A 72,089-nucleotide genomic window follows, 5' to 3' on the forward strand; every position below is an offset into this window, starting at 1 on the left:
GTCAACGCTCACCAACTCTCCCTGACTCACTGAGTTAACCCATAACTCGGCAGGACCACTCGCTGAGTAGTTAAGGGCAACCTTCAAGCTACTCGCCGAGTCTGTTCTTCAGACTCGGCGAGTCCATGCCATGCATCAACTCAAACTTGTTTCTGAGGTCAGATCCGTTCCAACAACTCATAGATCTGGCCCTTCTAAGCATATTCATCACGTAAAGTCCAATACGTGGTGCTCATAACACACTCCTTGACTCACAAATGGTGTTTTGACCTCAAACACAAGGACCCCAATCCAAAACCCCCATGGGTTCATAAAAAGCTTGGGCAAAGGCACACTCTGGACCTCCAAGCGTCCAGATCTAGAACCTAAATCGCTTAAGGGACCAAGGAAGCACTAGATCAAGCCACAAAAGTGCTTAATAAGCCCTAAATCAAAATAAACACCAACATAACAGAGAATAGCTCGAAGGTACTACCTCAAATGTGATGTTCTGGTCCTCAAATCTTCAGGAAGTGGCTCCTCTTGATTCTCCTTAGCTATTGCTTCCTTTCCCTTGCAAGATTACACCTCCAAAATCAACAATGGCTTCTTGCTTTGCTCCAAACACTCAAACTCGCTAGGGTTTCACTCAGGGTACTGGTGAGCACAAATGACGGCCTTAAGGCCCTTTAAATAGGTCCCAAACCCGAGAAATTAGGGTTTCATTAAACAGCATGGACTCGCCGAGTCCATACTTCGGACTCGCCGAGTCCAGGTGCGAACCCGCGTCCAGAACCGCGACCCTACTCGGCGAGTCTGAGCTCCAACTCGCCGAGTCCCCTCACAAAACATCAAAATCATAATCATAAAAGATACCTGGAAATTCGGGCTGTTACAACTCTCCCCCACTAGAACTAGACTTCGCCCTCGAAGTCTCGCTCCGAAAATAACTCCGGATGTTGCTCACGCATCTCACGCTCCGGCTCCCAGGTCATCTCTGATCCCTTCCGATGTTGACACTGAACCAACACCAGGGGTACCTCCTTGTTCCTCAGAACCTTGATCTTCCGATCTCTGATGGTCACTGGTCTCTCGGCATAATTCAGGCTCACATCCACCTAAATATCCTCTAATGGAACCACTGCCGACTCATCGGCTATACACTTCCTCAGCTGCGACACATGAAAAGTGTCGTGAATCTGCCCCAACTCTACTGGCAAATCCAAACGATAGGCTACCCGGCCTACCCTCGCGATCACACAGAAAGGACCAATATATCGGGGCCCCAACTTGCCCCTCTTCCTGAATCGAATCACTCCTTTCCAAGGAGAGACCTTCAGGAGAACGAGATCGCCGACCTGAAACTCAAGCTCGGACCGGCGTCTGTCTGCATAACTCTTCTGTCGGCTTTGAGCGGTCAACAATCTCTGTCTGACCTGTTGAATCTGTTCTGTCGTCTGAAGCACGATCTCTATACTGCCCATCACTCTCTGCCCAACCTCTCCCCAACAAATGGGGGTCCGACACCTCCTCCCGTACAACAGCTCAAAAGGTGGCATACCAATGCTCGAATGATGGCTGTTGCTGTAGGAAAACTCTGCCAAGGGTAAATATGCATCCCAGCTACCACCAAAATGCAACACACATGCCCGGAGCATGTCCTCGAGCGTCTGAATCGTCCGCTCACTCTGACCGTCTGTCTGGGGATGATATGCGGTACTAAAATGCAGCCTAGTACCCAATTCCTCATGAAACTTCTTCCAAAATCTGGAAGTGAACCGCACATCACAGTCTAAAACAATCGAGATCGGCACCCCATGCCGAGATATCACTTCCCTCACATACACCTCTGCCAATTTCTCTGCCGAAGAACTCTCACTGATAGCTAGGAAATGAGCGCTCTTCGTCAACCTATCCACAATCACCCAAATTGCGTCAACTCCTCTGGCAGTCCTCGGCAATTTGGTGATGAAATCCATAGTAATCTGTTCCCACTTCCACTCGGGAACCTCCAAAGGCTGCAACTTACCATGCGGCCTCTGGTGCTCGGCCTTAACCCTACGGCAGGTCAAGCACCTCTCCACAAACCACGCGACATCCCTCTTCATACAGGGCCACCAATACTCTTTCCTCAAATCCAAATACATCTTAGTGGCCCCCGAATGGATCGAAAATTTCGACCGATGAGCCTCCTCCATCAAAATGGTACGCGTTCCTCCCACGAACGGCACCCAGATACGCCCCTGAAATGTCATAAGCCCCCGACTGTCGGTAACGAACTCAGAAACCAAACCATCAATACGCTCCCTCTTCTACATCTCAGGTTGCACAGCCTCAGCCTGTGCCCCACGAATGTTGTCCAAAACTGGAGCTATCACGGTCAATCTCAGACATACCTCTCGCAGCGGGGTGCCCTCCGCCCTATGGCTCAATGCATCAGCTACCACATTAGCCTTGCCTGGGTGGTACAGGATCTCACAATCATAATCCTTGAACACATCTAACCACCTTCTCTGTTGCATATTCAGGTTGGGCTGATCCATCAAATACTTCAAGCTCTTATGGTCTGTGTATATCGTACACCGAACCCCATACAAGTAGTGACGCCAAATCTTGAGGGCGAACACCACTGCCCCCAACTCTAGATCATGGGTGGGATATCTCGTCTCATGAGGCTTCAGCTGCCTCGATGCATATGCTATCACATGCCCTCTTTGCATTAGCACCGCTCCCAAACCCATAATCGATGCATCACAGTATACCACAAAATCCTCCATCCCTTCCAGGAGAGCTAATACCGGGGCTTCGCACAACCTTTGGCGAAGTGTCTCAAAGGAGGCCTGCTGCTCGGGACCCCATGAAAAAGCAACACTCTTCCGGGTCAATCTGGTGAGTGGCACTGCAATCTTGGAGAAATCCCTAATAAATCTCCGGTAATACCCCGCCAACCCTAGGAAACTCCTAATCTCAGAGGGTGACTTCGGCACCTCCCAACTCATCACCGCTTCAACCTTGGCCGGATCGACCAATATCCCTTCCTGGTTAACAAGATGTCCTAAGAACTGGACCTCCCGCAACCAGAAATCACACTTGGAGAACTTTGCAAAAAGCTTCTCCGATCTCAGAACCCCAAGGACCTCCCTCAAATGCTCCTCATGCTTCTCTCTAGATCTCGAATATACCAGAATGTCATCGATAAATACAATCACCGACCGATCCAACATCGGCCTGCATACCCGGTTCATGAGATCCATGAACACCGCTGGGGCATTGGTGAGCCCAAAAGGCATCACCACAAACTCATAGTGCCCATAACGCGTCTTGAACGCTGTCTTCTGGACGTCCTCATCCTGCACTCTCACCTTATGATACCCAGACCACAAATCGATCTTGGAGAACCAAGATGCTCTCTGCAACTGGTCGAACAAATCGTCGATCCTCGGTAATGGGTAACGATTCTTGACCGTCAGCTTGTTCAACTCCTGGTAATCAATGCACATCCGGTGTGAACCATCCTTCTTCTTGACGAACAAAATAGGCGCTCCCCACGGCAAGCTGCTCGGCCGAATAAATCCCTTCCCCAGCAGCTCCTGAAGCTGCGAGGATAACTCTTGCATCTCTGGAGGTGCAAGGCGATAAGGCACCTTAACGATAGGCGCAGCCCCCGGAACCAAATCGATACTGAACTCCACTTGCCTCACAGGAGGCACACCCGGCAACTCCTCGGGAAAAACATCTGGAAACTCACGCACCACCGGAACCTCCTCAACTGAACTCGGCCTCTCGGAAGCCATTCACGTATCCATCACATACGCCACAAAACCCTTATTGCCCTGCTGTAGACACTGCCTCGCCCTAGCGGCCGAACAAAAAGCTGACCCTGAACGTGTACCCTCACCGTACACCGAAAGAACTCCCCCACAAGGGTCTCGTATGGTCACCAACTGACGCTCGCAATCGATAACTGCGCCGAATCTGCTCAACCAGTCCATGCCCACAATGACACAGACATCTCTCATCGTAATAGGAATCAGATCAATCGGGAACTCAACACCGAAAATCTCTAACACGCATCCCCGGGGAACCTCCGTGGCATAAATCTCTCTCTCGTCAGCTATGGAGACTCTCAAAGGCCGACCCAACGCCTCACGACTAACACTGATATGCTGACTAAAGGCCAAAGATACAAAAGACCGACTCGCACCCGAGTCAAATAACACTAAAGCAGGTACAGAGTTCACAAGGAAAGTACCTAAACACAACATAACATAAGCATAATATCTCAACATCAAAATAAATACATGAAAGGACACATACCAGCCACGACATCGGGCGCTGCACGGACCTCCTCCGCGGTCAGCTGAAAAGCTCTCCCTCGTGCCCTCGGCGCCTCGACCTTCACTGGCCGACTCTCTGTAGCTCTGATGGCGGCAGGGGCAGATCCCTGAGATGATCCTCGCAACTGCGGACACTCCGCCTTCCGGTGTCTGGTCTGGTTGCAGTGAAAACACACCGCAAACCCCTTGCGGCAGTCCTTGGCCATATGCCCCTCCTTGCCACACTTGTAGCAAGATCCCGCTCTGCAGACTCCGTCATGACCCTTGCCACACTTCCCACAAGTGCGGCCCTTCTGGCTCCCTGGTTTGGGATCAGCGGGCTTGGCCCGCTTGGCTGCCGGCTGAGACTGTGTCGGTCGCCGATCCCTCCCCTGAGACTCCGCCTCCTCTCTGGCCTGAGTCTCAAGCTCAATCTCCCTCTTCCGGGCATTTGCCTGAAGCTCGGCAAATGTCCGGTACGAGGACTTCGCCACGAACTCCCGAATGTCCCACCTCAAGATACTCAGATAGCGGCTCATACGTGCCTGCTCCGTAGACACGTGCTTAGGGCAGAACATCGCCCTCTCGTGGAACATCCTGGTAATCACCATAACCGACTCAGTACCCTGCTTGAGGGTCAGAAACTCCTGGGCTAAACGCTCCCTCTCCACCTGGGGAATGTACTCATCTCGGAACATGGCAGTGAACCTCTCCCAGGTCACTTCCGCCATCTCAGCAGGCGTGAAATACGTCGTCACAAACTTCCACCAGTCCTTCGCTCCCAAGCGAAGCTGGTTCAGCGCGAACCGAACCTTCAGATGCTCAGGAGATGAGCAAGTGAAGAAACATCCCTCGATATCAGAAATCCACCTCATGGCTGCCACCGGATCCTGGGTCCCATCAAACTCGGGTGGTTTTGTGTTGCTGAACCCCCGGAACAGCAACGCATCACCACCTTGCGGCCTCGCGGCAGCAATAGCTGCGGTGGCCGCTGCTACAGCAGCCTCAGAAAGAGCGGCATAACGCTCGTCAAAGGTCTCGATCAGCGTGGTCTTAATAGACCCAAACATCTCTGGTATCTCTGCCCTGATGGCCGCAGCCACCTCCTCGTGAATGATCTGACGGATCTCCTCATCACTAACCCCACTGCTCTCTAGCATATGACGTGTCCTCACCATGATCCACCTCTGAAATACAACATACGATATATTAGAATCCATTCGAGCGTACACACACTCGACAACTCTTTCCTCCTTGATCCTTGGTGTTCCAAAGATTCTTACTTGGGCTGTACACTGCTCCGGTGCTTTCAGTAGTATGGGCCCAATACTATTGTCCGCACCGTATCAGAATACACCCCAAGTCCTCCTCTTCGGATCCCAAATCCCAAGTACTCTATCATGCAAAACCCACTCTCTAATAGATCTCTCATAATCCCCTCGTTGCTACCTACTCACTCTCAAACATCTCATAGCAGCTCACCTCTTCCTTGGCTAAGGTATCACAAATCAGGCCATTCTAGTCCTAATAGGAACACTTAGCCTACTCTAGCATGCGGATACAACATATCAATATCAATATCATATAAAATAAAGGTATTTTGGGAAATCACCGTTCGGGCGCGGACTGATCGTACACACATCTCTGCTCTGTGTTTTTCAAAAAAATCTTTTACTCCTTTTAAAAATAAATCTCAAATCCTCAGTTTGAGTTCAAATACGCCCGAAGGTGTACTCGAATCCCTCAAACCTAGGCTCTGATACCAACTTGTAAAACTATAAATTTTTCAAAAATAATTTTTGAAAATTATAAAAACATTTCTCAATTAATTTCCATAAAACATTAAGTTCCAAATCTCAATTCACATCATACAAAATCCCAAGATCATATATATATCAAAAATCCCATGCGTGTGTACAGATCAAACCGGCGCCTTCCCACGGTCATCGCTAGTACCTGAAACAACAACACTAACACTGTAAGCACGAAGCTTAGTGAGTTCCCCAAAATACCACATAAAACACATATTAGCCACTCGAGGCTATAACTCTATGGGTCCATGCACCCAAACTCTGTGAACCCTCAGGTTCTAACTCTGTAAACATGCACAGCATAAATCACATAGAAATAATGCAGTACAACACATAACATATATAGCATACAAATACTCTAACACATAACTCTGATTACCTACTCAAGGTAAAGTATAGTGAGAAGACTCACCTCGCGTATCTCGATAACTAGCAAAATCCCAAAATCACTCGTGCTCGATCCGCCGAGCTATAATCCTCCTATAATACAATATACCTCTAGTTAACACTTTCTCAACTAGGTTTAACTACCCCTATCAAGTCAACACTGGTCAACTCTGGTCAACGGTCAACTTTGACCGGACTCGGCGAGTGCACTAGGGCGACTCGGCGAGTCTAGACGTTTTCCCCAACTCTCTAGGATTCCCTTTTGATACGTCGAGTACTCCCTTGACTCGACGAGTTCCACCTGGTAAGAATCGCGGGGCCACCCCGACTCAAGTTGCCGAGTCTGAAGAATAACTCGGCGAGTCCCAGCTCGACTCAGTCCACCTGTCAACGCTCACCAACTCTCCCTGACTCACTGAGTTAACCCATAACTCGGCAGGACCACTCGCTGAGTGGTTAAGGGTAATCTTCAAGCTACTCGCCGAGTCTGTTCTTCAGACTCGGCGAGTCCATGCCATGCATCAACTCAAACTTGTTTCTGAGGTCAGATCCGTTCCAACAACTCATAGATCTGGCCCTTCTAAGCATATTCATCACGTAAAGTCCAAGACTTGGTGCTCATAACACACTCCTTGACTCACAAATGGTGTTTTGACCTCAAACACAAGGACCCCAATCCAAAACCCCCATGGGTTCATAAAAAGCTTGGGCAAAGGGACACTCTGGACCTCTAAGGGTCCAAATCTAGAACCTAAATCGCTTAAGGGACCAAGGAAGCACTAGATCTAGCCACAAAAGGGCTTAATAAGCCCTAAATCAAAATAAACACCAACATAATAGAGAATAGATCGAAGGTAGTACCTCAAAGGTGATTTTCTGGTCCTTAAATCTTCAGGAAGTGGCTCCTCTTGATTCTCCTTAGCTATTGCTTCCTTTCCCTTGCAAGATTACACCTCCAAAATCAACAATGGCTTCTTGCTTTGCTCCAAACACTCAAACTCGCTAGGGTTTCACTCAGGGGATTGGTGAGCACAAATGACGGCCTTAAGGCCCTTTAAATAGGTCCCAAACCCGAGAAATTAGGGTTTCATTAAACAGCGCGGACTCGCCGAGTCCAGGCGCGAACCCGCATCCAGAACCGCGACCCTACTCGGCGAGTCTGAGCTCCAACTCGTCGAGTCCCCTCACAAAACATCAAAATCATAAGCATAAAAGATACCTGGAAATTCGGGCTGTTACAAGTTTGTTCTGCCCAACCTGCTCAACGGTTTCCTGAGAATACAAGTTAATTTAAAAAGGTCAACATAAAAATGTTGGTGAGTTCATAAGCATGTTTCTGATAATGATTTGTATAACTTTGTAACCACCATAAAATCCTATATTTTTTAAAAAACAGTTTAGTATGTTTGTGTCCGATCTTGTATTAATGTATCTGTGTTAATGTTTACTAGAATGTATAAGGAGAATGTAGAGAATGTAAAGAGAATGACCCCAAACAACTCTATGGTGTCTGTGAAAGAGAATGTTGGTATACCAACCTCCGGGGTTGAGTACCGGTACGAGTATGTTCCCGATTAATCCAATGAGAAAAGAGAATGGTCTCTTGTAAATTTTATAATGTTAATTCCTCTAAGTGAGTCGTTATAACCATACTAGATAATAACAATTTCGCTTGTCTTGGCGTTTATGAACGTCGATGGAATAAGGTAAGGTTTTCATCACCCTAGACTGGTTTAGTCTAACTGTAGCGAATAGCTCAGGTGTGGGGTGTCATCCCCATAGAGATCTATACACAAATCCCCGATCTCCCTCCAAGAAACTCTGGTTATAACTACAGGCTACGATCGTACACTCAATAGGTATCAACCGACACGTCTCATTAGATCCTTAATCGAATTTACGCGAAGAAAAATATATAAAGCACATTCTAGGCCCAATGAACATGTAAGTGAACAAGCTAAGGCCCACCAAGAATGTAAATCATTTCTAGGCTCACAAGGAATGAGTTTATATAACCCGGACCCAATATATATGTAAAAGGACAACTAAGGCCCGTTTCACATATATATATTATTTACAGGCCCAGAAAGCACGCAAGGAGTATCCAAGGTCTGTCGAGCATGTTAATTGGGGTCAATAAGGCCCAATAAACATGTAAAGAGTATACAGGACCTATCAAACATATAAATGGGTCACTAAGGCCCAATAACATAAGAATGGCCCAAAATGATGTTGGGCTTGAACTTAATTACTAATCGAGTTTGTTTAGTCCAACATGATGTTTTTCGGCCCATTGGGCCCATATATGGGTTTACGGCCCAAAATGATAAAGGAAATTTGGGTTTTCGGCCCAATAAAATTCAATAAGTTAATTCATGGCCCAATAGGGCTTATGAATCTATTTACGACCCTATAAGGCCCATGATTACAAGATGAGTCATTCTAGGCCCACATGACCCAAAATACTTTAGTTTCATTAATGTAGGTCCAATTTAAGCCCAATTAGGGTTCCCTGACACAAAATAGCCAAATTGAAAGATTACTGTCCATTAGGCCCAATAAGAGGATCCTGGCCCATACTAAGTTTGAACCGGGTTATTAGGGTTCCAAACCTACAATTAAGTATCTGAGTTGTATTGAATTAGGTTTTGGACTTCACTCAGGTGTTTTGATTCAAATGGATGTTTTGGATCGAGCATAAAACATGATATCACTTAGAGTAAAAGTCTTACAATAGTTGATGGTTACATGAAAACAGAATTTCCTAGCTTAAAATGCTAGTTGTGACATTATCCCCCCGTTAGAGGGAATTTCGTTCGGAAATTATTTTGAAAGGTAGGATCACGAACGAGAGAATAAGTGAAGGTACTTCTACTTCATCTGTTCCTCACATTCCATGTGAATTCTGGTCCACGCTTAGCATTCCATCGAACCTTCACAATTGGAATAAGACTCTGCTTCGTACACTTCACTTCCCTATCCATTATCTCGAACAGTTCTTCAACGAACACGAGATTCTTGTTTATTTCGATCTCTTCTAGAGGAAAAACAAGGGTTTCATCTGTTAAGAACTTTTTCAAATTTTAAACGTGGAACAAAGGGTGTACGTTGCTGAGCCTAGTAGGTAGCTGCAGCTTATAGGCCACCAGACTAATTCGGGAAAGAATCTCAAACGGTCCGATGTATCGTGAATTTAGTTTTCCCCGTTTCCCAAAACGGATCATCCCTTTCTAGGGAGAGACCTTTAATAGTACCCGATCTCTGACTTGGAATTCCAGAGGTTTTTGTCGTTTGTCAGCGTAAGTCTTTTGTCGGTCACGTGACGCTTGGATTCAGGCTTTGATTTGGATTATCTTCTCTATAGTTTCTCGAATGATTTAAGGGTGCTGCTCGGTGATTGCCCTCTAGACAGCTGTGTATCACCCACCTCAGCCCAGCAGAGATGCGATCTGCATTTGCGGCCATATAAGGCCTCAAAAGGAGAAACCCTTATACTCGTGTGATAGTTATTGTTGTACAAGAATTCAATTAGAGGCAAGTGGGTATCCCATGCCTTGCCAAAATTGATCACACAGGCATGGAGCATGTCTTTGAGTGTTTAGATGATTTGCTCGCTCTGATCATCAGTTTGAGAGTGATAGGCAGTGCTCATGTCTAGTTGCGTCCCCATAGCCTTCTAGAGTGACTGCCAAAACCGTGAAGTAAATCTACTATCTCGATCCGAGATAATAGATACTGGCACTCCATGAAGTCTCATGATCTCTTTGATATAGATTCATGTTAATCTTTCCATCTTCTACGATTCTTTTATTGGCAGGAAATGAGCGGATTCAGTTAACCTATCGACAATCACCCAGATAGTGTCCAATCTGTCTGCTGTTTTAGGTAATTTGGTTATGAAGTCCATGTAATCCTTTCCCATTTCCACTCGGGTATTACTGGTTGTTGTAAAAATCCTTAGGGCTTTGATATTCCACTTTCACTTTGGCGCAAGTGAGACACTTGCTCACGTAAGTGTGATCTCTGCCATCATATTTGGCCACCAATAATTTTGCTTAATGTCTAGGTACATCTTTTCCGAACCTGGATGGATGGAATATCGTGTTTTATGAGCTTCGTTCATGACTATCTCTTTGAATCCCTCAAGTTTAGGGATCCAGATTCTATTCATGAAGTAGTAAGTTTCGACCTCCTTGGCTTCAAAGTTTTTTTCCATCCCACGTAGTGTTTCATTTGTGACGTTCTCTGGATTCAATGCATTTTATTGGGCTCCCTTGATCTGTGAGGTTAGGTGGGAGCGGATGGTTATCGATAATGTTTTCACCCGACGACCTGAGTATTCTTTCCTGCTCAGGGAATTGACTACCACATTAGCCATGCTTGGGTGGTACTTGATCTAGCATTCATAATCATTTAGTAGCTCAACCCACCTTCACTGCCTCATGTTCAGCTCTTTTTGGTTTTGAATGTGCTGGACGCTTTTGTGATCGGTGAAGACAGTGCACTTCGTATCGTAGAGGTAGTGCCACCAAATCTTTTGGACGAAGACCACAGCTCCCAGCTCGAGATAATGGGTGGTGTAATTTACTTCATGTGTCTTCAATTGCCTGGATGCGTAAGCTACCACCTTTCCACACTGCAAGAGGATACAGCCTAAACCTTGGTTAGAAGCATCGCAATAGACCATGAAGTCTTCAGTTCCCTCTGGTAAGGATAGCACTAGTGCACTACAGAGGGCTTGCTTCAAGTTTTGGAAAGCAGCTTCTTGCTTTTCCGTCCAGTTGAAAGATATGCCTTTTTTTGTCAAGGTGGTGAGGGGTTTGGCTATCATGGAAAAATTATGGATAAACCTTCGGTAGTAGCCCGCGAGACCCAAGAATTGTCGGATTTCTGTTGGTGTCTTTGGGATCGCCCAGCCTTCAATGGCCTTGATCTTGGAAAGGTCCATGTGAATCCTTTCCTCACTGACTACATGACCCAAAACTTTTACACTGTGAATCCAGAACTCGCATTTGGAGAGTTTTTCATATAATCGCTCAGCTCTTAGAGTTTCCAAGATTTGATGGAGATGTTGACCATGCTCCTCTTTGCTTCGTGAGTATACAAGGATATCGTCGATGAATACGATCACAAAATTATCAAGAAATGGGTGGCTGACTCGATTAATGAGGTCCATAAATGTTGCAGGGGCATTTGTTAGACCGAAGGGCATCACAATAAATTCGTAATGACCGTATCGAGTTTAGAAGGCAGTTTTTGGAATGTCCACTTCTCGGACTCGGAGTTGATGATAACCAGATCTTAGATCTATTTTGGAAAAGCAACTAGCTCCTTGCAGCTGGTCAAATATATCGTCAATCCGAGGGAGTGGGTATCAGTTTTTAACAATGAGCTTGTTCAATTCCTTATAATCGATGCACATCCTGAAGGATCTGTCCTTTTTCTTGACAAACAAGACTGCAGCTCTCCAGGGTGAGAAGCTTGGTCTGACGAATCCTTTGCTCAGCAATTTGCTTAGCTGACTGGATAGCTCCTGCATTTCGGCAGGAGCTAACCTGTAGGGTGATTTAGCAATTGATATGGCTCCTAGTATTAGGTCGATTCAAAATTCGACCTGTCTTTCAGGGGGTATTCTCGGAAGGTCTTCTAGAAATACATCCGGGAAGTCACATGCCACTGGGATGTCTTTAATGTTTACTTCTTCTTTGTTTTTATCCACAACATGAGCGAGGAAAGCATAGTTTTTCTTTTGCATGCACTTTTGTGCCATGATGCACGAGATAAGATGAATATTGGCGCCAGGTTTATCACCATAGATCATTAGGGTTTCGTGATTGGGGAGGTGAAGACGGATGGCCTTCTCACGACACATAATATCAGCATGGTGGGGGCTTAACCAATCCATGCCGATTATCACATCAAACCGCCTAATATTTAATGGAATCAAATCTATTTGAAATGAATGGTTGTTTAGTGTTAATGTGCACCCTACGTAAACATCTTTGGTTGTTTCGGTTTTCCCATTAGCCATCTCCATCGTGAAGGCTTCGTTTAGCTTCTGGGGTTGTTGATTTAATAAATGTTTGACTTTATTACTAATGAAGCTCCGCTATCGAGCAAGCTGCATGCGAAAGTGTTGTTAAGTGGGAACGTACTTTAACAACCGTCAGGTCTTGAACTGCATCACCTAGACCCAACATCAATACCCTCCCTGATCCTCCTGCCCCTTGGTTGTTGGCTTTGGGGCAATCGCGTTCGAAATGACCAGTTCGCCCACACCCATAAAAAGTGTAACTAGCCCCAGCCTTATTGTTGTTGTTAGTGTTATTGTGATTGTTGTTGTTGTTGTTATTTGGTTGTTAGTTTTGTTGAAGGTGAGTTCTACAATATCGTGCTGTATGACCCTTTTGGTCGCAACTCATGAAATGCATCTCCCTGCATTCTCCATGGTAATGAAAACTGCATTTATTACACTCGGGTAGGGTCCCCGAGTATTATCTGGCAGTAGTTGGTGTAGATGAGGCTGGAGCATGTGGTGTTGTGGTAACCTGGGCAGTAGCAACATCGATTGCTACTGTTTGTTGCTTCTTTGTTGACTCTTGGGTTTGTCGCCCTTTTTGCTTGCTTTTCTTGCCTTTCTTGATATCACCTTCCTTTTTGACTTCTGTTTCCCCGGCTTTGGCACTCTTCTTGTTTCCATGGTCATATAACTTCTTGGATAGCCTTTTAGCACTATCACATGTTTCTGGGTTCGCTACAATTACATTTCCTTGAATTGGAGCGGTCAGTCCCCATCTGAATCTTTCAATCTTCTTTCCTTCAGATGTGATCATCCCTATACACAAGAGTGAAAACTCACTAAACCTCGATATGTAAGCATCAATGTAAGAGTTTTGTACTATGAGGTTCCACAGTACTTGCTCCATCTTCTGGATTTCTCCTCTTAGACAATAGTCTGCCATCAACATTTCTTTCAACTCCTCCCATGGCATAGCATTCGCCACAAGGAGTGTCATGGCCTCCACATGACCATTCCACCAAGAGAGAGCTTGATCGACGAATGTGCAAGCCGCAAACTTCACCTTGCACTCCTCAAGACATCCGCAAATCTTGAATATTGATTCTACCTTTTTTATCCACCTTTTCAGAGTTATGATGCTTCTCGTCCCATTGAAAGTTGATGCTTGGCATTCGTGAAGTCTTTGTATGTAGAGGTTCTTATGGGTCCTTGGTTCATCCCATGGTTTGAAATTCTGGCTCCTTGCCTGTTACTGATGGGTTTTGAGCATTCTAACACTTCCTAAGTGTACATGCAACCCTAAAAACCTTGGATCTATGTTTGTCTAATGATCATGCAAAGTTGATTTCCAAGGCTATGAACCTATCTAGCATACATGGGGAACAATTTTAACATAAATAATAGATAGAATTACATACCTTGTTGTTGTAAATGTTCCTTGAAACCTTGTGAGCCTAGCACCCCAAGTGTGATGCCTCAAATGCTTCACACAACACCAAATGCTATGGAGTAAACATGGAGAGAATGTATAACACACTAAAATCGGCCAAGCCCTCTTGTTTCACTAGTAGTAGTGCCGATTTTGGGAGAATACATGACCTTTATATAGTGTTGACACATCTAGGGTTACACCATGTAAACCCTAATGTGTCATGAATCTTCATTTCCATGACCCATGGGTTTGTAACTCTTATGGAGCCTCCATGGAGTATCCAATGGGTCCAACCCAACTTGATTATCCATGGAGCCTCTTAGCCCACTATATAAGTTATGGATGATTTACATAATCAACCCATATATTTAATTAGTTATCTTTTGATCACTTAATTAATTCTAAATTAATTCTTGATCAAACTAATTAAATAATATTATTAATTTATTAGAACTTATAATATATTAATAAGCCATATGTGTTATTTCTCTCATTTAGTTTATCCAATTACATGGTGCCATGCAACCCAAATGGACCATGCCGGGTCGGGTCAAGTACATACCAGAAATAGTTATGGACTTAGACAGTTACCTCCTCCGTTATTCCTGTGGTGAATATGAGCCAGTGCTGCTGTAACTGCAGCCGAAACTACTGCTTGAAATGTAGTTGATTCCATTTATGGCAGACACGGTGGTGATGGTGTTGTGTTGCGGTTTATGCGTATCGGTATTCGAGGCATCTTTCGGTCATGGAACGGAAAGATGTTCAGTATCCAGTGTATTCTAGTTTCAAGATTTCTTGATTATAGAACAGTGTCGGTGATTCCGTTGTGCGTAAGTAATTGAGTGCATACAATCAACATGTAATAAAAGTAATAAAACACATAGTAGATAACAACATCACGAGAAAATATATAAGCCGTTTTCATTAATGATAATCTTTTGATACATGAAAATTTGCATACATAAGGCATACAATACATGAAATGAAGTAAAATTCAACAGAATAACGACTCCATTAGTAGTGTAATCACTTAATCATGTAGTCGATAGTACATAGAGTAGTACATAAAGGAAAATCATAAAAGAAGTAAGTAGCAGATGAATGGGTACTAGTTGCGTTGAGAAGGGCCTGGTGGTGAAATCACATGCCAAAATGTCGTGCCACGAGATCATCCATCTCACTCATTTCCCTGGTGACCTCGTCCCTCTCATGCTCTGTCTGCATAGCTATGGCATCAACTGCTAGTAGTTGTTGCCAAAGGGTGGAAACCTCCTCCTATAAGGAGCGAGTCCTATTAATGGGATCATGTGGTGCTGTAGGGTGTCCCCATCTTCCTCCATAACCTCTTTAGGTTCTTCGAACTCGTAGTCTGTCTCCACGTATTCCTTAGGCCCAACACCGGGATCTGCCTCCTGACCCATCGTAGGGTCTCCTTCAATTAGCCCATTGGCCACCAGGGCCTCATAGTAAAGGATTCCTTGTTGAACCTCTTCCATGAACACTATGTGAGAAGTTGGAAGGATGAGAAGTGTATAAGGAGAGTATATGTAGATAGGATTTCAAAATCCTCCTATAGTATTTTAATTTTTTTATGTATAAGTTCCTTAGAGCTTTTTAGACATGAGGTAAGTTTCTAGATTCATTTTCCAACATGATCACCCCCAAACACAAGTTGGTCGTATTCTGAAAAAATATAGTTGATCAGGCTATATTTACCCCCAATACGACTAAATAATTGTCCAGGTTTAACCACGGTGTTCAATTACCTCCAGAGTCTTTTTGGGTTATAATAGTAATGTGTACCTAGGTATTACTTTATTCAGAGTGTTTTAGTCCCATTGTATTTATAGTTTCATATTATGTATGATTAGATATTCCAGTTCACTATAAACAAAGCTCTGATACCAATCTATCACACCCCCAAACCGGACGGCAGAAACATCCGGGAGCTTGTGTGTGACTCCATTGTTGTAGTATCATTACAGAGTATATAATTGAAACATAACATCATCATCATCACACATGTAATATAACAACATTCATTGTTTACATCGAGTACTGTGTTTTAAACATTAAATGCCAAAATAGTTAAAGTATGATGAAACAAAATATAACAAAATATCCATAAGTTCGTTCTGCCCAACCTGCTCGTCAGTTTCCTAAGAATACAAGTTAATTTAAAAAGGTAACATAAAAATTTTGGTGAGTTCATAAGCATGTTTATGAAAATGATTAGTATAACTTTGTAACAACCAGAAAAATCCTATATTTTCTGAAAACGGTTTAGTATGTTTTTGTCCGATCTTGTATTAATGCATGTGTGTTAATTTTTACTAGAATGTATAAGGAGAATACATAGAATGTAAAGAGAATGTAAAGAGTATGCCCCCATACAACCCTATGTTGTCTGTGAAAGAGAATGTTGGTATACCAACCTCCGGGGTTGAGTACCGACGCGAGTATGTTCCCGAGTAATCCAATGAGAAAAGAGAATGGTCTCCTGTAAATTTTATAATGTTAATTCCTCTAAGTGAATCATTATAACCATAATAGATAATGATAATTTCACCTTTCTTGGCGTTTATGAAAGCCAACAGAATAAGGTAAGGTTTTCGTCCCCTAGACTGGTTTTGTCTAACTGTAGCAAACAACTCAGGTGTGGGGTGTCATCCCCATATAGATCTATACACAAATCCCTGCTCTCCCTCCAATAGACTTTGGTTATAACTACAAGATACGATCGTACACTCAATAGGTGTCAACAACACGTCTTACTAGATCCTTAATCGAATTTACGCGAAGAGAAACATATAAAGCACATTCTAGGCCCAATGAACATGTAAGTGAACAAGCTAATGCCCACCAAGCATGTAAATCATTTCTAGGCTCATAGGGAATGAGTTTATATAACCCGGGCCCAATATACATGTAAAAGGACAACTAAGACCTGTTTCACATGTATATTATTTAGAGGCCCATAAAGCACGCAAGGAGTATCCTAGGTCTGTTGAGCGTGTTAGTGGGTCAATAAGACCAAATTAACATGTAAAGAGTATTGAGGACCTATCAAGCATATAAATGGGTCACTAAGGCCTAATAACATGAGAATGGCAAAATTTGCCCGTTTGTTATTTTATTGCTTGTTTTAGTTCAATTATTTACCAAAATGACATAAAATGCCCACTTTTTGTAAAAATAATATTTTTAACTCATTTTTGTCAAAAATATCATTTTTGGCTTGATATTTATAAATATGTGCATTTTTGGCCCATTATAGATAAGTCCATATTTTTGGCCAAAATTTTAATAGATTCACATTTTTAATCCCTCTTATCAAAATTTAACATTTCTAACATAGCTTTGTTGAAAATGACATTTAAGCCCATAAAAGTCCAAAAAGTACAAATTTTTTACCCAAAGCCATGAGAAGCCTATATAAGGCCCATTTATGAAAATGTTTATATTTTTAGCCCTTGTAGGGCCTCAACTATTGCAACTAACCGTGTTTAGCAAAAAAAAAGCCTTTTTGACCCCTAATAAGCGTGAGTTACTTAATAAGACCCATTTTTGTGAAAATTGGCATATTTGGCCCATTAAAACCATGAAGGCCCATATAGAAGCCCATTTGTGAAAATTTGCACCTTTGGCCCCTTTAAGACCATAAATATCATAAATATTCATTTTGATTTAAAAATGACTCTTATGATCCTCTCAAAACCGTGAGTTACATAAGAACCTCACTTTTTTGTTTATTTTGTCAAAAATGTCCCCTTTACACGATTTTTGTAAGTTCTCAAATATTTTTAGCATGTTTAATCTTTATCACCTCATAATAAGTCACATAAGATGGTTTAGTTTACAAACATCACCAAGTATAGTAGATATTTCGAGTTTAGTACAGATCCAGCATGTTTTCATAACATAAACACAATATATAATATGAAAATACACACATACATGCATAAACACATATATCTACACAAAAAAACTTGTATTCTACTCCAAAACATAGTAAAAACCAAAAATAGGGGGTATGAACTTACTTTGGCTTGTTATTCTCGGTTTGATGAAGAGTTTGAAGGAGATTTCAGCCCTAGATGTTTCCTTGAGGAGATTTTCGAGATCTATGAAGTTCTAAGAACATGGATCTTGAAATGATGTGGGTTAAGAAGAGATTTTTAGTGTAAACTTGAAGTTAAACCATAGAGTTAAACAAGAACATACCAAGTTGGGATCTTTGGTATGGAACTCTTGAACACCCACCCACACACACTCACGGTTTTTGGAAGGGAAGAATGAGAGGATTTCCTTGAGTTTGAGAGGAAAATATGAGAGAATATTGTGTTTGAAATGTGAAATGGAGGAGGTATAGTGAGGCGGGTTCGACCGATAGGAGGGTGAGAGAGAGAAGAGAGAGGCTAGTTCTTGAAGTATGTTGGATAACAATGCAAGTCTTGATATATGGGAGATAAATGCATGGGTATCCTCCATACAATATGGATGTGGCAACCATTCATCGTTTGCAATTCTTTTTTTTCGGTTATGGCAGAGAACTTAGGAGAGGATGGAAGAAATTAGATGTTGGGCTTGAACTTAATTACTAATCGAGTTTGTTTAGTCTAACATGAAGTTTTTCGGGCCATTGGGCCCGTATATGGGTTTACGACCCAAAATGATAAAGGAAATTTGGGTTTTCGGCCCAATGAAGTTCAATAACTTAGTTCACGGCCAAATAGGGCTTATGAATCCATTTATGGCCCAATAAGCCCATGATTACAAGATGAGTCATTCTAGGCCCACATGACCCAAAATACTTTGGTGTCATGAATTTGTGTCCAATTTAGGCCCAATTAGGGTTCCCTGATCCAAAATATCCAAATTGAAAGTTTACTGTCCATTAGGCCCAATAAGAGGATCCTGGCCTATACTAAGTTTGAACCGGGTTATTACGGTTTCAAACCTACAATTAAGTATCTGAGTTGTATTGAATGAGGTTTTGGACTTCATTCAGGTGTTTTGATTCAAATGGATGTTTTTGATCGAGCATAGAACATGATATCACTTAGAGTACATGTCTTACAATAGTTGATGGTTACATGAAAACAGAATTTCCTAGCTAAAAATGCTAGTTGTGACAATTTGGAGGATGATACTTCGTCCATATATGAAGTCTCAGAAGCTCTTGTGCAGCGGAGGATCCAATATCAATAATAGGGTTCTGTTTCTTCCCTAGAGTGGTTTAAACTTGTGGATGATGCTCCCCCTGAACTTCTAAACCAGATAAATTTACATCATCGTTAGGTGGGAAGTCAATGAAATTTGCATCATCATCGTAATTGATTGGATTAAAATCAAATTTGGGAGCTGCGTCTTGGAATCCTTCTACATTTTATTTGAGGGAAGGTTGACCATTCTCCCTCTCAACCTGTGAAGGTTGAAACTATTTGTAATCAAATGGAGGAAAGGTAGGAGTAGGACCAGAAATAGGTTGCAAAACAGGAACTGTAGAGGATGAGGTTTGTCTCGATCGATATTCTAAATCAAGAGCAATTTCTAAGGGTCTGAAAAGGGATTCAATGTCAAATTCATCGATTACTTGAATGTTCGTACATTCCGGTGGAGGAGCATCGAACTCCAGATTGTGAGTTGTAATGTGAGTAAGACCAGAATTCTGAACAAAATTGTCATCAAAGGTTACATCAAAGTTTTCTTCTAAAATTCGAGTACGACAATTAAGCACTCGATAAGCCTTTGATTTTGTAGAGTAACCAAGAAAATTTGCTTTATCAACTTTAGGTTGAAACTTTGTAAGCTGATCACAATTGTTTTTGATAAAGCATCGACATCCAAAAACATGAAGAAAGGAGATGCTTGGCTTACGAACATTCATTGCTTTGTACAGTGTCATATTAAGGTGTTGATTGATGATACTCCGATTCTGAGTGAAGCAAGTTGTTGACACGGCTTCGGCCCAGATATAAAGTGGTAGATTTGCAAAGTTAAGAATGGATCAAGCAGCTTCATCTAGTGTTATGTTGTGTCTTTCGACTACACCATTATGTTGTGGAGTGTAAGGAGCTGAGAATTTATGATCAATTCCTTTCTCGGTGAGGAATTTCTTAATGGTGGTATTGGTGAATTCAGAACCATTATCACTTCAGATTCGCCTAACAGGAAGTTTGACGAGAACCTCAATTCCTTTGATGAATTTGATGAGTTCTGAGGTTGTTTCTGACTTAAGCCTTAGGAAGAAGACCCAGGTGAACCTTGTAAAATCATCAACAATCAAAAGAATGCATTTCTTATAATGTAGACTCTCTAAAGTTAAGGGTCCACACAAATCAATGTGTAGAAGTTCCAATGGTTCAAAGATAGATTTTTTATTAATAACAGGATGACCCTTCTTCGATTCCTTCCCATACTTACACACATCACATAAATGGTCATTTTCAAACTTGAGGAGTAGCAGTCCTCTCACCATTTCACCGGAAACAAGATCATTCATATACCTGAAATTAAAATGAGCAAGCCTTTTGTGCCATAACCAACTAACGTCAGAAACGCCTATAGAAAGTAGACATAGCTGAGGTTTGCCAATAATCATGTTGATGTCGAGTGTGATTGACAACTTTCTTAGGTTCTGACTGACTAGGAAGATTAGTTGGTCTTTTAATTATCTTGACAGACCCAGAGGTGTTGTAATTCCAAGATGACGATGTGATGACATTCCGAGATATATTCTTTTCGGAGTTCTCAAGAAACCTAGAACTTTGTCTTGACCTAACTTCCTTTTTAAGGGCATTTTTGGCTCCCCTTTTAGGATCAACGACATCTTTTCTATTCAAGGAGGGTTTCTTCCTTTGTTCAGATGTTGACTTGGAAGTTTGACCTATGGATGGATTGTTAAATTTAGGCTTGATTGGTACCAAGGTTGTTTTGGATACCACTTGGGAATTCGATTCATATGAATTTCAAGAAGTATTACTTGAGGTTTCAACATTATCATCTAAGGATGCCCATGCAAACTCAGAAGTAACTTGTTCAGTTGTCAATGGAATTATTTCCTCGACAACACAGTTGTAGGGAGGATTGTGTTTTAGAACTAGGTCTGTACGATTTGAAATCCCATGGTGGAATTTTGTGGTCTGATTCAGGACCAGGTTTGTCAGAGGCGGAAGAGGCATGGAATCAGGACACTTGACAACTATTGGCTGAAACCCAGGAATCAGAGATGCAAAATTTTCAAATGTCTCAAGAAGAGGTGACAAAGGAGAGACAGGGGTATCTGAATGTTGGTGGTTCGGAACATCTCCCATAAATATTAGGTTTTTCAACTCCTTCAAGGGACTAGTTATAGGTTTCAAAAACTCACTTCCGAGACTAAGGGCTTTTGACCACGGATGATGAAAATTGTGAGTCATCCGTTGATTTCCTTCAAGAATGACAAAGCATCTATTTTGGCATTGGGACGTTTGTTATCGGAAATTAAAACATTTCTTTCAGAATAAGTGTTTTCACATTTGTCTTTAAGAATGATAAATTCATCTTTTGACATTACAAGCTCTCGTTCTAAAGACTCTATTTTTAAATTCTTATCCTCGAAACATAACCTAAGACGACTCAATTCACTGTCCTCCTTCTCACTGGATTCTATGACAGACTCATAGGCTTTATAGATGGTGTTTATATCTGTTTGGATATGGGTTAGATAAGATTCACAAAGAGATAAATCAAAATTATTGTTAGTAATCATAGTTTTACCTGTTGAACGATGCTTTGGCCTGGTGGATCATTTGTGGCCATATAGGAGTAGTTTGGTTCAGCAACTTCATCTTCTTCTTCTGACTCAAAGGACCAAAAGCCTTCATCACATTCAATTGTTTGTCTTGCCATCAGACACATGTTTCTCCAGTAGCCACAACGTCATCATCCCCAAAAGACCAATAACCATCAATATCTCTTGATACAATGGTGAAAAACGCCTTTTCACTCTCAGCCATCTCTTGAGCTCATCGTGCATAGTAATTTGGATCCTTGATTTTTGGTTTTTGAGAGACTTCAACTAGAAAATCTTTTGCAAAGTGATTTTGATGACTAAATTTATGGCACAAAATTGTTGGTTTGTCAGATTTCGGAGTCTGTTGAGATTCCAAGGTGGAATTTGGTGCAGAGATGTTAGGTTTGTAGGCTGGTGGATTTTTGGAAGGTTTGGTGAAAGTTTGAGGATTGTTTTGGTGTGGGGTATGAAAATGGTTATTAAACGGTTTATGAGAGAGATTAAAAGAACGTTGGTATTTCATAGAAAGCAAGGCAAATTCTTGTTGGAAATGGAGTTCAGAGTCCATAGCTTCCGAATCAAGATCACCATCAATAAGATAGTAAGAAGTGGCTAAGATGGGTGGTGAGGGTTGAATAGGTGGAAAAACGGATTTGAATCGGATCCGATGTAGATAGGTTCGGAACAAGAGGTTCGAAGGAGCTAACAAGAGCTAGAGACCTCCTGACAGGTCTCTTAAGGTTTATGCAACATTTGATTCATGACCTTGAAGTTCATCAAACAGTTGGAAAAGCTTCAGCTTCTTTAGAGATCCATTGCTCTGAAGAAAGGATTTCACATTTCCCCATCCTTTACTAAGACTATTTATGAACTTGAAATTGTATTCCAAGGGAGTTCAGACAATCCCATGACCTGTCATGTTCTTGACAACGTTTAGGTACCGGTTAGACGCTAAAGCAGCAGATTCACCAGGGGTTGTTGTAATAGTGTCAAATCCATTGACAACTGAGGTCAGACGCTTGTCTTTCATGTTTTCTGAGCCTTCGAACAAATCTTGGAGAGTATCCCAAATCTATTTTGCTGATTTACACAGTGTTCAAAGAGAGATGGTGGAACACCAAACACCATTTCGGAAAAGGCAACTTGATCAGCATGCAGCTTGTCGATATCATCAACAGTGAGAAAGAGTTGGACGTTGTTCTTCTTGACCCATGAGTGGTGCAACAGCATCTCTAACCGTTGTTCTAGCTAGAACATGAGGACCTTCTTTGACGGATCTCCAAATAGCTTCACCTTTCTCTTTACCCAGTAAAAACCTTTCAAGTCTCACTTTCCAATGATCATATTCTTCAACACCTAGCAGTGGGGCGGAACAAGTAGGGCAACCCACGCTATTTGCTATTTGCATTGAATACGTTTCTTGACGATTAGAAGCAGCCATTGAAGTTAAGATATCTCAAGAAAAAGTGTGTAACAACGCAAATTTTCAAACAAATTTTTCATTTTTAAAATATAATTATTTTCATTCAAACAAGGCATAAATAGTTAAGTATTCCGTCAAATACAAATATTCAAAATCCCAAGATCATAAAAAGCATTCTTCAGTGTGTATCGATCACGCCGGCGCCTTCCCACGGTCCTCGCTAGTACCTGAAACACATGCATAGCAACTGTAAGCATAAATGCTTAGTGAGTTCCCCAATATACAACTTTCGCACATACGCCTTTCCAGCTAGCAAATCCTGAAATCACTCGTGCACAATCCGACGAGCTACAACCTCCCTATAACATCACATATCTCATTAACACTTATCCCTTCTAAGTGTGACTATCCCTAAGAAGTCAGACTTAGGTCAACTCTGGTCAACGGTCGACGGTCAACTCGACCGGACTCGGCGAGTACCATGGCGACTCGGCGAGTCTAGACGTCCTCCAACTTTCTGAGGTTCCTTATTTACTCGTCGATTATCCTCCTCGACCCGACGAGTTACTCCTGGAAGAATCGCGGGGCCACCCCGACTCCACTCGTCGAGTCTGAAGAACAACTCGGCGAGTCCCAGTAAATCTTCAAGCTACTCGCCGAGTCTGAAGAACAACTCGGCGAGTCCATGCCATGCAGGCGATCAACTGCTCCCTGAATTACGTATGGTCCCGAGATATACAATCATGGGACTATCTGGACTTCTAAACACCTTATTACTGGGGCATAAACGTCTGGGTAATAACATAATAACCCATCCAATCACTAAATGGGTTTCAAAAACCCTAGATTCGCATACACATCAAAATAACAGAAAGGAACCCGAAATATTACCTGGAATATGCCCTCTCTGTGTCTCCAAACCGCAGAACTCGAATCCCTTGCTGTTCCTTTAGCCAAAACCCTTCTCCTCCTTGCCCAACAATTTCTTCAAGCCCTAATATCCTCCAATCTTGCTCTAGATGCACACAATCGATTTAGGGTTCTTCTCAGAAGGCTAAAACGAACAATGACGGCCAATGAGTCCTTTTTATACGTCCCAAACCTGAACGGTTAGGGTTTCCGCTAAACAGCGTCGACTCGCCGAGTCCAGTCGCGATCCCGCGACCAAGTCTGCGATCCTACTCGGCGAGTCTAGGCTCCAACTCGCCGAGTCCCCTCTAAAATCACCCAAAAACATAATTTAAATATACCTGAGATTTCGGGCTGTTACAACTCTCCCCCACTAGGATTAGACTTCGCCCTCGAAGTCTCACTCTGTAAATAGTTCCGGATGCTGCTCTCGCATCTCACGTTCCGGCTCCCAAGTCATTTCCGATCCCTTACGGTGTTGCCACTGAACCAACACCAGAGGTACCTCCTTGTTCCTCAGAACCTTGATCTTCCGATCCCTGATGGCCACTGGTCTCTCGGCATAATTCAGGCTCGCATCCACCTGAATGTCCTCTAATGGAACCACTGCCCACTCATCGGCTATGCATTTCCTCAATTGTGACACATGAAACGTGTCGTGGATCTGTCCCAACTCCGCTGGCAACTCCAACCGATAGGCTACCCGACCTATCCTTGCAACCACACGAAATGGCCCAATATACCGGGGCCCCAACTTGCCCCTCTTCCTGAATCGAATCACTCCTTTCCAAGGAGAGACCTTCAGGAGAACGAAGTCGCCGACTTGAAACTCAAGCTCGGATCGGCGCCTGTCTGCATAACTCTTCTGTCGGCTCTGGGCGGTCAATAACCTCTGTCTAACTTGCTGAATCTGCTCTGTCGTCTGTAGCACGATCTCTGTGCTACCCATCACTCTCTGTCCCACCTCTCCCCAGCAAATGGGGGTCCGACACCTCCTACCATACAACAGCTCAAAAGGTGGCATACCAATGCTCGAATGATGGCTGTTGTTGTAGGAAAACTCTGCTAAGGGTAAATATGCATCCCAGCTACCCCCGAAGTCTAACACACATGCTCGAAGCATGTCCTCCAGCGTCTGAATCGTCCGCTCGCTCTGACCGTCTGTCTGGGGATGGTATGCGGTACTAAAATGCAATTTGGTACCCAGCTCCTCATGAAATTTCTTCTAGAACCTGGAAGTGAAGCGCACATCACGGTCTGAAACAATCGAGATCGGCACCCCGTGCCGAGATACCACCTCTCTCACATATATCTCCGCCAACTTCTCCGCTGAAGAACTCTCACTGATGGCAAGGAAGTGTGCACTCTTCGTCAACCTATCCACAATCACCCAAATTGCATCAACTCCCCTGGCAGTCCTCGGCAATTTGGTGATGAAATCCATAGTGATCTGCTCCCACTTCCACTCTGGGATCTCCAATGGCTGTAACTTGCCATGCGGTCTCTGGTGCTCAGCCTTAACCCTACGACAGGTCAAGCACCTCTCGACGAACCATGCGACGTCCCTCTTCATACAGGGCCACCAATACTCTTTCCTCAAGTCCAAATACATCTTCGTAGCACCAGGATGGATCGAGAATTTCGATCTATGAGCCTCTTCCATCAAAGTAATACGTGTACCGCCCACGAACGGTACCCAAATCCGGCCCTGAAACGTCATAAGCCCTCGACCATCCTGAACGAACTCTGAAATTAACCCCACAACCCGCTCTTTCTTCTGCATTTCTGGTCGCACAGCCTCTGCCTGTGCCCTACGACTAGCGTCCAATACTGGAGTCATCACAGTCAGTCTCAAGCATACATCTCGCAATGGAGTACTCTCCGCCCTGCGGCTCAACGCGTCGGCTACCACATTAGCCTTGCCTGGGTGGTACAGGATCTCACAATCATAATCCTTGACCACATCCAACCACCTCCTCTAACGCATATTTAGGTTGGGCTGATCCATTAAATACTTCAAGCTCTTATGGTCCGTATATATCGTACATCGAACCCCATACAGGTAGTGACGCCAAATCTTGAGAGAGAACACTACTGCTCCCAACTCTAAATCATGCGTAGGGTATCTCGCCTCATGAGGTTTCAGCTGTCTCGACGCATAAGCTATCACATGACCCCTCTGCATCAACACTGCACCCAATCCCGAAATCGATGCGTCGCAATATACCACAAAATCTTCCATCCCTTCTGGGAGAGTTAATATCTGGGCTTCGCACAACCTCTGGCGAAGTGTCTCAAAGGAGGTCTGCTGCTCGGGCCCCCATGAGAATGCAACACCCTTCCGGGTGAATCTGGTGAGCGGCACTGCGATCTTGGAGAAATCCTTAATGAATCTCCGATAATACCCTGCCAACCCAAGGAAACTCCTGATCTCAGAGGGTGACTTCGGCACCTCCCAACTCATCACCGCCTCAACCTTGGCCGGATCGACCAATATCCCTTTCTGATTGACAACATGTCCTAGAAATTGGACCTCCCGCAGCCAGAAGTCACATTTGGAGAACTTTGCATAAAGCTTCTCCGACCTCAACACCTCGAGGACCTCCCTCAAATGCTCCTCATGCTGCTCTCTAGATCTAGAATACACCAGAATGTCGTCGATAAATACAATCACTGACCGATCCAACATCGGCCTGCATACCCTGTTCATGAGATTCATGAACACAGCCGGGGCATTGGTGAGCCCGAAAGGCATCACCACAAACTCATAATGCCCATATCGCGTCCTAAACGCTGTCTTCTGGACATCCCCATCCCGTACTCTCACCTGATGGTACCCTGACCTCAGATCGATCTTGGAAAACCAAGACGCTCCCTGCAACTGATCGAATAAATCATCGATCCTCGGCAACGGGTAACGATCCTCAATGCACATCCGGTGTGAACCATCCTTCTTCTTGACGAATAGAATAGGAGCTCCCCACGGCGAGCTGCTCGGCCGAATGAATCCCTTCCCCAGCAACTCCTGGAGCTGCGAGGACAACTCTTGCATCTCTGGAGGTGCAAGACGATAAGGCACCTTAGCAATAGGCGTTGCCCCCGAAACTAGGTCGATACCAAACTCTACTTGCCTCACAGGAGGTACTCCCGGCAACTCCTCGGGGAAAACATCTGAAAACTCGCGCACCACGGGAACCTCCTCAACTGATTTCGGTCTCTCAGAAACCTCCCGCGTATCCATCACATACGCCACAAAGTAGATTATCCAAATGTGCACTAACCCGACTATGGAACAGGTCGTTTGGTACCCCACCCTCGAATTGTTAAGGTGGTTGTTGTTGTTGGCCCCTTCTCCATGAGCTCTAACATTTCTCCTTCCCCTTTGCCTCAATTGCTTCCCTTGTTGACCCATTTGTTGTTCATCATATTCTGGGGGTATGACATATCCCCCACCAGATTCATTACAAACTCCTATAAGACTCAAAAATTGAGTCGTCAAATCTGAATCCTTAAAACATGTCATATTTTGAATAAAGTTAGGACTCAAAATCCCATATGATCGAGCGAGTCGAGTAACCAAATGTCCACCAGTGTGATGATGCTCCAAAGATAGAATAAATTTTGGGATGGCACCTTGTCACCATGATGTTTGTGATTCATTGTGAAGGTGATAAAGCGATGTAAAAACCAATGGATAGGTGACTGAATCTGTCCTTCACAAGCATTATACGAACTATACTCGTGATTAGAAATGGATCTCCACAATTGCACATCAAGCAATCTCATGGTGAAGTCTCGTACACATCCTTGTAAAAAGAAGATGAAATGGGGTGATTGAGTTACCACTTATGCCTACAATGGCATTCGCCTAGCAAACTCCCTTAGGCTACATTATCGATAAACACCTCCGAATCTAAATGCAAGGGCCCGGTTGAATGTCGGCTCGGTCGTCCGTTCTTAAATAAATTACGCCACCCGTTGCATTGGAAAGTGAAACTGTCTCCTACAAATAGTTTAGTCCAATACCGCTCCACTTTTGTTACCATACCAATCCCACTCAGCCAAGACCAATCAATCATGGGTGCTAACGCGAAGTCCAAATTATATAACCATCCCAGTTTATTTGAATATTTTTTGAGCATGGATTGCAAAATATTTTGTGGAATCGTTATAGTGGAGGTATACTAGGAACATCAATTTGTTCCTGTTCTTCCGGATTTGCATGCCTCAGTTTCATGATACCTAAAAAATTAACAGCAAGAAAAAACAACAAAACCACTAAACGGATTAAGCAATAAGCAGAAAACAGAAAACTGAGTACCCAACTTTCATTTCGTGGTCACGAAGACCACATCGTACTTTTGGTTTGACACGTATACTGCGGTCGATCATTTTCAGGCCAAATGCAACTCAAATGCATGTTTCGAGTTTGTTTAGGTTGATATTCTATGGCTTTTAGACATACATGCAGTCACAATTCACTTGAAAAAATCGACCCAATTATGCAATTTTGCTTTAAGAACCAACCCTAACTTCTAATTACTAAAAATTTAAGGAAATTAAAGATTAAGGAACTCATACATCATACCTTTGATGATGTAACAAAATATAGAAGTAGGAAAAACAAGATTTTCGGTTGAAATTAAAGCTTGGGGGCAAGTTCTTGCTTCATGACATAAAGTAGGAAAAATGAGTGATCGCAAATAGCGACTGGAGTTTGAACATACTTCATGACTTTGACCTCTTCATGTTGTGGGCTTGGGCTCACGCCGTGGGCCATGTAAGGGCGACTTTTAAGGTCTGTTGGCATGTTGGGCTAAATTGTTTGGGTTGCTTCAGTCCAAATGGTCCATAAAAACAATTTTTTATTTAATTAATTTATGAAAATCATTTTTTTATAAAAAAAAGTTTTTCATAAAAATATTTTTTCTTCATTTTTACGATAAGGGCCCCACACTTGATTTTTAAAATATATAGAGAGTGGCCAAAAAGTTTATCCAATAAATGGAAAACAAAGAAAATAAAATTTATCCTAAAAATGAAAAAAAAATAAAAGAAGAAAAGAAAGGAAAATGAGAACCGAACTCGTGTTGCCTCCTGAGAAGCGCTTCTTTTGATAGATTCATGAGCCAGACTCCGTAAGCCCTACGTGGTATTGGTTGGAGATATGTTGTCCAATTGCAGCTTTTATTCCCTCCACCTTTTCTTATACACCTGTACCCTTCTTAAATAAGATTTCTTAGGATTTTACTTCTTTATTTTAAAATTGCTTTCCTCGAGCTTTCATTTCACCCATTTATTCTTCACAAATACAAATTATCCTTTTTCTTTTTGTAGCTCCTTAGCTTCGACAACCTTGTTATCCAAAGTTGGCTTGCTCAAGTCTTGTATAATTTCTTCTTCTTTGTCACTTGACACCCAACTTTCTTCACTTTCTTCACTCAATAAATAATTTAGAGTTTTATAAGCAAAGATCTCAAAACCATTCGAACTGAAGCTCTTGGCATGGTACGCTTGACTTGTTCTCTTGTTTGAATTTCTTCCTCCATCAATTTCGCTAACTTCTCAAGCTCGTTTCCTTCATCCATAAAGAATACTTCATTTTGAGCACAATCCTTCTTGAATCCATCGTCAATGCCAAATGTCATTTCATTATTCCCCATTCGTCAGGTAAGCTTTGACTCACGAATATAAACCAAAGCTCATGTGATATTAACTAAAGGGCGTCCAAGGATAATTGGGACATCTTCATCCTCTTTCATATCTAGCACCACAAAGTTGATTAGAAAAATAAAATTTTCAATTTTTACTAAAATGTCCTTAAGTATTCCTCTAGGTCGAGTCATTGAACGATTGGCCATTTGAATTTTCATTCTAGTAGCCTTCAATTCTGAGGGTTGAGTTTTCGATAAAATGAATAAGGCATTATACTCACTCCAGAATCGGCTAAAGCATATGTCTTCATGTTATTTCCAAATTCACATGTAAGTGTAAGGCGTCCGGGATCAACCATCTTCTTTAGTATCCCCTCCATAATAACAATGGAACATTGCTTACTAAGAACCATATTGGAGGTCTTCTCCAGTTTTCGTGAGTGTCTAGTAAATCTTGAAGAAATTTAGCATACCCAGGAACCTTTGGCAAGGATTCAATAAAAGGAATATTGATCGGATACCCTTAACTTGTTGCATAAAAATTTTATGTTCTTCTTCCAAATGATGAACTCTTGCTGGAGAAGGAAAGTGTAGTGGAGGTTGAAAAGCTTGATCATATGAAATTTTTTTCTGTTCAGATTGAGACCATGTCATGAGGATTGAATCTTCACGTCGTGATGACAGTGATTCAACAACAATTTCTTCTTCGACTCTGATCTGCTTTGTCTAGGATTCGGGCTTCTTTGTCTCTTCTTCCAAGGCTTCCAAGAACTCAGAGATGGTATCTTCTTCAGTGTCTATGGCCATGACATGTGGTTTCTCCTTTTGATCGGAATTTTTAGGTGGTATTCTTTGATTAAATTATGTTGGCAAATTCCCAAGTTGAATCTAAATGTCTTTAATGGAAGCTTGATGATTTCTCATAATAGCATCAGCTGAATCATGATGCTTTTTTTTGAAGCTTCCATGAACCTTGTAAGCATTGACTCTAAGTCCACCTTTTTCTCGGGTTAAGGTTGCTCCTTTTGGTAAAATCCCCGTCCGATTTGTCTATATTTTTCTTCCTTTTTCTTTTTGTACTCATTGTATGGAAACCATTCTTTTTCGGCTTCCTCGAATCTTCATCATATCGATTGCCACTTGAGTAACAAACTTGATCCTTCCTATTCCCGTTTTCGTCAAAATGGCAATCTTTTTTCAAATGTGACCCATTGCAAATATCACAACCCACATGTATGACATGTAAGGATTGATACATCTTCGTCATTCTTTGATCCATATTATTCAACATAACAAAACCAGCCACCATGTCTGACGAAGTGCCATTCCCAATTCCTTTTGTGTTGTCATTGCGAGGATTGTGATACTCCCGTGGATTCTTTGAAAAATCTTTGATTAGCTCCTTAATTTCAGAAGGATTTTTATTTATTAAAGGTCCCTGCGAATCAAGGAGTTACCTTGTCATCACATTTATCCCATCATAGAAGATCAAGACTTCTTGTTGCATATTAAGATCATTTTGCGGACAATTTCGAAGTCTATTTTCCATTTATATGTTGTTTATTTCATAGATAAGACTACTCACTTTTATTATTATTATTTTTTATTGCATCATTAACAAACAATAACAAAGGTACTTCTTTTAATATATTATTGGACATACCTTAGACTATTGCCATTGAAAACTGAGAATGTGTTCGGTCGTCAAAAACATTTAAACGAAAAAGAATATAAAAAAATAAACAACCGACTTGATCCAACTTGTAGTGATACACCCACCAAAATAAAGTCCTAGTCAAGCCTACATGGAATTATACTATTGGTGATTCTATTTTGTTTTTTTAACTAGATATAATAAACAATAAAATAATAGTTTATTTGTTTATTTGTTTGTAAATGGAATTATACTATGGGTTAATGTTTGGATTTAGTTGGGTTGTATATGTTAAAGAGGGATTTTTTTTTTAATAGATAATTGGATTGAGTTTGACTGAAAATAAGAGTAGTCTTTATGTAAATTGGCAAATTTTGCAAAAACAATTACTAAATGGTTGCTGTGGGGGCAATTAAATTTTACAAATAAAACCTCTCAAATACATTAAAGTTTTCAAAAACTAATAAATTAATGTAACATCAACATTACACCCTTTTATACGATTTCACTTCTTAATTTCTAGAATCTATCGAAATTTAATAGATTGTAACATTAACATTTATTATCATCTTTTTAGTAAAATGCACCATTGACATTTTTTTGGTTAGGGTCTAAAACATCAATTCCTTTTCATGTGTAGTCCTTATTTATGTTTTGATCTCAGTCCTCTTAAACTTCTTAATCCAATGAACTTTACTGTGTTAACTGATCATAGCCAATAATTATCATTTTATATTTAATAATATTGTATATTATCTAGGGTTGAACAAAAATCAAGCCGCAAACCAAAATATCCAAAATAACAAAAAAAAAAAAAAAAAAAAAACCAAGACCGAAAATTTGAAACCATAAAACTGAAGGTTTGGTTTCTACTTTTTAAAAAACGGAAATATTCGATTCGCTTTCGGTTTTAGAGATTGGAAAACCGCAAAAAACAAACCGCGCCAACTTTTATAAATTGATTATAAATATATTTAATTTACAAATATTATATATAAATCTGCATAATTCTATAACAATCAGTAGAATGGTAAGTTGGTTAAAGCGGTGAACTTACCAATTTGTGGTAATGGGGTTTGAATTCATTTACCTTATTTTAATTGATTTTTAGTTGTTTTGGTATACTCATCCCTGTTAGAATTCATTTAGCTTATTTTACTTGATTTTTTGTTGTTTTGATATGCTCATCTCATATGGGTTGGGGTAGTAAAAAATCTTTCTTCTCTACTTATAACTGTATTGACCCATTTGAAAAATTCTACATTTCACTACATATATTGTAAATTACAGTTTTGGTCGCTGTGGTTTATGTGAATTCGCACTTTTGGTCTAAACTTTGAAAATAGACAAGACAAGTCCTTGTGATTTCCTAATTTTACAGTTTTGGTCATTGATCTATATAAATAGACTATATTGCCCTTCTTAATTTCTTTTTCTATTTTCTTTTAATCACTTATAAATTTTGATAACAAAAATAAAAATAAAAAATATACACCACACCTACCCACCCACCCACCCTCACCATAACCGATCATGTTCATCTCTGTAATCCACCATTGGAAACATCCCCAGAGCTTTAGTTGTCACCACTACTTTATCAAATATTTCAAATCCAAAGCAATAAAATTTTGAATGCTATACTTCAGTCGTTCAACATCCAATGAAACATCAGACTTTAGTCGCTTATTTTGGTAAACAACTGTCATTTGTTTTGTCTACGGGTGTTATTTGCGATGAAATTATTTTGTTGCTGATTCCCTCAGTGAATCCACAATGCATTGAACTCTATAGAGTTCAATGGAGTGCCACATCATCATTCACTATTCCATACAATTCTATTCATTTTTATTTCTCAGTGCATTAAACTCTACAAATTCAATGAAACATATTAAAAAAATAATTATTTAAAGATTTAAAGACTTTTCTTTTTTCCATTGAAGAGTTCAATGACCATTGAACTCCAAATTCATTGAATGCCAAGGTGGCATTTCATAATAGTGGAGTTGTATCCATTGAATGACAAATAGGCATGCCACCTCGTTCGACTCTTCCATTAAACTCCCTATTGTGGATGCTCTCACTATTAATCAAAGTTTTAATAGTGAACATTCATTACGGAGACATGAGTTTAATTTCATCATGGTAATTTCCATTTTCCAAATACGGAACTTGTTAAACATGTAGCAATTAATTCAGACCAATTATACAGCAACTTTGACTTTGTGCAATTTTGATATATATTCTATCATTGATCAAAGTAAGATTTTCAATCTTGTGCAGATATCTTTAAGAAGCATTAGCATTTAGCCAAATTAAGAAAATGAGGAGAATGATGGTGGAGATTCCGATTCCTGAAAAATGGGAACGATTATGGTATACATGTGATCTCCGAGGGTTCATCATCTTGAGTCTTTCCTTACAAACATTTATGATTCTTGTTGCTCCTGTAAGAAAACGAACAAAAAGCAATTGGATAATCATGTCATTGTGGTCTGCATATCTGCTAGCTGATTGGGCGGCTAACTTTGCCGTTGCCCTGATCTCGAACAGCCAAGGAAACCCTAACTGCAGCCTCGGGAAAAAACAGGTTAGGTTGGCTGTGGAAAACGAGGACCTTCTTGCCTTCTGGTCACCATTTCTTTTGCTGCACCTTGGTGGTCCCGACACTATTACCGCTTTTGCGTTAGAAGATAATGAGTTGTGGCTTCGCCATCTTCTTGGTCTTATTTTCCAGTGTTTAGCTACTGTTTATGTGTTTGTTCAGTCACTACCAAAAAATCGGCTATGGATTCCCACAATGTTGATGTTCTTAACAGGAATCATCAAATATAGTGAGAGGACATACTCGCTCTATCGCGCTAGTGCTGATAGATTTAAAGATTCCATTGGTACAGCCGCTGATCCTGGGCCGAACTATGAACAAGTAATGGATGGATTCTTTTCAAAGAAGATGGATAAACTACCAACAAGAATTGAAATTGTTTCAGATCCAGATCGTGGGGCTACATCAGCAAGAAAGGCTAAAAAAGGGTCTTTGACAGAGTTGGAGCTAGTGCAGTATGCATATCAATTCTTTGAAACATTCAAAGGGATTATTGTTGATATGATTTTCAGTCGACGTGAACGGAATCAGAGTAGTGCTTTTTTCCAGAATCGAAACGCAGAAGATGCTTTCAAACTGGTCGAGATTGAGTTAAATTTTATGTATGAGGTTCTCTTCACCAAGATTCCTTTGGTGTTTAGTTTAACTGGAGCCATTACCCGGTTTTTCTCATTGGCGACGATTTGTTCAACAATCGTTTTATTTATATTCGAAAACAAAACAAATTTTAAAAGAGTTGATGTCATGATAACATATGGTTTGCTCTTTGGTGCTTTGGTTTTGGATTTCATCGCACTACTCATGCTCTTACTATCAGACTGGATCATCATTTCTTTACGGAAGTCTCCTGAGATTGAACTAAAAAACAAGACTCTCAAGACAAGACTCGTCAGTGCATTTTTTAGACTCAGGTTCGCGGGAACTCTTGGGTACACAAAAGATCATTCCCAATCACATACTTGCAAATATTGCGAGATTAAGTTTTTAAGACGAAGGTGGTCGGAATCCATTTCAACTTACAACCTTATCTATTACTGCTTGCACCCACGTCCAGGCATACATCAATTTCTTTATCAAAACTTTGGGCTTAGTGGGCTTTTGGATGAGATCAAGTATGTTAAATCCAAAAGCTTCACCCCAAAACTTAAAGAATTCATCTTCAATGAGCTGAAAGTAAAATCAGAACTTGCAGACGACTTGGAAACTGCAAAGGAGATATGTTCGGCACGAGGAAATTGGACGATCCTCATGGAAAATGGTTGGGGTAGCTTACTTCAATATATTATAGATGTTGACTATGATCAGAGTCTCATACTCTGGCACATCGCCACTGAGCTATGCTACAATAAGGCACCCATACCTGCCAACAATGATCATCGGGAAATTTCCAAACTATTATCAGATTACATGTTATACCTTCTTATCATGCAGCCAAACATGATATCTTCAGTGGCAGGTATTGGGCACATACGGTTTCGGGATACTTGTGCCGAGGCCATGAGGCTTTTTGATGAAATAGATTGTGGAGTACAAAATGAGGATTTGAACCAACACTACTGGAAAATTGGCTATAGAGTACACCCCCATCTAATACGGTTGTAAATAAAAACCGTATTATAAAGGGATAAGATAAATATAATACGCACAATTGCAGCATCTAATACGGTTAAGGAGATGTACTAGAAACAAAATCAAATAACTAAATAAAATACGCCACCATTTTGATTAAGTACGGCTAATACCTAAATTGAATACGCTTCTCCTCCCAACCTGTTCACCTTAACACCACCCTTTCTCCATCTCTACACCACTAATCGGTCCTTCATCTCCATCTCCCCTGTCGCAACACCATCATCACCGGCCTCGCCTCGCCTCGCACCTCCAATAATTCAACCAACCTGAAAATCCCACCACCGGACCATCATCATCATACAAATTAACCACACCTGCGGTTCAAATTTAAAGGGTAAGAGCTTTGATTTCTATTTTTGCAATAGAAAAACACAGGTAGCGGTTCAAAATTTGATTTCTGTTTTTGCAACAGAAAAACAAGGGCAGAAATACAAAGGAACTACAACCGTTCACGAAGGATATAGAAGCATTTTGGCTGTGATGGAGATGCAAAATCAAATGGTAGGATCTCTGTTTTAAAAACTTGTTGTTTAATTTTAACCAGATGACCTTGGAATCTTAAAATTCAAACACCCTCTTGTTAAATACTACTTCACAGTCCTTAACAGTCATTGAGTACTAATTTCATACCAATCAATTTCAATATATCAACTTCTTACTTACAAGACCACATTCCCTATTTCATAAAGCCTGTCAAAATATTAGATTAAGTTCCATAATACACACATATATAGTGCAAACATAATATGTATACTTGCTTAATAATCTTGAAAGTTTGGCTAAAATCTTTCAAGAAATGATAAAATTGGTGGTTAATTACTGTTTTTTTGTTTACTGTAAGCATTTGAGTTTGCATCAACTGAAAGGATAAAGATTCCCTCTGTACCTCATAAACAATGGTTATTCTTTCATTTCTATCATATTCTTCTAATAATGGTATCAATTCCAATGTAATCAACTGTTTAATAGAATCTTTTTGATTTGTAAAAAATGATTAAATTGGTGGTTAAATCTTTTATTCGGAGTTTCGGACCAAATTATCCTTGAAACGGGTTTATTAATGATCAACATTTTTGGTAAAACTAGATATATTTGCCTGATCCAGGTCACAAAAATTGTAACAAAGTTGATATAAAAAGTAATGAGTTGTGTTGTGGAAGGTTGTGTGATAACTCATAACACAGGTACTACCCTGGAGCACAAAAATGAATAAGAATAACTTGAAGTAAATAAATCCTGCACACACAAACAACACAAGTCATTAGAAATTTTAAATTCATACAAAAAATCCCACAAAAACATATGCCATTATTACCACCACCAGGGACAAACGCCGATGGTGGTGCACCACCAGCAGCAGGAGGAGGAGGATGAGGATTTGTGCCAAAAAGTGACATTTGTGGGTTGTTAACAGATGCAGGAACTGATAACTCAGAAAGCATGTCAAGCAAGTTAGCACCACTTGAAGGAGCTTGAGAAGAAGGCATCAGCTTTGTTACTACTGGAGTTGGAGTTGAATCAAAGTTTGCCCAATTGTCATATAACGAAACAGGAACAGAAGGGGGAATTTGATGTGTTTGTGGGACAGAAGAAACTGAAGGATCTTGTGGTATTAAAGAAGTTGACCACCGTTGGTTTTGGGAGGAAGTTCAATTTAAAAATAAAAAGTATAATTTTTTGAAATAAAGGAATTGTTTTGGTGATATAATTTTTGTTTTTCATGAATATGAAAAACAAACCACCAAAATAAGTTACTGGCTTTGGGGAATTAATTTTCAAAACAATATGATTTAGTAAAAAAAAAAATTAAGTACAAGGCTCACGTACAAAACTTAATAAAAAAGTTGAATAAAATTATAATTTAATAAACTATAATTATAATTTTATTGTAGATAACCTCCCGAATTAAAAGTTCTTTTTATCATTTTCATTGCGATAGGACCTCCACTATTTGTAATTGGCATTTTTAATGCAACTTTATTTTACATTTGATAATTTTGTACCTATAATAGCAATGCACTTACATTTCACTATCAATATAAGCATTATACTATTATTTGTAAATAAAAGAAAATACATTGTTATTATTTTGTGGGATGACTCTAATTCTTTCGTTTTGTGGTATGTTTTTACACAGATGTATCGTGAAACTTGGATGTATGGACTACCACGGGCTAGCAGTGAATATTTACATAACGTCAAGAAATTTCTTAAAGTTGCTGAGGATCATCGGGTGCATAGAGGAGAATCTTACATTTGGTGTCCTTGTAAAATGTGCCGAAATTGTAAAAAGATCTATGATTTGGATATAATAGAAGAACATCTGATATGTGAAGGATTTATGAATGGATATACATGTTGGTCACAACATGGCGAGTTATTGATTGATCATAACACAATTGATGTTGAATCTAGTTATGATGATACAGATGATTCAGAAGATGACATCCATGATAACCTAGATGACATGTTACATGATATTGAAGATAATGTGCCTGATAGAGATTATGAAAAATTTCAACAGTTGTTTGAAGACGTTGAAAAACCGTTGTATGACGGCTGCATGAAATTTTCCAAGCTTTCTGCTGTCCTGAAATTGTTTAACCTAAAAGCAAATAATGGTTGGAGTGATAAAAGTTTCACAGAACTGTTAGGGGTTATACATGAAATGCTCCCTGAAAGTAATGAGTTGCCTGTTTCACTATACCAAGCGAAAAAAATAATGTGTGCAATGGATTTGGAAATCGAAAGAATACATGTATGTCCAAATGATTGTATGTTGTATAGAAATGAGCATGCAAATCTACATGAATGTATTACATGTGGAAGGTTGCGTTATTTGTGGAAGAAACAAACAGAATATAATAGTGATGTGACAAAGAATGGCCCCCCTGCCAAGTTATTATGGTATTTGCCCATTGTACCAAGACTGAAACGATTGTTTGCAAATGCCAAAGATGCAGAATTATTACGTTGGCATGCTGAGAAGCGTAAAAGAGATGGAAAGATGAGACACGTGGCTGATGCTCCGCAATGGAAGAACATTGATCATGAATTTGAAGAATTTGGTAATGAGATTAGAAATCTCCGATTCGGACTTAGTGCAGATGGAATTAATCCGTTCAAACACATGAGAAGTAGTCACAGCACATGGCCGGTTCTTCTTTGCATATACAATCTTCCACCGTGGTTATGTATGAAACGGAAATACATCATGATGTCATTGCTAATTCAAGGTCCGAAACAACCCGGTAACGATATTGATGTGTTTTTGGCACCATTAATTAACGACATGAAAGAATTATGGAACTCGGGAGTTGAAGTCTATGATGCATTCAAGAAAGAGTATTTCCAGCTACATGCAATGATTTATTGTACTATAAGTGATTTTCCAGCTTACGCAAATTTGTCCGGATATAGTACAAAAGGAAAGAAGGCGTGTCCAGTTTGTGAAAAGGACACACGGTCGATGTGGTTGAAAAACTGTAAAAAAAATGTATACATGGGACATCGACGATCACTTCCAAAGAATCATTTGTATCGTACCCAGGGAAACTTGTTTGACGGTAAAACCGAGGATGAAGATATGAATCTCCCAATGGATGGAAAAATGACATTTTCCCAAGTTCAAAATTTAAAGATTGTTTTTGGAAAACGCAGTAAAAACAATCAGCCGACCAATTGGAAGAAAAGGTCTATTTTTTGGGAATTACCATACTGGAAAACGTTGGAAGTCCGACATTGTCTTGATCCCATGCATATTACGACAAATGTTTCTGAAAGCTTAACAAGCTTGTTGTTGAACATTCCAAAAAAATCAAAGGATGGGCTTAGTGTTCGAGATGACATGGTTGCAATGGGAATTCGTCCAGAGCTTGCTCCTATTAAGAAAGAAGGAAGACGTACATATCTACCACCAGCTTGCTATACATTGTCTAAAGATGAGAAAACAAAGTTTTGTAAATGCCTACATGGTATCAAGGTGCCATCTGGCTATTCTACAAACATCAAGAAGTTGGTGTCAATGAAAGACTTGAAATTGATTGGTATGAAGTCACATGATTATCATGTTCTAATCACACATGTGATTCCTATTGCAATTCGTGGAATACTTCCGGACCATGTCCGACATACAATAACAAAGCTTTGCTTGTTCTTCAACATGATTCATTCGAAAGTGATTGATCCTGAAGTTTTGGACTCATGGCAACATGATATTATCCTCCCTCTCTGTGAACTTGAAATGTACTTTCCACCTTCATTTTTTGATGTCATGGTTCACCTTGTATCCCATATTGTAAGAGAAATAAAGGCTTGTGGTCCGGTGTTTCTGCGATACATGTACCCTTTCGAGAGATATATGTGTGTCTTAAAAGGATATGTAAGGAACCGACATCGACCAGAAGGCAGTATTGTTAGAGGATATGCTGCAGAGGAAGTGATTGAGTTTTGTACAAACTATCTCAAAGGAGTCAACACTATTGGAATACCGCAATCACATCATGAAGGTAGACTTCAAGGAGTTGGTATAATTGGATCGAAAGTGGTAATTCCTGATCGAGACGAATTCCACATGGCACACTTTACAGTCCTGCAACACATGACATCTGTTGCTCCTTATGCAAAGGAACACATGGAAATGTTACGATCAAGAAATAGTAGGAGGACCGAAAAATGGTTAGCTAATGAGCATATTAAAAAATTTCCACAATGGTTGAAAGATAAGGTGAAAGTAAGCTTAAGGACAAAAGATGTTGATAGATTAGTGCAGGTGTTGGGGTATGGTCCGCAAAATGCTGTGTCAACATATCAAAGCTATGACATTAATGGGTATACATTTTATACCCAAAACCAGGATAGAAAGAGCACACTACAAAATAGTGGAGTGACGCTAATAGCCATGTCGACCGAATACTCTAGTGCAAATCATGAGGGAAGGTCACGTATAGCCAAAGACTCGTATTATGGTGTCATTCAAGAAATTTGGGAATTGAACTATGATTCCTCGGTTGTAGTACCCGTGTTCAAGTGTAAGTGGGTTGACAATAGAAGAGGTGTTAAAGTTGATGAAGACGGTTTCACACTTGTCAATCTTTCTACAAACGGTTATGTATCTGAACCATTTATTCTAGCTAAGCAAGCTAACCAAGTATTCTTTGTTGAGGACCCAATGGACACGAGATGGCACATTGTTCTTCATGGTAAACGACGTATACTCGGAGTTGAAAATGTCGTGGACGAGGAAGAATATAACCAGTTTGACGACCTACCTCCATTTTCTATTGGTATTCCATCTATAAATGTCGATATTAATGACGCTGCTTACTTAAGATTGGACCATAACGAAGGAGCATATGTTGAAGAAAGGTAATAAACCCCTCTGTTCAATCTAAAAATAAAAAATATAATTTGAATGTAAATCTGAAACATATGAGGATAGTATTATGTATGTATTTAATACATTTTTGTTTGCAGCAACACAGACGGACACGACACTGAAGGACAATAACAATGATAGTTGTAGTTAAGAACAATTCTATGTTCTTAACTACACATTGATGTGTTTGGCTATATGGATCATATGGAAACAGGTTACTTTCTGTTTGGCTATATGAATCATTGATGTGTTTACAACTTTAGATAGTAGTAAGGGTATTTTTGTAATTTTACAAGCAGAAGCAACTGTTATCCATCAATGTACACAGCTGCTATCACCACCAGATGATCCAACTTATGTCATGACTTACACAAGTTTATCTTCATTTTATTCTGGAATGAAAATGTTGAATGGTTACTACTATTATGTGTAAAAAAAGAAAGTACGGGGGTATTATTTGTAAAAAACAGAAGTACGGGGGTATTGTGTGTAAAAAATGAAAGTACGATGCTATTATGTGTAGAAAACAAAAGTATGGGGGTATTACGTGTAAAAAATGAAATTACGATGCAATTATGTGTAAAAAATGAAAGTAGGGGGTATTATGTATAAAAACTGAAAGTACGATGTTATTACGTGTAAAAAAGGGAAGTACGGGGGTATTATGTGTAAAAAATGAAAGTACGTGGATATTATGTGTAAAAACTGAAAGTACGATGCTATTATGTGTACAAAATGAAAGTATAATCCTATTGTTGAAAGTATTATTTTGTTAAAAAGAAAATTGATTCAAGTATAATGTTGTTACCGGTTTATCAAAAACATATGAAATGGAAAAATTGTCACTTTAGACTGATTTTCGTTTAATTAATCACATAGAGAAAATGTTTGGACACTGAAGATGGGTTTGTTTAAAGGGTTAAAGCCAACCTTCTGGATATGCTTCATAAGCATTCAAAGAATTCTTGGTTCATCCAATTCAAATATCTTGATAATTTTGATTTTTTGCCATTTTGATCCTATGGCATTATGGTAGTTTTAACCATTTACATCCAAAATGAAAGGGCAAAATTGTCATTGTAATAATTCTAACATATTTTCTATTAAAGTTGACGTCTCAGGGACCACTTTTCAAATCAACCAACACATTATGCTTCTGGAAGAATGGTATCACGATGAAATAAACAAAGTGATATAATGGGATGACAATAAGATAAAAATAAGTTGAACTCATACTGATTCATCATTTCACAGCTTCTTATTATTTGATTTACTATAATGCTAATTGCTAAAAATTTGTCGTCGAAAATTTTAGTAAATGTGATAATTTTGTCTCTTATCATTTCCTTCCATCAAATTATTATTTACATTAACAAGAAGAAACAAATCCATGTTTGTAATTTTATTTTTCTTATCGGTTCAATAGTGAGTTTATACACAAATATACATGAATTTCTTATTTTAGTTAATAAATGATTGACTGGTACTTATTGCAAAATTATTTACACAAGTAAGACATTATTTTTATTAAAACGGTTCACAAGGTTTGATGCAGATAAAAAAGAAAACAAAAAATACACTTACGTCTTCCCTGGGTAATTGACCCAAAAGTCAAAATTTGCATATTGAAGGGGCCCATCAGTGTAGCCCAGCACATTTTCAATTCGGTCAAAATTTGCAAACTAAACAAAATTGACCCAAAAGTCAAAATTGCAATTACGCTCCCTTTTGCGTGTACTTTTTTGCTTATCACGAGAACGACGAAGCCTTCGCCTTCACCCGACGACGCCTCCGGTCTTCAGTCGACAACACAGACGAAGTCTCCTACTCCGGCCAACAGCCGCTTCTGCCTCCTCCTTCTTTCACGTTGTTTACAGGTACGATCGGCCTTCTTTGATTAATGTTCTGTTTATGACAATGTCTTCTTTGATTAATGTTGTGTTTATGCAATGCTGCTAGTTGACTAGGAGTTGATAATGGTTATACTGTGTAAAAGTATAAATGCTACTTAGTTATTGGTTTATTAGACCATAATCAGTAAAATTTCTAGTAATCGACAATTTCAACTGGTCTATGATATCATAATCATATTAATTTCTAGTAACCTACGTTTGGAGGGTAGATTTAAACTATGATAACTTGTTCTGGACTGGTGATTGAAGTAGAACTTTCACTCTCCTGTGATAACTTGTCAGCTATGGATGCCAACAAGTCAAAAGCGCATATTTTGCTACCCTCTGATGATTTCCTATGTGAACTCCTCTAAAGAAACAAAAAAAATGTGTCAATATTCTTTCTTATAGAAAAACTTAGTAGCAGTTAAACCGCTATAGAAAGAATTTGCTACAAACTCCTTTGCCTTCATCAAAATAATCTCATCATACACTTTCACCAAACATCTATTCAGAGCTCACCACTTCTCCAATAGCAGCAGCCTCACTTGGGCAAGTGTATAAGGGTAGATTAAAAGAAAATGGGGATTTGGTTGATGTTTTCCTCAGGTAATATTTGTCAAAATTCACTTGGACAGGTGTATAAGGGTACTTTAGGGAGTGCATTCATCCTTTTGTAACTTGATTTAACATCTGCAAAAGCTTGAAATTAAAGAATAAAAGAAATATTAGGTCAATATAACAATTAAATGAGTACATTTGGCTCGAAAACAAGTCAACACAGCTGAATTACTAAAATGTTTTATAAAATTCCATGTCATAATTTTAATAAATAAAGTCGATTTTAAGAATATGAGGCAATTTACATACCAATCATCAGAAATGAAGAGAGAGTTTCTTCTCCCCTGAGTTGCCACCTTTGCACTATTGAGTAGAAATATGCATTTAGAATGGAATGAAAACTACAAAGTAACCGATTTTTTATTTGTGTAATCTTCAATCACATTGATCCTTTTGAAATTTTCTGTACAGGACCAAAAGATTCAGAGACTATTCCAATCTCCTTCAATTTCACTTCAATTGCCTTTAGCTGTGGGGTATCGATTATTATTTCATCATCTTCTCATTAGTTGGATTAAGTCATAATCTTTAACATATCTTTACCCTCATCATTTTCTATGATCATTTTTATGCTCATTTTTTTATCAACAGGTCTGAGGTTATACATTGGAAATTTACCATTACATATGGATGAGGTACTAGTGCAAACAACCAAGAGCAGGAGGATCCGTATGGTAGAAAGAAAAACCAGAAAAAGAAGTGTTGATAAACCCAAAACGAAACATCTTGAAGCAAGGTATACATATTAACAAACATTATTTGAGTTAATATATGAATCAAGAGTACATAAAGCATTGAATTTGTTTTGAAAAGAGCATAAACTTACCTTGGGCATCTTCAATTTTATATAAAATTTTGGTTTTTTTTTGGTGTTTGAGACTCTTAGAATTAATTATACGAGTGTTTATGCTTTTGTAGGCATACAATGGACCGTAAAGAAAAGAAAAAGAGAAGTGTGACATTGATCAGAGATCATTCCAAAGAATATCTATCAAATTTAACAGTTGAGTTTGATCAATTCGGTAGAGCTATTGGACCTAACCGCTTTAAGTTCACCAGTTATCGTGGAGTGACTACGAGGAAGATGATTTCTATCCTTATAGATAGTTGGGATTTAGTGGATCAATGTGACAAGGATCAATTGTGGTTGAACATAAAGGTAAAACTCATTTCAACACACTTTTGTTATCATTTAATAGTAGCAATCACAATTTCCTACCATGTTATTATCTTCTATCATACAAGTTGTATCATATCATTTACCTAATAATTGTTATCTTCATTTTTTATTTAAAAAAGCAGAATTATTGGCATATACGAGATGATAATCATAAAGCACAAGTACTTAGAGATTGCAACACGCAATGGAAGGCCTACAAGTCGGCGCTTCTTAAGTTGTGGGAAAAAGGTGTCAATCCAGTAAAAGAATACCCGTACCTTGACAAAGCAATGTGGAAAAAGTTTATTGTTCTAAAATCCACGGAAGAATTTGAGGTCTATTTGAGTTTATAATATTGTTGTGTTTTACTATTTCTAATTGGACAATTCATTTGTAAAGGAATTAAGAAGAAAAGGAAGGGAGGCAGCAAATAAAAACAAGAACCATCCTCGGTTGGGCCCAAGCGGGTATCGTGGTAATGAAAGCAAATGGGATGAAGAGGCAACATCTGGTGTAACAATAAAAGGCCACAATATATCAAGCAAGCGGGCAAGGAATTTTCTCTATGCCAGGAGAAAACGCAATGCATCGGGGCAGTTGGTTATAACGCCAGAGACCGAACCTCTAGCAGATAAGATTGTAAGATAGTGGCCTTTGAAAGTTCTTTATTAAATAAACTGCTCTTACAGTTGTATTGTTTGCATTTTTATAGATCCAAAAAGATATTCTGTTATCTCAAGGAGTGTTGGAGCTTGGACCTCGATCTGATCTACTGGCGGAGGTACTAGGACGGGAACATTCCGGTCGCACGAGGGCAGTTGGTCATAATATCGGATTAAAGCAATCAATGATTTATAAAAGAAAAAAGAAAGAACATGAGTTACCCGATGTTGAACAGATGCAAGAAAAGCTAGAGACGAGGATGTTGAATAGCAACTTTTATGACAAGATCAAAGATAGGTTAATGACTGAGATGTCGGAACAATTAGTACCGATAGTGGTTGCTGCGTTGAAGCAAGATAAGACAATTGATATGGCGGACGACACAAATTTTTCTCGGGTGAAGACGACAAGTGTTGGATCGAAGACATCCACGACATTGTTGGATGATTTGCATAAGATAACGATATCTATTTTTTCTAACATATATATTTGTTTGCATGTTTGATAATATAACTTTGCATTAAACAAAATGTATATTTGTTTGTAGGAAGCCACCGACTGTGAGTTGATGCTACCATATGGCACAATACGCCCATCATTAGCCAAAGGAACCGTCTTCCCTTTCGGAGATGGTGTAATTCATTCGGTTCCTCTAGAAGCAGGGCATTTGAGGGTATCAGTCGATATTATCTATGGAGATCATCATTCTTTCCTTCTTCCAATATCGCCAATTGAAGGTGTATATAATCTAGGGCAGGCACTTCATAGTTTTATTCAATGGCCTAGAGATTCAATTACTCTTATTAAGGTACATTAATATCTAATCACATGCATCATTGACTATTTACTAAACTCGATTTCAATTATGCAGAAAGATAAAAGACCTCTCATCGAACCATTATCAATGTCGACCCAAGCTGCTCCTATTCTTCATGACCAGGTAGTCACTCTAACTTACAATTTTGGAAAGGTATTGTTTTCATTTATAGTTAATTTGCCATAAAAAAACTACATATATTAAAATATAATCTTTTAATTTGGACTTTAGGAAAAAGAGAAAGAAAACGTGAATGTTGAAGAAGCTAAAGAGCATAAGAAGAAAGCAAAGAAAAAGCAAGAGTATGAGGTGCATAATTTTCTTCTTTTGATTTCTTTGAAAGATATTATATATTAACATGCCTTAATAAGATAAAAAGTTACAATGAATATATATGAAAGTTGGATGCTATTTTTAGCATTTAGCCCACAGAAATATACTGTATTTTTTACTATTTTTTGGTGGCAGAAAAATCTTCCTAGAAAGAAAAGAAGGAAACTGGAAGCATCTAAAGAGATGATGGGGGATGAAGCAGAAAATAGGGTATATGGCACAAACCTACGTCTCTCTCTCTCTCTCTCTCTCTCTCTCTCATTGTTATTATTTTCATAGCAATACAATTTTCATGATAATCGTTTGGTTTCTTAATGTAGGTACAAAAGGAAAAGTTATACAAAACGATGCAAGAACCCATGATGCCAAAGAAACTGTTTAAGAGCCACAACATTCCGGAGTCGTTTCCTATTGTGTCTGAACCCGGGATCTTCAACTCTGCGAGTGTTGAAACCGTGATTAGCTCAGTGGCCATTATGGAGATGTTGAACAAAGAACAACTTGATATTAGTTGTATTCTCTGGTATCAAATGTAAGTACTTTAACATTTATGGTATTAATGTTTCATATTATTTTACCATTATAATATATATTGTGTTTTCAGAATGCTACATTCACTCATGCTTGTATCAAGAATGGATAACAAATGTGGTTTTATAAACCCACAATGTATCACGTCTACGAGATGTGAATACGATGATAGGGGTGAAACAGATCATGTCATCAATGATCTTGTTGATATGATGAATTTTCATGAGGAAAAACAATTTTTTCTTGCACCATATTGGGAAAGGTATGATATTCTAAATGTCTTTACTGTTATGATATTTTTAATCAAAAGTTGTTTATGTTTAATTTGTTTAATCTTTATTAGGAGACATTGGATGTTGATAATGATTTGTCCTCATCAATATAAAAGCTACATTTTGGATTTTGCAAGACAGACAAAGACATTGAAAGACTACACAATAGTTGAACATGTGAATAAGTAAGAAATTTATTATTTTAGTATTCAAAATGATATATCTTTTTATAAATTTTAACAAATCATTGTTGTTTATTTTTGTTTTAGGGCTGTTACAAGGTTTAAAAAAACAAAAACCAACAAATCACGTTTGTGTCCAATGACTTGGATTTTCCCCAAGGTAATTAATCTTACTAACTAATATATATATATATATATATATATATATATATATATATATATATATATATCCGAAAAGAAAACTCTCATACGTATATAATTGTTTTAGTGTAATCAACAATTGTCCGATTGGGAGTGTGGTTACTACGTTATGAACTGGATGCATGAGTTTGTACTTTTTCGACAACATGGATTTCCGAAAGTAAGTATATTGTTAGATATATATATTTTTTTCATTTTTGTTTATTGTAATAAAGGCTCACCTTTGTTAAATAACAAATTTTTTATCTTAATTTGTTTGTAGAACATTTGGAAGGACAAAAAACCATTTTCTAGTGAGGAATTAGAGGAACGTGTTAAAACATGGATGAGAACTTTTGGTGATAAAGTGAAGCCTTTTTGTAAGGTACACAAGTTGTATTTCATGTTGTATTTGCTCATATTTTTTATGTTCTGGAGAAGTTTTCACCCTTGCATTGCTATAGATGAAGTTGTTAATGGCCAAGGTCTTATAATTTGAGTTTTCTTCATTAAAAGTTATTTGAGATTTTGAATCGTAAGTTTTCTTGTTAATTTTTGTAGGCATACAATGAATCAACCACAAAGGGGAAAAAGAGGTTAGAGGTGACAAAGGGGAAAGAGAGGTTAGAGGTGACAAAGGGGAAAGAGAGGTTAGAGATGTGACATTAACAAAATTTTTTCTGTTTAATGAACTAAGTTCATTGTAATTTTTTTTTCTATTTCTGAAAATGAAAACATGATCAGTGATGTCCCACTTCTTATGGTTGGAATGGAATCATATAGTAGGTTTGTATTTTGTAGAGATTGATCCATGGTAATCATATAGTAGCTTTGCAGAAATTGAAAAGTTTGTTTCAGTTGGAATGGTGATCCATGTGTTCCAGAGCATCCATGGACTGGAATTGACTGTTTGGAGTGGAAGTGGAATGGAATTGGTGTATTAGATGTGAGACATCAAGATGTGTATTGTTTGGAGTGGAATTGGAATGGAATTGGTGTATTAGATGTGAGACATCAAGTACGGTTGTTTATTGGTGTATTAGATGTGTATATATGGCGTATTAGATGATTGTATGCATGCGATGGTTGTAAACTAGATAGGATAATATAATACGGTCAAATAGCCGTACTCTATTATGCATGTAATCTAATACACCCCTCTACTAATACGCCCTCTATGTACGTATTATATTCACAATTTCAACCGTACTCTATTAACCTTTTTCTAGTAGTGCAATTTGTTGCTTGTAGTGGAATTCTTAGTGTACGAACGGAAGTGCCACCAGTGACGATAAAAGGTGACCGGAGCAAGTCGGTGCTATTTGATAGTTGTAATTTGGCCAAAGAGTTGATGCATATAGAGGAAAGGGATATGAATAAGGATAAATGGTTCATTATAAGCAAGGTATGGGTGGAGTTATTGTGTTATGGTGCATGTAATTCACGAGCCAACACTCTAGCAGCACAAGTGAGCAAAGGAGGTGAGCTCATTACCATCGTTTGGTTGTTGATGTTTCATTTGGGTTTAAGTGATCAATTCCAAACTAATCGTCAACCAATAGCAAAACTCATTGTTGGCAAGTAGTTTAGTCTTTTTCGACCTTTCTATGAAATTTGAACACCTGTAAAATACTATGGTTCATAAAATATTTTCCGATTTTATGTTAGATTTATCTAAATATGATCTCACAAAAATACCAAAATACTTTAAGTGTGTTTCAAAAGACATCCAAGTGTGTTTCAAAAGACATCCATAGGGGTGTTAATGCAAAGCCCCAAAATACTCATCAATTTTTTTTTTTTTTTTCATTTTTAAAATCATTAATCCATACATCACGTGTCTCAAAATCAATTAGAATAAAATGTATCAAAATCATCAGAGTAAAATAATCATTGATGCGGAAATCATAAGGAGATGTTATGCAGTCATGTCATGCCTTTCCCTTTGGAACTGAAGGTACCTAAAAATGTTTAAACCACAAACTGTAAGCATAAAGTTTAGTGAGTTCCCCAAAATACCACATACCATAGAAATAGGCTCAGCCTAATACACAAATGAGCCTAACCCACTCATTTTAATGGGCCAAACACAACATTTATAATAAATGGGCGCAGTATAACATACAAATGCGCCCAACCCAACATACATAAAGATGTGCCTAGCCCAATATATAACAAATGGCCCAACCTAACATACAATAAATGGGCCCAACCCAACATATAAATAAATAGGCCCAACCCAACATACACATGCAAGAGTCACAAACACAGCTAACATCCTACACATTATAGTGAAAAGACTCACGTGACTCATGAATCAGCTAAACCATAGCTCAAAGCCCCGCAACAGATGCTATGACACACCTATTGAAACATACAAGGTCCAACCTTAGCCTTGAATATTAATATTGGTTAAAATATTAAGGATTTTAACAACTAACTAAAACTATTATAGATGTCTGGAAACGGTGATGCTCCTGCTCAATCCTTCACTCAAAACTCTAGCATCACTCTCTTATTGATTCTGTCAAAAGAGAAGCTCGTTGGTCGAAACTACATGGATTGGATGAGGAATATAAAGATGACTTTTTGTTACGAGAACAAGGAATATGTTCTCGAAAATCCTTTTGTTGAAATCAATGAATCCACTGTTACCGCTAAAGAAATAACTGCTCTCAACAAGCATTCTGATGATGCCACCAATGTGATGGGTTTTGAGCATTCTAACACTTCCTAAGTGTACATGCAACCCTAATAAACCTTGGATCTATGTTTGTCTAAGATACATGCAAATAATTAATTTTCCAAGGTTCATATCCTAACTAGCATGGCATGGGGAACATGAATCAAATGAAGCTAGTAGAAATACTTACCTTGTAGTAGTAGTTGATTGCTTGGAGTTTTAGAGCCTAGCACCAATAGTGTGGATGCCTCAAATGGAAATCACAAATCACCACAAACTTGCAACTTTGAGATAATAGTCACTACTATCTTGAAATCGGCCCTCACCTCAACAAGTGTCAACTCGTGTGATTTCAAGAACCAAAGCCTCCTTTATATAGTGTGCTGGATTAGGGTTACATCCATGTAAACCCTAATACCCATGTCTCTTCATTTCCATGAGATCCATGGGTTAAAGCTCCATGGAGTATCCATGGACTTTTCCATGCAAGCCTAGCCCATTCCAAATAAGCATTAGCCCACACTATATAAATATAGAAGCCCATATTTAATTAGTAATATCTTTGATCTCTAAATTAATCCTAGATTAATTATAGATCAATACTAATTAAATAATATGATCTTATATTAATATATTAGAACTTATAATATATTAATAAATCATAACTTGTACTATTCTCAAAAGATTATCCATAAATTGTTCGGGTGAAGTGCAACCCAAATGGACCATGTCGGGTCGGGTCAAGTACATACCAAATATAGTTATGGACTTAGACACTATATCCAACAGTCTCCCACTTGGATAAGTCTAATAACTATAGTTGCAAGTATGACTTCAGGAACCGATCAGCAATCGTAGCTCTTTAAACTCTGTTTAACTAGAATGCGCCATTTAGATAAGTGATCATATAATCCTCTATTCTAGATATCAGCCGGACAAATACATGGAACATGGTCTTACTTATTGTCTAGCATTTGTTTCCCGATTTCCGATTTGTTTGACATAGAACTTAACTGAACACAACAATTTAGTTCTGACCGGGCCCGGTACATAGGTCAAAACAAAATCATCGAAGGGCCCATATATCGCTTCTAATCCTAGAAGGAACAGATAAACTTCGACTCATATGTTTGTTCTACCACTCATTGAATTACACACAAAGGCACGTTTTATAACATCGAGTTACTAATGCGTTTTCGTACAATCAATGCATAACCAACTCGTAAGTAACAAATCATATCTCTAGGTTTGAAGACTTATATGATATTACCGTCTCACGATCACTCGAGATAAAATTCCATGAAGTGATTCCAGTGAGCGTGGGTTGAGTCCAATGCTCAGAACTTATGAGCACTCATGATTGTTGTAGCCATGTCCAACACCTTAGACCTCTGCAACCAATCATGACAGTCTTGATTCATACCTACTTCCGACATATGACCGACTGTGGAGGTTTGAATAATATGATATACCAAACATAATTATTCTGAAAGTCAAAACATGCAAAAAGAAATAAAGTAAACGATCGACAAGAGATAGCAACACTTTACTCATAAATAAAACACTTTTTATTCATCATCTAATGTCAATTACACTTTACAAATTTCATAATTTATCTAACTACTAAAACTTATATCATCCTTCAGCCCTATGCTCCGAGCATGCTGGAGATGCTTAACCCTACTCAGTCCCTTCGTGAGGGGATCTACTGGGTTCTCATCCGATGATACCCTCTTTGCCATGAGGATTCCTTCTTCTATTCGATGTCTGATGAAGTGATATTTTCTGTCAATGTGTCTGGATCTCCCATGATCTCTTGGTCCTTGGCTAAGGCAACCGCACTATTGATGTCACAGAAAATCTCTATTGGCTCCTTTATAGATGGTACAACTCCAAGGTCTCCGATGAAGTTCTTTAGCCATATGGCCTCCTTTGCTACCTCGCTTGCTGCTATATACTCTGATTCACAAGTGGAATCAGCCACTGTCTCCTGCTTGGAAGTCTTCCAAGTGATTGCTCCTGCGTTTAAGGTAAAGACCCAGCCCGACTGAGAGCGGAAATTATCCCTATCAGTCTGGAAGCTAGCGTCACTATACTCTACAACTCTCAAGTCATCACTCCCACTGAGGGTAAGGACCCAGTCCTTAGTCCTCCGTAGGTACTTGAGGATATTCTTTACCGCAGTCCAGTGTGCCTTGCCAGGGTTCCCCTGATACCTGCTAACCATGCTCAAAGCAAAGGCTACATCAGGTCGAGTACACGTCATAGCATATATGATCGATCCTACAGCTGAAGCATAAGGTAGTCGACTCATTTCTACTATCTCAGCCTCAGTACTAGGGCTTTGTGTCTTACTCAATCTGGCATTACTCTGAATGGGTAACTCACCTTTCTTGGAGTTATGCATGTTGAATCTTTTCAACACTTTGTTCACATAGGTGCTTTGACTAAGTCCAATTAGTCTTTTACTCCTGTTTCTCAAAATCCTTATCCCTAGAATATAGGTAGCTTCACCAAGGTCCTTCATAGCGAAACACTTCCCAAGCCATGACTTTACTTCCTGCAGGGTTGGGATGTCATTTCCTATGAGTAGTATGTCATCCACATACAGTACCAAAAAGCTGACTATGCTCCCACTGCCTTGATATAGACACAAGATTCATCTTCACTCCTTGAAAAGCCAAATTCCTTGACTTTCTCATCAAAGCAAAGATTCCATCTGCAAGGTGCCTGTTTCAATCCATAAATGGATTTCTTTAGTTTACACACTCTATTAGGGTAGTCTGTACTGACAAAACCCTCTGGCTGAACCATGTAAACATCTTCAGCCAACTTTCCATTAAGGAAAGCGGTTTTGACATCCATTTGCCATATTTCATAGTCATGAAATGCATCAATGGCTAACAGAACCCTAATAGATTTTATCTTGGCCACTGGTGAAAAGGTTTCATCATAATCAACTCCCGGAGTTTGAGAATAACCTTTTGCAACCAGTCGTGCCTTATAAGTGTGTACATTACCATCCATGTCGGTCTTCTTCTTGAAGATCCATTTGCACCCTATAGTCTTACGACCTGGTACATTCTCAACCAAGTTCCAAACTTGATTGTCATACATGGATTGTATCTCGCTATCCATAGCCTCTTTCCATTTAGCAGCCTCAGGGCCTGCCATGGCTTCCGCGTAGCTGTTAGGTTCATCCAGACCTACTAGTGTCTCATCACTAATAAGTGTCTCACCTTCTGCAGTAATATGGAAACCATAGTAATGCTTAGGTGCATTCCTAACTCTGGTGGAACGCCTCAGAGGTACAGACTCGTCAACTGGCTCAACAGGAGTTTCCTCCTCAAGTTGAGGGCTAGTGTTTGAAGTTCCTTCACCACTTGACTCTTGAATTTCTTCAAGATCAATTTGCCTCCCACTGTCTCCTTGGCTTATAAACTCTCTCTCTCTCGAAAGACTCCTCTTCTTGCTATAAAGACCACATTATCACTAGGTCTGTAGAAGAGGTAACCAAAGGATCTTTGTGGGTAGCCGATGAAAATACACCTCTCGCTTCGGGGTTCTAGCTTGTCATGAGTCTCGCGCCTCACAAAAGCCTCGCAACCCCAAATCTTGATGTGGTCTAGTTTAGGTACTTTACCAGTCCACATATCGTGAGGAGTTTTGGCAACTTTCTTTGTAGGGACTAGATTAAGAATATGGGCGGCAGTCTCTAAGGCATACCCCCAAAATGAGATTGGTAGCGTAGCTCGACTCATCATGGAACGAACCATATCCAACAAGGTTCGATTACGCCTCTCAACTACACCATTCAACTGTGGTGTCCTGGGAGGTGTCAATTGTGAGACAATCCCACATTTCCTAAGATAGTCGAGGAACTCTGAACTAAGATACTCACCACCTCGATCGGATCGAAGCATCTTAATGTTCCTGCCCAATTGATTCTCGACTTCCTGTTTAAATTCCTTAAACCTTTCGAAAGTCTCTGACTTATGCTTGATTAAGTAGACATATCCATATCTACTGTAATCATCAGTAAAAGTCAAATAATAACGATTAGCATCCCTTGTGGCATGTTTGAATGGTCCACACACATCCGTGTGTACAAGGTCCAACAAACCTTCACCCCTCTCACAAGAGCCTGTGAAGGGTGACTTTGTCATTTTTCCAAGTAAGCATGATTCGCAACTATCATCTGACTTTAGGTCAAACGACTCCAAGACTCCATCCTTTTGGAGTTGGCCTATGCGTTTCTTGCTTATATGTCCAAGACGACAATGTCATAATGATGCTTTATCCAAGTTATTATTATTAACAGAATCAATACACAACACATTATTTCCTAAGTTATCAACCACAGATACAGTTTCATACACGCCATCACAAGGTACTGCTTTAAAATAAAGAACATTATTAAAGAAAGCATTAATCGAACCAACTTCATTATCAAATGAAAAGGTGAAACCTTGTTTATACAATGCATGAAAGGAAATAATGTTTCTTGCCATTTCTGGCGAATAACAACATTTATTCAAATCTAAATTTAACCCACTACTTAGCGAAAAAGTATAAACTCCAATCTTGGTGACAGGTGTAACTTTCCTATTCCCCATGATTAAGTTTGTCCTTCCTTGCTCCACATTCTCACTTCTTCTTAGTCCCTGCAAGTCACAACAAATATGAATACCACAACCGGTATCAAGGACCCAAGAGTTAGAATTGGGTGAGTTATTAGAAATGATAGTGTAAATACTTGCATGGTTGGGTTTAACTTTCCCATCCTTCACATCTTGCTGATACTTTGGGCAGTTCCGCTTCCAATGTGCCTTTTCATGGCAATTGAAGCATTCAGCCTCTTTTGGGTCAGAAGAAAGAGTGATGAAACCTTTCTTGGTTCCAATTGAAGAAGAGCCATCAAGGGTCCTAACCTTGGTACCCTTCGAAGAACTCTTTCTCTTCTTCGCTCGTCCTTTCCCGATTGCCAAGACAGGGGCGGAGTTGGTAGGAGTAGGAGTAGTTACAACTGCCTTACCCTTAAGACCACTTTCCGTGGTCTTTAAGAGTCCTTGAAGTTTGTTGAGAGTGACCTCTTCCTTGTTCATGTGGTATGTCATGCGGAATTGATCATAACATGAAGGTAAGGAGTGCAAAATGATATCTATTGCAAGCTCCTCAGGGAAGTTCACATTTAGCTTCAGCAAACGGTCCACAAATCTTTGCATTTTTTGCATGTGGCCCGTGATGGGTTCACCATCCTTCATGCGAGTTGTTATCATGGAGGAGAAGATTTCATACCTCTCTTGACGAGAACTTTGATGGTATCTTTCCATCAAGTCTTGGTGCATCTCATAGGGGTAGAAATCTTCATAGGATTTTTGGAGATCCGCAGTCATAGTGACCATCATGATGCATGCCACTTTGGTGGCATCCCTTTCATGTGCCCTAAACTTAGCGATCTCTTGAGGAGTAGCAACTGTCTCATCAATCTCCTTAAGCTCCTTATCAAGGACATATTCCTTGTCCTCGTAGCCAGTAATCATTATGATGTTTCTGATCCATTCATTAAAGTTGGATCCATCAAAAGTGACTTTCCCACACAAGTTCATAAGAGAAAAGGAGCCACTAGGATTAGAGCCAGAAGCAGCGTTGTTTGCAGACATCTGATAAAAGAAGAAAGAAGGATTAGTTTAGATATAGAGATAGTCCTTAATAAAACACCCAAATATAGTATTAAGGCTAGGACCCAATCATAATATATTATACTTAGAAGAGGTATGTCGTAATCTAAGTAATAACATATTTGAAAGGAAGGTGAATGACGATTCACCAATTTCCACCAAAGTTGAAATATTAAAATATTTAATTTGGTTCTTAGAAACTCCTAGATTCTTTTGAGATTCAATGAACTTTTCAAAGGCATGTTTCAATCTCGAGTGTGCCCTCCAAGTTTTGTGACTGGGATGCCGAGGATCACAAAACGAGGTGTGAAGTAACCATGCAAATTACTTGGTACCCTTAATAAATTACCCCTCAATCGATGTGCCGGTTAACCACACACGCTCCATCGATACTATGATAAATATTAAGTCACCCTTTACCTACCTTGTTAAGTCCAAGTTAGTGTGCCGGTTAACCACACACGCTCCAGTAACAACTTAGACAAAGTGTAAAGTGTAATTTCATGGATTAGCACCTTATTCACATTTTTCCTAAAGTAACTAAGATTGGGAATTTAATAAAACATTTAGTTACTTTATAATATTCATCATACTTTTAATGAGAATTTATAAGTCCTTGCCTTACCCGTTCGGCTAACGACCCTCCACCAGTCAAGCAAGCGGTGGGTGAGAGTGGACACCCATTAAGTTGCCATTTTATAGGCAACAACCTTATACCCACCTTATAGATCGGCTTCGTGAATGAGGCGTACTAGCGGTAAGACGACTTTGTTCTTATACATATATATATATATATATATATATATATATATATATATATATATATAATTATTAAATCATAATACTATAAGTATAAGGGTTGAATTTTAACTTTTAAAATTCTGAGGGTTGGAACTAAAGTTGTTAATATGACTTTACTTGTTCCAAAACTTGAGGGCAAGTTTTGTAAACTTTCAAAACTTTTCATTTCTTTTAACTTATGAGTTAAATAGAGTAATAAAATGAAGATTCTTCATTTTTCTAACTCTTGTGTTCTTTTAATGGTTTTAATTCAAGTGTGACTCTTAGTTTTCCATAACTTGAGGACAAGTTATGGACTCCATTAAAACACATTATGATCAAGTATTAATCTACCACATAGGTTACAAATAATTCCTATGATCATCTAATCATCATAAGATCAAGAACATGAATATGAACACTTTCATTAATCAAAAAAAAAATTACACTTAAAACTTTGTAATTTTGATAACTAGTTGTTGTAAATGGATTAGCAAAGACATTACACCATCTAAAACAAGTTTTCAAGTACCAAAACAGTTTAGGGTAATGTTTCTAGTCCATTTCCAGCAACTAAAGTCGAAAATCTGCACTCTGTGGCTCCTACTCGCCGAGTGCATGAACCTACTCGGCGAGTAGGTTGAAGATACACATGAACTCGGCGAGTCCCCCCATGGACTCGGCAAGTTCATCAGGCAGACAGCAAGTTTTTCGACTTTTTCCAATATATTGCATCAAGTATCAAACAAACAAGCTTAGGCTCTGATACCACTGATGGGTTTTGAGCATTCTAACACTTCCTAAGTGTATATGCAACCCTAATAAACCTTGGATCTATGTTTGTCTAAGATACATGCAAATAATTAATTTTCCAAGGTTCATATCCTAACTAGCATGGCATGGGGAACATGAATCAAATGAAGTTAGTAGAAATACTTACCTTGTAGTAGTAGTTGATTGCTTGGAGTTTTAGAGCCTAGCACCAATAGTGTGGATGCCTCAAATGGAAATCACAAATCACCACAAACTTGGAATTTGAGATAATAGTCACTACTATCTTGAAATCGGCCCTCACCTCAACAAGTGTCAACTCGTGTGATTTCAAGAACCAAAGCCTCCTTTATATAGTGTGGTGGATTAGGGTTACATCCATGTAAACCCTAATACCCATGTCTCTTCATTTCCATGAGATCCATGGGTTAAAGCTCCATGGAGTATCCATGGACTTTTCCATGCAAGCCTAGCCCATTCCAAATAAGCATTACTAATTAAATAATATGATCTTATATTAATATATTAGAACTTATAATATATTAATAAATCATAACTTGTACTATTCTCAAAAGATTATCCACAAATTGTTCGGGTGAAGTGCAACCCAAATAGACCATGCCGGATAGGGTCAAGTACATACCAAATATAGTTATGGACTTAGACACTATATCCAACACAATGTTGTTTGCATCATGCTTGCCACCATCACGCTAGAACTCTAGAAGTTCTATGAGGACTACTAGCCCTATGAGATGTGCCTTGACCTTGCTAAAAAGTTTCACAAAAAGTCTAGGCAAGAACATTATGCAATGGTCAAGTCTCTTATGGCATGCAAGTTGAAGGAAGGAAAATCTATTTGCGCTCACATGCAAAGAATGCGGAGATAGGTAGAGCGGCTAGAAAAGATCAATGTGTCGTTTGACAAGGAGTTGGACATTAAGATGGTCCTAAATTCCCTGACTCCTAGTTATGATCAGTTCATACTGACTTATCATTTGAAAAACACGGAAATGACATTGACCCAACTCCACAACTTATTGCAAATTGCTGAATCAGGGATGAAGAAAAATCATGTCCCTTCCGCTACAAGTTCTCTTGTACTGGCCATTGGGTTGAATAGACGAAAGGAGAAGAACGCCTATTCTCAATCAAATTGGAAGGGCAAGGCCCATGTTCGATCATATGGCAATGGGTCAAAGGAAAAGCCCAACTTTGATGTTCCAACTATTAGTGACCCAAAGGAGACCACTTGCTTCCATTGTGGCAAGAAAGGGCATTGGAGAAGAAGCTTCCCAAAGTACCTTCAAGTTTTGAATGAGGGAACCTTCTCATTCTTGGGTCCTTGATACGAGATGTGCTTTTCACATTTGCTCTAATTGTAGGGTCTAATCGGAAGTGAGGAAATAGAGTTGGGAAGCTCAACCTAGTTATAGGGAATAGGCGTTCTTCACCTGTCACCAAGATTGGGACGTAGGGGGCTTCTAGTGCTGTTGGAATAGATTTGATTAATTACTGCTATTCTTCGGAAATGACACGAAACATTATTTCATTTCATGCATTTGTTAAGACAATGTGAAAATGGTTCAATTATGGTATATAGAAAGGTGTCTTTATGTTTTAAGTTTTACCTTGTAACGGTTTTTATGAAACTGTGGTATGTGTTGATTGCTTAGGCAATAGTGTATTTCATATTGATTCTTCTAATAGTGTAGACAAAGCATGCTTGTGGCATTGTCATCTTGGGAACATTAACAAGAAACACATCTCCCAAATCCTAAATGGAGTGTTGGAATAATATGACCTTAGATCAGATGACGAATGTGAGTCTTGTCTTTTGGGCAAGACGACAAAATCGCCTTTCACTGGAACATGTGAAAGAGGTGAAGGATTGTTGAATCTCATACATACTGATGTATGTGGTTCCCTTAGACTTGCTACAAGGGATGCAAATCAATACTACGTGATATTAACGGATGATTATAGTAGATATGGTTATATCTACTTAATCAAACATAAATAAAAATCTTTGAAAAGTTCAAAGAGATTAAGCACGAGGTTGAGAATCATTTAGATAGGATGATACAGATGCTTCAATCTGACAGAGGTGGATATTGTCTTAGTATTGAGTTCCACGACTGTCTCAAGAAATGTGGAATTGTTTCACAATTGACTCCTCCCAGAACGCCACAACTTAATGGTGTGGTTGATAGGAGTAATCCAACCCTACTTGATATTGTTCATTCCATGACGAATCGATCTTCTGTTCCAATAATTTCTATGGATATGCTTTAGTAAAAACTGCTCATATCCTAAATCTTGTTCCAACTAAGAAGGTTGTCACAACACGTCATGAGATGTAGACAAGGAAAGTACCCTCGCTCGCACATGTCAAGGCATGGGGTTGTGAAGCTATCATAAGATGAAAGACTCATGGCAAACTCAAACATAGAGCCAAGAGAGATGTATTTTACCTGGCTACCCACAAAAATCCTTTGGATACTTATTCAAAGTATGTTGCTTTAATGTGTAGACATAGATCCAATTAGGTTGCATCCGCCCAATCTTAATTGTTAAGTGATTTTATGTTTGAGCATTTTTATAGTAATCTAAGAAAACCATCAATTCCAACAATCGTGACCAAAATCAACCCGAGTCATCAAGTAAACTGTCAAAGTCAAAGCCAGCCGCCCATAATATCAACCCAGCTCATCTAGAAACTTAGGAGCATAAGGTTGAATCTTGGATCTTACAAAGGTCTAGAATGTATACAAGTTGAAGATGATGAGGTTTCCTTGTTGGATCAACACTCTAGAATTCTTCTTCTTCCTTTTCAAACTACCTAAAGCACCAAAATGAGCCAATAACCACCAAGTGGGATTATGGTTAAGGTTTTCTAAGGTTTGAGGGTGATGGGGGCTGATAAAGAACCCTAAAATCAAGATAATGGGGTTTAAATACAAAGGAAACCCTAAAATATCATGGGCTTTGGTTGTAGCCTTCCTCACGTTGTGACCATCTATATGTCATGTCATGAGCACAATACCGATACGCGTTCTACACTTTTGGCTTGTCACATTGTGACCTTTTAATGGCTACATCGTGACCTCTCAATGGTCACGTCGTGACACCTGGGTTTCCCTAAAGACCAAGCTTTTGACTCTATAATGCCATAAACCAGTCCATCTTGGAAAATGGGGATTACAACTCTCCCCCACTTAAATTATATTTATTCCTCGAAATCATTCCTTATAACTTACTCTGACACACTAGACGACCACACCATAACTTCCTAAACTTCGATTAGGACTTAGAAGTCATCATATATAGACGATAGCCTTCCAACACTTTTATCAACCCCAATCTTAGCAAAGATCACATACCCTGATGAAGAATGAACCTTAACACTCTGCCCTCAACTACCAAAAGACGATCCAACTGTAATGCCCGAAAACTAAAAAAACCTATACCATTTCTGACTCCCAGGTAGACAGAACCATCCTATACCACATCAATAATAACTCCAATTCGCAACCCTAACCGAAACAAATCTTTCTGACCCTTAATCATCTTATCGATAACTAGAAAAACATAATCCCTAACCGCTCTCCGATGCCGCTAACCTTGAACCTTAAACAAGGGTCACTCTCACCACATCTACCATTGGTGCCACACCAATACATAACTCACATCCTGATAACCAAGAATTCGCATATTCGATCTATCAGAGATCCCCTAATTCCATGTTGGTCCTTTAATAAACTGCAATGTAGAATCTTTACCAGTTTATTGATACTAAGAAACTCACACACTGTCGCACATAAAGACTCCGTCCAAGAGTGTAACTGATAAAGGCTACCCTAGCCTATCTGTTACAGAGATCCAATCCGATGATCGTTGGTCTTCCCTATTCCAAACTTGCTCTAGTGTCCAAACCCTACCAGTCACTATCGGGTCCCACCCTCATGAGTTATACAATACAGATTCACGACACACCGTGACACCATTTATTCCGCTCAATTCTTAACAATGCAGATCATGTTTATCTTGCCAAGGTTCCATTACTAGCCTATGGACTTACCACCAGTACCACATGCCCTAAGCAAAACTCCAAATGTCCAAAAGGTCTGCTCATCCAATATAACATAACCAATCGGGCCTTACCCACGGTTCTCACTCCAACTAGCATAGCCAAACGAGCCTCGCTCACGGGTTTCACCCAAGCTAGCGTAACCAAACGGGCCACCCCCACGCATCTTATTCAAGCTAGCATAGCCAAACGATTACCTGAGAATACGAGTTATTTTGAAAACGGTCAACATATATAATGTTGGTGAGTTCATAAGTATGTTTGAGTAAAAGTCTTAGTATCTTTCATAAAAACCCAGAAAATCCGATATTTTTTGTAAAATGTCTAAAAATGATGTGAAAATCAAGTATAAAGCATGTGTGAATTTTCATAGTTATAACTTATATGAGTATAGATTAGATTCAATGTATTTTGAATAAATGATAAATGTATATGAATAATTTCCCCAGAAAATCCGATATTTTCTGTTTTATAACAACGTCTATATTCTTGTATCGTTAAGTAAGTCGTTTTGCATTGACACAATTAAAGAGTTTAACTTCAAAAGGTTAATCTTTTGGTATCGAATCCCTATATGAGCCGTTATAACCATGCATGATAATCACTAGGTCACCTATCTTGGTATTTTTCCAAATGTCGGTCTTGCTAAGGATTTTGTCGCCCTAGACTGGCCTAGTCTAGCTGTAACGAACAACTAAGGCGTGGGGGATCACCCCGTATAGATCTATACACAAACTCCCGCTTTCCTACCAAGAAACTATGATTATAACTATAGGTTACGATTGAACACTCAGAGGTGCCAACCAACATGTCTTACTAGATTCTCAACCCCCTTTTTGTAGTATGTTTAATGTTTACGTATATGTTGTATGTTTTGTATTCGAACGGTACATGTATAAGTATATGACGTTTAATGATTTCACAAAGGTATAGTTACGGCCTACTAACAAGCCCTATTAGCATGTGATTAGATCACAAAGGCCCAATAACATGTAAGAGGCTAATTTAGGCCCAATAGGCATGCAAATGGGCCAAAAAAGCCCAATAAACATGTAGTCCATAACTTAGGCCCAAATTAACATGTAACTGGGTCACAAGACCCAATAAACACGTCATGGAACACATTGGGCTCAATATACACTTAATTGGGCCCTTAGGGTCCAATGGCCAAGTAACGTGTATATTAGGCCCAATAAATAATTGTTGATGTATTTCATTCATTTTGTATTATTCCATTGTTTGTTTTAGCTCGAAGTTTAATAGATTGATGATAAAAATCATATTTTTGTAAAAATGACGTGTTTGGCCAATAATCCTCAAAATTTTAAATTAGGCCCAAAGTTTTGTAAAAATGGCCCTTTAGTCCATAATTTATAAAAGTTTGTAATTTTGTACCAGTTGTCTATAAATTTATGGTTTTAACCCAAAATGTTATATTTTTACATTTAGAACCCTGTTTTGCAGAAAATACAGTTTCAGCCCTTTGTTTGTAAAAGTTTACACTTTCGGCCCAATTTTGGAAAACCTTACATTTTTGGTCCAATTTGAAAATAAATGTTATTTTGACCTCTAAATTTGGTTTATTTACATTTATGACTCAAAATTTTTTCCAAATAACATTTTTAACCCCAAAACTTCATTTTTTTTTTGCAAATTGGGCCCAAAACCGTGAGGCCCAAAAGTTTTGGCCCATTAAGCTTAAATTTGCATTTTTGGCCCTTTTTAAAGTATGTTTAGCATAAAAATACCTTTTTATACATGTAGGACCTGTTTGGCCCTTATAAAAACATAAATTTCACTTTTTACCCTAATCTTTTGTTTTCTTGACAATTTTGACCTTTAACAAGGTTTTTATTGAATTCTTTTGTTTCTTAAACATGTAATCACTTTTGGCTTGATAATGTAATATATATATAATGTCATAGTTCATAGATCTTTGATAAATAATACTTAAAATTTCGATATTTGCTAAGATCTAACACATTATTACCAAACAAACTAAGAATTCACACAAAACATGCATATACCACATAGATCTACACATTTTACTTGCATTCTCCCCCAAAATCATTTGAAAACCAATAACATAGGTGTATGAACTCACCTTTTTTCTTGATGTTCGGTTTTTGAAGAAGAAGTAGAAAGCGATGAAGTGATTTTTGGCCCTAGCAACTCCCTTGAGTAGATCTCGAACTTATGGAGCTTCTAAGGTGTGATCATGGAATAAAAACCATGTAAGAAGGAGTTTTTCATATTAAGATGAAAGAAGATACTTGTGGTTAACAATAACTTACCAAAGATTTGAATGGCTTCAAGAAGAATCCTTAGAACCCTAGAAAAATTTTGAGATCTTGGAGGAAGGATGAGGATGATTTTGAGAGGTTTGGTGAGAATTTTCAAGTGTGTGTGTGTTTTGGCTCTCAACCGAGAGTAGAAAAGGAGAGGGGAGAGAACTGGTGAGGTGACTAGCTTGGATGTATGGGGGTCTTTGCATGGATATATGATGAACAAAATGGAGGTGGCACCTCCAAAGTCAACCCCCCCAATTCTCTTATTTTCCTTTTTTATTTGTTTATACATGGGCCGAGATTTTGGGCCAAGAAGAAAGGGTGGAGTAGCTTGGTCCTATTAACTTTAGTTTGGATATTTGGATCCTAAACATAAAAAATTTCGGCCCATTGGGCTTTTGGAAGCATTCACGGCCCAAATAGAATAAAAGAATAGGCTTATGGCTCACTAAGGTTAATTGGATAAGCTATGCCCCAATAAGGCCCATTATGGTTAGAATGAATCATTCTAGACCCAAATGGTCCAAAATATTTTAGATTTATGAATTAGGTCCAATTAGGATCCAATTAGGGCTTCTAAGTCCAATAAAGTTGAATTGGGTGCTTATTGGTCCATTAGGCCCAATAAGGAACTCTTAGTCCAGTATGGACCTAAACCGGGATTCTTAGGGTTTTCAGACTCTTTGATGAACATAATTGATGAATCTAAATGAACATTGAGTGAGATTTACTTATAGTACATGTTTTACAATAAGTGAATGGGACTCACCTCCCTATCCATAACCTCCACTGGTTCTTCGACGAACAAGAGGTTTTCGTTTAACTCAATATTTTCCAACGGGATGACAAGGGTTTCATCTGATAGACACTTTTTCAGATTCGAGACATGGAACACCAGGTGTACGTTGGTAAGCTCGGCGAGTAGCTGTAGCTTATAAGCCACTGGACCAATCTGGGCAAGAATCTCGAACGGTCCAATGTACCGCGGGTTCAATTTTCCTCTCTTCCCAAATCGTATCATTCCTTTCCATAGAGAGACCTTTAATAGCACACGATCCCCGACTTGAAATTCTAGTGGCTTTCGCCGCTTGTCAGCATAGGTCTTATGTCGGTCTCGCGATGCATGAAGTCGAGCTTTGATTTGGACTATCTTCTCATTTGTTTCACAAAAGATTTCGGGTCCTGTAAGACCACTGGCTGACGATTTCCCTTTTGCCAGTTGCATGTCACCCACCTCAACCCAACTTAGGGGCGATCTACATTTACGACCATAGAGAGCCTCGAACGGAGCAACCTTGATGCTCGTATGGTAACTGTTGCTATAAGAGAATTTGATCAGAGGCAAATGGGCATCCCATGATTTGCCGAAGTCAATCACGCAAGCTCGGAGCATATCCTTGAGTGTCTAGATGGTACGCTCACTCTGACCATCCGTCTGTGGGTGGTAGGCGGTGCTCATATCCAGCTCTGTTCCCATTGCCTTCTAAAGAGATTGCCAGAATCTTGAAGTAAATCTGCTATCTCGATCCGAGATAATAGATACTGGCACTCCATGGAGTCTCACAACTTCCTTGAGGTAGATTCGAGTCAGCTTTGCCATCTTGTAGGACTCTTTTATTGGCAGGAAATGAGCGGATTTTGTTAATCTATCGACAATTACCCAGACAACATCTAGTCCATTTGCTGTCATTGGAAATTTGGTCACGAAGTCCATAGTAATCCTTTACCATTTCCACTCGGGTATCACTGGTTGTTGTAGCAGTCCCGAGGGCTTTTGGTATTCCACTTTCACCTTGGCACAAGTAAGACACTTGCCCACAAAGTGTCTATCTCTGCCTTCATATTAGTCCACCAATATTGTTGCTTGATATCTAAATACATTTTGTCTGACCCCAGATGAATAGAATATCGCGTCTTGTGGGCTTCATGTATGACTACCTCGCTAAATCCCCCAATTTTAGGAATCCAAATTCTATTCATGAAGTAGTAGGTTCCGTCGTCTTTGACTTCGAGCTCCTTCTCCATTCCTCGTAGCGATTCACTGGCGACATTATCTGGCTTCAATACGTCTAACCGGGCTTCCTTGATCTGTAAGGCTAGATTAGATTGGATGGTGATTGACAAGGTCTTCACACGACGACTTGAATACTCATTTCGGCTCAAGGCATCAACTACTACGTTAGCCTTGCCTGGATGGTATTTGATTTCACACTCATAATCATTTAACACTTCAACCCATCTCTATTGCCTCATGTTTAGTTCCTTTTGATTTAGAATGTGTTGGAGTCTCTTGTGGTCTGTAAAGATGGTGCACTTGGTACCATATAGGTAGTGCCTCCAAATCTTTAAGGAGAAGACCACTGACCCCAGTTCGAGATCATGCGTGGTGTAATTTACATCATGCATTTTCAGTTGTTTGGATGCGTAAGCAATTACCTTCCCAAGTTGCTTAAGGACAAAACCTAAACCCTGATTCAAAGCATCATAGTAAACTATGAAGTCCTCGGTTCCCTCCGGTAAGGATAGCACTGGAGCACTATAGAGGGCTTGCTTCAAGATTTGGAAGGCAGTTTCTTTCTTCTCAGTCCAGTTGAAAGGTACGCCTTTCTAAGTCAATGTGGTGAGGGGTTTGGCTATCTTGGAGAAGTTCTGAATGAATCTTCGATAGTAGCCAGCGAGACCCAAGAATTGGCGAATTTTCGTTTGTGTTGCCGGAATTGCCCAGCTTTCGATTGCTTTGATCTTGGAGGGGTCCACGTGTATTCCTTCTTGACTGACTACATGGCCCAGAAAATTTACACTGCAGAGCCAAAATTCTCACTTGGAGAGTTTTGCATACAGTTTTTCAGCCTGTAAGGTTTCTAAAATCTGTCGGAGGTGTTGGCTATAATCTTCTTCACTTCGAGAGTACACGAGAATATCATTGATGAAAACGATTACGAATTTATCAAGGAATGGGCGGCAGACTCGATTCATGAGGTCCATAAATGCAACGGGGAAATTTGTTAGACCGAAAGGCATCACGACAAATTCGTAATGACTGTAACAAGTTTGGAAAGCAATCTTAGGAATGTCTTCTTCTCGGACTTTGAGTTGATGATAACCGGATCTCATATCTATCTTAGAAAAGTAACTAGCTCCTTGGAGCTGGTCAAATAGATCATCGATTCGTGTAAGTGGATACTGGTTTTTGGTGGTGAGCTTATTTAACTCCCTATAGTCAAAGCACATCCTGAAGGATCCGTCTTTCTTTTTAATTGAAAGAACCTGAGCTCCCCACGGTGAGAAGTTGGGTCTAATAAATCCTTTATTCAGGAGTTCGCTCAGTTGGCTTGATAATTTTTGCATTTCTGCAAGAGTCAACCTATAAGGTGATTTGGCGATTGGAGTGGCTCCAGGCACTAGGTCGATTCGGAATTTGATTTATCGTTATGGGGGTATTCCCGGAAGATCTTCTGGAAACACATCCGGGAAATCACATGCCATTGGGATGTTGTGAATGCTCGCTTTCTCTTTGGTTTTATCCACCACGTGAGCAAAGAATGCGTAGCTCTTCTTTTGTAGACACCTTTGTGCCCTGATACTCGATATAAGGCGAAGGTTTATGCCGGGTTTATCTCCTTAGATTATTAGGGTTTCGTTGTTAGGAAGATGAAGGCGAACGGCCTTCTCATGACACATAATATCGGCATGATGGGGGCTTAACTAATCCATGTCGATGATCACATCAAAACTCCTAATATTTATAGGCATTAAGCTTATTTGGAAGGTGTGATTGTTTAGAGTTAGTGTACACCCTACATAGATATCCTTAGTTGATTCAGTCTTCCCATTAGCCATGTCCATCGTGAAGGCTTCATTAAGCTTTTGGGGTTGTTATTTTAGTAAGTATTTGAACTTATTACTCACAAAACTTCGCTTCGCTCTGCTATCAAATAAGATGCATGCATACAAGTTGTTAAGTAGGAACGTACCAGTGACAATGGTTGGGTCATGCACAGCTTCACCCTAACCCATTGTCAGTACTCTCCCTACTGCTCCTGTCCATTGATTGTTCGCGTTGGGGAAGTTTCACCTGATATGCCCAGTTTTCCCACATCTATAATAGGTATAGCTAGCTCCGATATTGTTGTTGTTGTTGTTGTTGTTGTTTGTCATCTGGTTCTGTTGAATCTGAATCCTACAATAGTTCGTTGTATGGCCTTTCCGATTGCACCTTGTGCAACTCATCTCTCTACACTCCCCATGATGGTTGGGGAGATTTCCCGAGTACTGCTTGGAAGCATTTGGTGTGGATAAGGCTGGAGCATGTTGTGTGGCAGTAGCTTGTGTTGCAGCATGGACATACACTGCTTGTTGCTTCTTAGATGATTCCGAGTTTTGCTTTTCTTTTCTCTTGTTGTTCTTCCCCTTCTTATTCTCTTCTTCCTTTTTAACCTCCGCTACCACTGTCTTGGCACCCTTCTTATTGCCATGATCGTACAGTTTCTTGGCTAGTCTCTTGGTACTATCAAACATTTTAGGGTTTGCCGCAATGACATTCCCTTGGATAGGTTCAGTTAGTCCCCAGATAAACCTTTCAATCTTATTCTCTTCTGAGGTGATCATTCTGGGACACAGAAGAGATAACTCACTAAATTGGGATATGTATGCATCCATATTGGAGTTTTGGACCGTGAGGTTCCATAACTCTTGTTCCATCTTCTAAATCTCACCTCTAGGACAATATTCTGCCAACATCATCTCCTTAAGCTCTTCCCAGGGCATCACGTTCACCATTGGGGGTGTTATGGCCTCTACGTGGCCATTCCACCGGGAGAGAGCTTGGTCAATGAACGTGCAGGCTACGAACTTGACCTTACACTCATTCGGACATCCACAGATTTCGAAACAGACTCTACTTTCTCAATCCATCTCTTTAGGGCTATGACACCTCCTGTCCCATTAAAGGTCCGAGGTTTGGTGTTGGTGAAATCCTTGTAGGTGCATGGTCATGCGGCTCCGTGGTTTGTCCCTTGATTTGTGCTTCTAGCTCCCTGCCCGTTGCCTTCTCTGTTGTTTCCATTGCGAATCTGTGCAAGTGCCTCAGTGACCGCAGCGGACACTGCTGCCTGGAATACAACCGAGTTTATTTTCGGTGGGGTTGGTGTTGCATTGTTTCCATGGTTGGGTCTTTGAGGCATCTTTCTGTCATGGAACGAAAATATGTTGAGTGCCTATGGTTTTTGCGAGTTGTGATCCTATAATCTAGGGGTATAGCATGTACTTCAGTAATTACACACATTGACATAAAACAAGGAAGTAAAACACATAGCAGATAACAACGTCATGATAAAACATAAAGCATTTTCATTAATACGAATAGTTTTGATACATGAAAATTTGCCAAAAGGCGTACAGTATATAAAATCTGGCAGCATGACGACCCTATGAGTAGTGTATTCACTTAAACATAGAGTCGATAGTACATAACATAGTACGCCTAAGCGAATCCTAGTACTAATAAGATACGCTACTAATCCTAATCATATGGAGAAGTAAATATGGTAGCAAAATCATTTCCCAAAATGTAGCGCCAACAACTAAGCCATCTCGGTCATTTCTCTGATGGCCTCATCGTCTTCCTGCTCAGCTTGTACGGCTTGTGCCTCCATAGTGAATAGCTGTTGCCGAAGTGTGGCGACCTCTTCTTCCAGAGAACGATCCTCCCCGAAGGGTGGTCCTGGGGTGCCTCATCGGTAGGTGGTTCGACATGGGCCTCATTCACGTCCCTATCTTCCTCCATGTCTTCGTCAGCTCCCTCAAACTCATAGATGGTATCGGTGTACTCATCAGGTCCAACATCATCGACTCCCCCTTTTGCCCCCTAAAGATCCTCCTCAAGCCCTCCTTGAGCCACTAGCGCTTGGTAGAAGTGTACCCCTTCCTGATCATCATCCATGGTGACTGCATGGGGGCGCGGGAACAAGTCATGTTTTGATTATTCTTATAGTATTTTTAATTATTTGTGTTTGGGTTCCCTAGAGTTATTGGAGACTGGGGTAGGCTTTTGGATTCATTTCCCGCTGTGATTACTCCCGAACACATGTTGGTCATATTCTGAATAAATATAGTTGACCAGGCTATATTTATCCCTAATATAACTACATAACTGCCCAGGTTTAGTCATAGTGTTCAATTTCCTCCAGAAGCTTTTGTTAAATATTGTTAGGTTATTATCCTAATATGCGCACATACGTGTGAAATTTTTATTGTGTTCAGAGTTATTTAGTCCCATTGTGTTTATAGTTGCATATCATGTATCGTTAGATATGCTAGTTCACTATAAACATTGCTCTGATACCAACCTGTCACACCCCGAACCAGACGGCGGAAACATTCGGGGGCTCGTGTGACTAACAATTGAATAATCATCACCATGAATATACATGAATCATAACACGATCATCACCAATATTACATAATACAACTAGCATTGTTCACATCAAGTACATTGTTAAAATACATAAGTTCAAATTGTTAAAAGTACGATAAATGCTATTACATAAACAAAACCATACACACTTGCAAATCTTCCGGCTTAACGATTACCTGAGAATACAAGTTATTATGAAAACGGTCAACATATATAATGTTGGTGAGTTCATAAGCATGTTGGAGTAAAAGTCTTTGTATCTTTCATAAAAACCAAGAAAATCTGATATTTTCTGTAACATTTCTGAAAATGATGTGAAAATCAAGTATAAATGCATGTGTGAATTTTCATAGTTATAACTTATACGAGTGTAGATTAGATTCATTATATTTTGAATAAATGATAAATGTATATGAATAATTTCTCCATAAAATCTGATATTTTATGTTCTATAACAACGTCTAGATTGTTGTATCGTTAAGTAAGTCGTTTTGCATTGACACAATTAAAGAGTTTATATTCAAAAGGATAATCTTTTGGTATCAAATCCCTATATGAGCCGTTATAACCATGCATGATAATGACTAGGTAGCCCGTCTATACACAAACTCCCACTTTCCTACCAGGAAACTCTGATTATAACTACAGGCTACGATTGTACACTCAGAGGTGCCAACCGACATGTCTCACTAGATTCTCAACCCCCCTTTTTGTACTATGTTTAATGTTTACGTATATGTAGTATGTTTTGTATTTGAAAGGTACATATATAAGTATACGAAGTTTAATGATTTCGCAAAGGTATAGTTACGATCTACTAACATGTGAAATTTCCATTCTAAGCCCTATTAGCATGTAATTAGACCACAAATGCCCAATAACATGTAAGAAGGTAATTTAGGCCCAATAGGCATGTAAATGGGCCACAAAAGCCCAATAAACATGTAATCCATAACTTAGGACCAAATTAACATGTAAGTGGGTTGCAACACCTAATAAACACGTCATGGAAGACATTGGGCTCAATATACACTTAATTGGGCCCTTAGGGTCCAATGGCCAAGTAACGTGTATATTAGGCCTAATAAATAGTTATTGTTGTATTTTGTCCGTTTTGTTTTAATCTATTGTTTTTTTTAGCTCGAAGTTCAATAGATTGATGATAAAAATCATCTTTTTGTAAAAACAACATTTTTGGCCAATAATCCTCAAATTTTGAAATTAGGCCCAAAGTTTTGTAAAGTCCATAATTTATAAATGTTTGCAATTTTGTCCCAGATGTCTATAAATTTACGGTTTTAACCCAAAATGTTATATTTTTACATTTAGAACCCTGTTTTGTAGAAAATACATTTTCAGCCCCTTGTTTGTAAAAGTGTACACTTTTGGCCCAATTTTGGAAAACCTTACATTTTTGGTCCAATTTGAAAATAAATGTTATTTTCACCTCTAAATTTGGTTTATTTACATTCATGACTCAAACTTTGGCCAAATAACATTTTTAACCCCAAAACTTCATTTTTTTTCGCAAATTGGGCCCAAAACCGTGAGGCCCAAAAGTTTTGGCCCATTAAGCTTAAATTTTCATTTTTGGCCCTTTTTAAAGTATGTTTAGCATAAAAATACCTTTTTATACATGTAGGACCTGTTTGGCCCTTATAAAAACATAAATTTCACTTTTTACCCTTATCTTTTGTTTTCTTGACAATTTTGACCTTTAACAAGGTTTTTGTTGAATTCTTTTGTTTCTTAAACA

At 39.3% G+C, this 72,089-nt stretch overlaps 3 protein-coding genes and 1 long non-coding RNA gene across 4 annotated transcripts; all 4 read left to right on the forward strand.

Annotated features, from left to right (window-relative positions):
- The first annotated feature begins 33,654 nt into the window (after positions 1-33,654).
- Positions 33,655-36,074, forward strand: LOC145046053 (uncharacterized). The gene is made up of 2 exons (XM_078994341.1): positions 33,655-35,932; positions 36,011-36,074. Exon 1 carries the CDS (start codon positions 33,685-33,687, stop codon positions 35,566-35,568), a length of 1,884 nt encoding a protein of 627 aa, XP_078850467.1. The 5' UTR covers positions 33,655-33,684; the 3' UTR covers positions 35,569-35,932; positions 36,011-36,074.
- A 1,661-nt stretch (positions 36,075-37,735) lies between these two features.
- LOC145013495 (uncharacterized) lies at positions 37,736-41,107 on the forward strand. Its single transcript, XM_078972192.1, has 2 exons — positions 37,736-40,965; positions 41,074-41,107. The coding sequence occupies exons 1-2, from the start codon at positions 37,736-37,738 to the stop codon at positions 41,105-41,107; spliced, it is 3,264 nt and encodes a 1,087-aa protein (XP_078828318.1).
- A 2,324-nt stretch (positions 41,108-43,431) lies between these two features.
- LOC145013511 (uncharacterized) lies at positions 43,432-47,351 on the forward strand. The gene is made up of 14 exons (XM_078972193.1): positions 43,432-43,476; positions 43,900-43,964; positions 44,080-44,224; positions 44,407-44,647; positions 44,791-44,982; positions 45,047-45,286; positions 45,360-45,707; positions 45,858-46,118; positions 46,182-46,250; positions 46,359-46,436; positions 46,596-46,670; positions 46,781-46,992; positions 47,065-47,300; positions 47,335-47,351. Exons 3-14 carry the CDS (start codon positions 44,115-44,117, stop codon positions 47,349-47,351), a joined length of 2,079 nt encoding a protein of 692 aa, XP_078828319.1. The 5' UTR covers positions 43,432-43,476; positions 43,900-43,964; positions 44,080-44,114.
- Positions 47,352-47,368: 17 nt separating this feature from the next.
- On the forward strand, positions 47,369-47,806 carry LOC145046058 (uncharacterized). Its single transcript, XR_013681944.1, has 3 exons — positions 47,369-47,448; positions 47,533-47,605; positions 47,714-47,806. It is a non-coding gene; the product is annotated as an uncharacterized LOC145046058 (long non-coding RNA).
- Positions 47,807-72,089: the final 24,283 nt, after the last annotated feature.

This window comes from Lactuca saligna, chromosome 1 (genome assembly GCF_052625555.1).
Source record: "Lactuca saligna cultivar CGN05327 chromosome 1, ASM5262555v1, whole genome shotgun sequence".
NCBI lineage: Eukaryota > Viridiplantae > Streptophyta > Magnoliopsida > Asterales > Asteraceae > Lactuca > Lactuca saligna.

Coding starts and splice junctions, on each gene's coding strand:
- LOC145013495 (XM_078972192.1), top strand. CDS start 37,736: ATGTATCGTGAAACTTGGATGTATGGACTACCACGGGCTAGCAGTGAA. Junction 40,966..41,073: donor GGAGCATATGTTGAAGAAAG/GTAATAAACCCC, acceptor TTTTGTTTGCAG/CAACACAGACGGACACGACA.
- LOC145013511 (XM_078972193.1), top strand. CDS start 44,115: ATGGATGAGGTACTAGTGCAAACAACCAAGAGCAGGAGGATCCGTATG. Junction 44,648..44,790: donor AATTGTGGTTGAACATAAAG/GTAAAACTCATT, acceptor TTAAAAAAGCAG/AATTATTGGCATATACGAGA. Junction 46,251..46,358: donor CTCCTATTCTTCATGACCAG/GTAGTCACTCTA, acceptor TTTGGACTTTAG/GAAAAAGAGAAAGAAAACGT.
- LOC145046053 (XM_078994341.1), top strand. CDS start 33,685: ATGAGGAGAATGATGGTGGAGATTCCGATTCCTGAAAAATGGGAACGA.